The sequence below is a fragment of the Nicotiana tabacum genome, chromosome 22 (genome assembly GCF_000715075.1).
Source record: "Nicotiana tabacum cultivar K326 chromosome 22, ASM71507v2, whole genome shotgun sequence".
Classification (NCBI taxonomy): domain Eukaryota; kingdom Viridiplantae; phylum Streptophyta; class Magnoliopsida; order Solanales; family Solanaceae; genus Nicotiana; species Nicotiana tabacum.
The window spans coordinates 137,743,885-137,815,973 of record NC_134101.1 but is presented as its reverse complement, the minus strand read 5'-3'; the positions used below and the strand labels follow the sequence as shown (position 1 = coordinate 137,815,973).

Sequence of the window (72,089 nt, the reverse complement as noted above, 5' to 3'; positions counted from 1 at the left end):
TTAAAGTAATTGCTTAAAATTATAAAAATATAAAAAATTATTTTCTGCATAAATAATATAATTATACATGCATATAGGCCATTATTGCAAAAATATGCAATTAGCCTTAAAAAGGCAAAATGGAACTATAAAAAATGCACTGAAAATATTTAAAACCTCATTTTGGTATAAATGATAAGTTAAGATGGCTAAATCATCATAAAATAATTTGAAGGATAATTATTGGATATTTATATAATAAAATACAGAAATAAATTAATATAAAGTCTTTAGAAATTATGGAAAATTATAAAAAAAATACTTGTATATGTTAATAGATCAAATGATGATGCATGTGCACTATTTTGAGTGTGTGTGTGTGCGTGTGTATATATATATATATATGAGGGAAAATTGGGTATCAACAGTCGTTCAATAGCTTGAGATATTGAGTAGCTTCATTTCATGTATTATGACTTGCATGTATAGTCGGATTTGAATTTCGGGAAGTTCGGGGTTGATATGGAAGGATAACTCTTAAATGGAAGCTTTAAGGTGGAAGAGTTTACCAAGGTTTGGTGAGGTCAACTGATGATCGAGTTTAGTGATTTAAATCTACTTGTTTGTTCTGATGAATTGGTTCGGATATGAATCTGACTTTGTTTGTTAATTCATGAACATTGTCGATTAGGAGTTTGTTTGGCAAGTTTATTATGCAGAGTTTGATTATTAGTTGTCAATTGTCACGTTTGATTTGGTTATAGCTGTTGTAATTTGATTAATCGATTAGGTGAATTGGTTATAGCTGATATGGTTTTGGTACAGATTGAAAGGAATGGGGGTAGAATGGTAAATTGCAGTATTTTCAGGGATAGAATGGTAATTTCAGTAGTTTCAAGGGCATTTTCGGGATTTTAAGTTTTAGTAATTGATTAATTTGAGTGTTCTATCCACTAAGCGCTAATATATTAAAATAATACATAAAATAATACGTAGTGGGGGACAAGACATAATGGTGGGAATTAATACATTGTTTAATATAGTGGGGGACAAAGCATGCGGTAGTGGGGCAATAAGGGAATTAAATAAGGAAAAGACACATGTTAGTGGGGAATAATATATTTGTTTAATAAAAGTGGGGGACAAGACATGTAGTAGTGGGATTACGGGGCTCAAGAAGATGTGACCTTTTTTTATTTGTTTAATTGTTTAAAGTGGTCTGTTTTTGGACATAAATAAGGGGAGTTTGGGCAGAATTAAGGGGAGCACTTTTTAAAAAAAAATCTGGAGAGTCAGAGTTAGAGAGTTAAAAAAAATAGACTGGATTTTATCATCAAAAAATTTTAGATCTTAAGTTGAAAAGAAAACTGATTTGTCAGAACTTAAGAAATTCAGTCTTTGAGAATTAAAAAAAAACTGAAAGTAAAGCCTTTCTTTACTACTGAGGATCAGAATATTGTTACTGCTTCTCTGGTTTGCATTTGGTACTACTGATTTTCAGATTGGTTTTCCTAGGTTTTCTTTTGGTTTTGGAGGGCTGTTTCATTGAATGCTTGGGTTTCTGGTATTGGTATTGCTGTCGGGTTATTTTTTAATCTGTTATTGGATGTGGAATCATCTCTGTTGGTTTTAAAATCCATCCCTGGGTGTTCAATTTGTTACTGGTTGTTGGGTGTTGTTATTGTTGTATGCTACTGCATTTCTGCTGATCTTCCTCTTCTTTTGCTTCCAATATCAGGTACACAAATTGATACACTGGTTCTTGTAGAATGGAAACTGAAGCATAAATATGAAATGAAAAGTTGAAGTTCTGAATTTATCTTAGTTATATTCTGAATTTTAGTTGTATATGTACATTATTTAACTTCCTCTAATTAGAATCATGTAGTTGTTTGATATATATAATGGAACATCTGACAGTAGCTTAGTGGACGAACCGTCTATGTATGCTAGTTAAAAAAACTAATGGTGTAGTAGCTCTGTTCAGTTAGTTCGTTATGGTTTGATGATTATCACGTTTCAAAAAAGCATGTTAGCTGATTTAGACTATTCTTAAACATTCAACAGTTAGCTCATTAAACAAATAGCCGTTTCGGAATTTGTAGGAATATTGTTTAGCTAGGTACTACTGGTTAATTTCAGCATATAAATGGTTTAGGATTAAAATTAGATTGCTAAGTTCTTTAATTTGGCAAACTGTGAGCATGTGTAGTATGATGTAACTAGGTAGTAACATGTGAATGAGATGGCCCGGGTCCAGTTTTGTACCATACACGTTGGGCCTGGGCCCGCATTGGCAACGGACTGCCCTGCTTGCATCATTTTCAGATTTTACGAATCATATTCGGAACCCAACTATAATAACTCGTAAGCATGTAAATAAATTAGGACCTTTTCTCTTTCATTTTTAGAGACAAATTTAATAGAAAAAATGTAGGCACTTTAGGATTATCCTTTTAAAATAAATGAGATGAGCCTCGCCCAATAAAACGCACAAGTTGCGGGGCCCTCAATAATTGGTTAATAATTGTATAGACTTCGGGATCGGTCGTTTAGCAAATTTTACGGCCTTACCCAAAATAATGATACGCTAGTCGCTTTAGGCGCGCCTTTAACAATTTACTTTCTTAAACTCGGGTGCACATTTATGTGATCCAAATCCAAATCTCAACAGAGTCGAAATGTGTCGATAACCACGGGTACATTGATGTGACGTGGTTCGAGATACGTTTTTCACAATGTTGTAATTCTCTGTTAAAATAATAATAATAATAATAATAATAATAATAATAATAATAATAATAATAATAATAATAATAATAATAATAATAATAATAATAAAAGCGGTAAAGAGTTTAAAGTTTGTACATAAGTTCATAATTGTATAAAATCATATAATCAAGCCGAATATGACAGTTGAGCGACCGTGCTAGAACCACGGAACTCGGGAATGCCTAACACCTTCTCCCGGGTTAACAAAATTCCTTATCCGGATTTCTGGTGCACAGACTGTTATACAGAGTCATTCTTTTCCTCGATTCGGGATTAAAACCGGTGACTTGGGACACCATAAATCTCCCAAGTGGCAACTCTGATCCTTAAATAATAAATCCCGTTTCGATTGTCCTTTAATTGGAAAAACTCCCTTCCGCATCCCTTCACGGCGGCGCGGGCGAAAAAGGAGGTGTGACAGTAAGAATTTGGTTAAAGATTATGTTAAATCAAGCTTCATTATCTAGAGATTTGGCGTACTATTAATTGATTGGAATTTATATTCTTTTATGGGTGTACCCTGAAATTGTAAATACATAATTCACAAATCCGAAGAATTTCTCCTATGACTATATGGATCGGGCCGAACAACCTTGGTATAACTCATGCGTAAAATCGTTAGGAGTCCGAATATCCACGAGATCACACTCTTGATTGAATTTGGAAATTTCATGATATTCTTCTAGGACCTGAGATCGGATATTTAATTGATATTTCTTATTTGTTGAGATAGTATGTGGCACCTAGGGATTTTAAACTGATGATATTTTACTAACGGATTTTGTTATGTAATGTTCCTTGCCCTATTGATCTTGTTGTATTTCATGCCTTCTTATGATTCCTGCATTTTATTTATTGGACTAATAGTAAATATCGATGTCGACCCCTCGTCACTACTTCTCTGCGGTTAGGCTAGATACTTATTGGGTACGCGTTGATTTACCTACTCATGCTACACTTCTGCACAAAATGTGCAGGATCTTACAGGTTTATTCGATGGTCATCTTGGCATGTAGGCGCAGCTAATAAGGGGACTCTATGGTGAGCTGCTTTCTATGCTACGCACCGTAGCCCTCAGAGTCTCCATCTTATTTATTTACTTTATCCTATATATTTTATATTGCAGACAGATGTTGTATTATAATTTCACTCTTTAGCATATGCTCATGCATTTAAATGTCGGGTTTTGGGATGTTCTACAAACAAATAGGTCATCATAATTACTAATCTGTGTAATTACTACCTTAATAATTACACCAATTTTAATTATCGGGTGGGTTTCCAAACAAACCTAAGGGGAGTAAAAATGAGAGCTAGATAAAGTATTATGTCATTGTCCTTTATATTTTCACTTTTTAGTTATCAATATACTCATGTTAAGGATTTGTGTCATAACCTCCTCAACCACAAAGCAGATTAAATTTAATAAAAAAGGATCTTTTTTCTTTAAAAATGCTTGAATAACTAAGAAATAATATATAATTACCCTATTCAGGTTGTACCAAAACGTCAGTTACACCCCTTAAAAATACAGCTGTCCTATGACCCCTCCTATAATTGCTTGAAGTGAAATAAGGTTCTCCTTATGTAACTAGTACATGTTTCAAAAAAAATTAGTGAACAACACACACCAATCACATTTTGCCACGTAATTTCTTCTCTTATACTGATTTTTCTTTGTTATTTGTAATTTTAATTTTATCGTTTTTCCTTTTCTTTGTTTTTTCTTTTCTTTTTTGTTTTCTTCTTCTCCAACACAAGCTCCACCATATCCACTATCACCACCACCCATGTCCACCGGAAGATCAAATTCAGCACTGCTAATCAAAATTACTATCACAAACTGCCACCAAACCATATCTAAAATTTAAATCAACACCAATCATTATTCAACAAAAATCTAAGATTCATATTAGAGTTATTAGCAAGAGACCTATTCTTCATGATGTTTAGTAGCCACGGGAATTGGCCAAGCCCATCTTCTAAGCCCCACGACAGCATATCAGGGCTTAATCGGTGAGTAATATCGAAAATACGGTAATCCCAGTAAGCTTCTCGACGGACAGGAATTAGGTCATCAGAACTAGTAGATTGACAAGTTGTTCTATCAATGCCATAGGGTGAGGAATAAGCGGAATTAGAGACGGTGAAAATTGGATTGAGGATTACTTGTGAAAGAGTGATTAGTAGAAGTAAGGAATTATGTCACAACCCCAAACCCATACCCGATCGTGATGGCGCCTTTCGTGAAGATAAGTCCCGCCGACACATTTCCAATTCAATTTTAAGCAATTACACAATAAGCATTTAGTCTCAAACATGATATAAATCCAAAAGTAAGCAGTGACAATATAGAATATTTTGCGAAATACAGCCCGATATCGGGGTGTCACTAGTCATGAGCATCTATCAGTACACTATAAGTCTGAAATGCCTAGTAAACTATTATAGAATAACTGATAAAGAGATAGAAATGAGATAAAGGGGGAGAAACACGGGGCTGCGGACGCCAAGCAGCTACCCCGTGGACTCCGAAGTCTGTCGGGAGCTCGCAACTCGCGCTGGCAGGATCATCAACACCTGAATCTGCACACGAGGTGCAGGGAGTAAAGTGAGTACTCTAATTCAGTGAGTAATAATCATAAATAAATGACTGAGAGATATGAAAACACGTAAGGCACATTACAAGCTATAATGAAGCAGTAAAAGCAGTGATAATGTCTAAAGTCATTTTTAATTCAGTTCAAACTTCATGAAATGCCTTTTTAGCAATTAAGCAGGTAAAAGATAGACAAAAAAGATAGATTAACACATAAAGGATTGCCCCTCGGGCTATATCTCACATCACAATGGGTACCCGCGCTCACTGGGGGTGTGCAGACTCCTGGAGAGGCCCCTTACGTCCCAAACGCAATATCAAGCCATCTCGTGGCATCATCACTAGGCTCCCGGCCTCATATCATCATGCCACCTCGTGTTAAAACATAGGCCCTCGGCCTTACTCAGTCAGAATCTTACAAGTCATTCGGGCAACAGTAAAACATGATGCTCAGCCCAGAATATTGTTTAAAATCTTTAAGTGTTAAAACAAAGTAAACATGGCTGAGTTACGAAAGCAGTAGAATATAGCATGACTGAGTTCAAGTATAGAGTCAAAACAGTAAGGAAATATCCGTAAAAATCCCCTAAGGGTTCAAATAGTTGGCACGAGGCCCAAATATGACATTCAGCCCAAAACATAATGATAGAAAATAGTTTTTAGTCAAATACGCGGTAAAATAATCACTCAGGATGGACTACGTCATAATCCCCAACAGTGCACGACCCCACGCTCGTCATCTAGCGTGTGCGTCACCTCAATATGGCACGACGATGTGCAATCCAGGGTTTCATACCCTCAGAACATCATTTACAATAATTACTCACCTCAATCCGATCCAAATCTAGCCCGCGACGCCTCTGCCCTCGAATAGGCCTCCACTCACGTCGAATCTAACAAAAATCAGAATCACGACGTCAAAATATGCTAAGGGAACGAAGCCCAAGCGAAAATAATCAATTTACAACTTAAATCCCTAAAATACCAAAACCCGACCCCCGGGCTGATGTCTCAGAATTCGATAAAATTCACATCAATAGATTCCTCATCTCCCCACGAGTTTATATATATCAAAAGTACCAAAATCCGACCACAAATGGTCCCTCAAATCCTCAAGTCTAGGTCTCCAATACCAAGCCCTAGTTTTCCCAATTTTAACCCTTAAATTCCATTAATTATAGCTCTAATCCGTGAAATAATACCATAGGAACGAGTTTTAGGTCCAAAATCATTACCTTAATGAAGTTCCCTTGAAACCCTTCTTTAAAATTGTCCAAAAAGCTCCAAAGGCGACTTAGAAATAGTAGAATAGCTCAAAAATCGCGAAGGAAACAATTTATATATTCTGACCCAGGCATTTTCGCATCTGCGGTACCGTTTCTGCAGTCAAGGCCACCGCATCTGCGGTCCACACTTAAGTCCCAGCTTTCCGCATTTGCGATCCACTATCCACACCTGTGCCATCGCAAGTGCGGTTCTCCAACCGCTTCTGCGGTTTCTGACTCCCTAGCTCCTTTCCGCTTCTACGGCCTCGTTCATCGCATATGCGGCATCGCACCTACGGTCCTTAATCAGCAGGTGCGGAAATACAAGAAGCAGAAAATCTCACCAAAATTCCAAACTTCTTCGTCCCGAGGCCCCCGGGACCTCAACCAAAAATACAAACATATCCCATAACCTTATTCAAACTTGTATCAATCTTCAAAACACCTCAAACAACATCGAATCAACCAAAATACATTGGATCCAAGCCTAAGTTTCCAAAATCTTCCGATCCACTTTTGATCAAAACCTCAACCAAACCACGTCCGAATAACCCGAAATTTTGCACACACATCCCAAATGACACAAAGGAACTACTGCAACTCATGGAATTCCATTCCGACCCCTATATCAAAATCTCACCTATCAACCAGAAAACGCCAAAAATTCAATTTTGCCAATTCAAGCCTAAATCTACTCCGGACCTCCAAAACACATTTTGATCCCACTCCCAACTCCCAAATCACCTCTCGAAGCTATCCGAACCATCGAAACTCATATCCGAGCCATCTAATACATAATTCAACATCCGGTTGACTTTTCCAACTTAAGTTTCCTCAAAAGAGACTAAGTGTCTCAAACCTTACCAAATCCTTTCCGAACCTGAGCCAACCAACCCGATCACATATAGAACCGATAGATAAAGCAATAAGAAGCAGAAATGGGGGAAACAGAGCGATAACTCATGAGACGACTGGCCGAGTCGTCACATCCTCCCCAACTTAAACAAACATTCGTCCTCGAATGAGTCAAGAAACATACCTCAAGCCTCAAACAGGTGAGGATATCCGCTCTGCATCTCCCGCTCGGTCTCCCAGGTAGCCTCCTCCACAAGCCGACCTCTCCACTGCACTTTCACTGAAGTTATATCCGTTGACCTTAACTTTCGAACCTGACGCTCCAAAATAGCTACTGGCTCCATATCATAAGTCAAATCACCATCCAACTGAACCGTGCTAAAATCCAGAATATTGAGACGGATCCCCAATATACTTCTGGAGCATAGAAACATGAAATACTGGATGCACACTCGACAAGATGGGTGGCAAAGAAAGCTTATAAGCCACCTCCCCAATCCTATGAAGCACCTTAAAAGGCCCAATAAACCGAGCACTCAATTTACCTTTCTTCACAAATCTCATAACACCCTTCATAGGCGAAACCTTCAACAGAACCTTCTCACCAACCATGTAGGACACACCTTCCTGTCAGTATAACTCTTTTGTCTTGACTGCGCTGTACGAAGCCTCTTCTGAATTACCTTCACCTTTTCTAAAGCATCCTGCACCAAGTTTGTCCCCAATAGGCTAGCCTCACCCAGCTTGAACCAACCAACTGGAGATCTACATCGCTTCCCATACAAAGCCTCATATGGAGCCATCTGAATACTCGACTGGTAGTTGTTGTTATAAGAAAACTCTGCAAGCGGTAGAAACTGATCCCATGACCCTCCGAAATCATTGACACAAGCACACAACATGTCCTCCAATATCTGAATAGTGCGCTCGGACTGCCCATCCGTCTGAGGGTGAAAAGATGTGCTCAACTCAACCTGAGTACCCAACTCTCGTTGCACTGACCTCCAAAACTGCGAAGTAAACTGAGTGCCCCTATCTGAAATGATGAAAACTGGGACACCATGCAAACGAACAATCTCTCAGATATAGATCTCTGCCAACCACTCTAAAGAATAGGTAGTACACACAGGAATGAAGTGCGCGGACTTGGTCGGCCGATCCACAACCACCCAAATAGCATCGAACTTCTTCAAAGTTCGTGGAAGTTCAACTACAAAGTCCATAGTGATCCGCTCCCACTTCCACTCTGGAATACCCATCCGTTGTAGCAAGCCATATGGTCTCTAATGCTCACATTTTACCTGCTGACAATTGAGACACCGAGCTACAAATCCCACAACGTCTTTCTTCATTCTTCTCCACCAATAATGTTGCCTCAAATCCTGATACATCTTCGCGGCACCCGGATGAATGGAATACCGCAAGCTATGGGCCTCTTCCAGAATTAACTCCCGAAGCCCATCCACATTGGGCACACATATCCAGCCCAGCATCCTCAACACCCCATCATCACCAATAGTCAAATCTCTGGCATCATCATGTTGTACTTTGTCCTTAAGGACAAGCAAATGTGGATCATCATACTGGTGCTCTCTGATGCGATCATATAAGGAAAACCGAGAAACCACACAAGCCAATACCCTACTGGGCTCCGAAATATCTAACATCACGAACTGATTGGCCAAGGCCTGAACATCAACTGCAAGAGGTCTCTCCTCAACTAGAATATATGCCAAACTCCCCATACTCACCGTCTTTCGGCTCAAGGCATCAGCCACCACATTGGCCTTTCTCGGATGGTACAATATAGTAATATCATAATCCTTTAGCAACTCCAACCACCTCCGCTGCCTCAAATTAAGATCCTTCTACTTGAACAAGTGTTGGAGACTACGATGATCAGTAAAAACCTCACAAGACACACCATACAAGTAATGCCTCCAAATCTTCAACGCGTGAACTATGGCAGCCAACTCCAAATCATGAACGGGTAGTTCTTCTCATGGGGCTTCAACTGACGAGAAGCATAAGTGATAACTCTACCCTCCTGCATCAACACACACCCAATACCAACTCTCGAAGAATCACAATACATAGTATATGAACTCGAAGCTGATGGCAAAACTAACACTGGAGCTGTGGTCAAGACTGTCTTAAGCTACTGAAAGCTCTCCTTACACTCATCCGACCATACAAATGAAGCACCCTTCTGAGTCAACTTGGTCAAGGGCAATGCGACAGATGAAAATCCCTGAACAAACCAGCGATAATAACCCGCCAAACCAAGAAAGCTGTGAATCTTTGTGGTTGAAGATGATTTGGGCCAACTCTGAACTGCCTCAATCTTCTTTGGATCAACCTGGATACCCTCACTAGACACCACGTGCCCCAAGAAAGCCACTGAACTGAGCAAAAACTCACACTTGGAGAATTTTGCATAAAGCTTCTCCTCCCTTAATCTCTGCAACACAACTCTCAAATGCTCCGCGTGCCCCTCCTGACTATGTGAATACACCAGAATATCATCAATGAAGACTATGACGAACGAGTCAAGATAAGGCCGGAACACGCTGTTCATCAAATGCATGAATGCTGCTAGGGCATTGGTCAGCCCAAAAAACATTACCAAGAACTCATAATGACTATATCGGGTCCTGAAAGCCGTCTTAAAAAAATCTGAGTCCCTAATCTTCAACTAGTGATAACCAGTGGAGGCAATATTTAATACAACAAAAAACTGGATTCACGTATAGATTCAATGTGGCACGCTTCTCAAACGCACGCCTAATGCACTCTAAATCTGTCGAGTTCAAGACACAACTGGTATTGAATTTTAAATTCACTCTTTTATGTGTTTATCTGCAGAACTCAAGGATAAAGCGTGGGTGTAAATGCCAACAATTTAATAATGGTGTAGTCATGAAAGTTGGACAAATTGAAAAGGCCATGGTTACAATAAAGAAAGTGTACTGCATCGACTATACCAATGGACATTGGAAGGAGGAGTTAATGCTTTTAAAATTGGCAAAGAAAGCTCACGTGATTGTCTATCCAAGGAAGATTTTTAAATTCCAAGCATGTTCCTTGGTAAATAAAACAATGGGAATTAAATTATCCTTGTTTAATGCACACCTGGTTCAAAACATACACAGAAGTATGGTCATGGCCGTTTGGAGACATCATGACCAAGTTTTGGTATGTTTAATGGGCGGGAATGAACAAGGAAATGGGGTTACATTTGGAAAGCTGGACGTCGGATGTGCATGCAAACAATTTATGTACTGGAATTGGGCTGAAGAAATTTGGACATGCAACATGGACATGGGCTGGGACGTTATGGACTGGAGATACAACGTGGACATGGACGCACTTGGGCTACTTTTAATAATTACAAAGTTTAGTATACATAATGTAATATCAATTTTGAGTTCATTGCTAAATTTTGGTAATAGGATCTATGTAATCAACAATGTTTATTTCTTTCATCGTCTAAGACCTCCCGACTTTGTATTTAAATTTGGATTTTTGAATTATATATATAAAAACTAGCCCTAGGCGCTTGCCTAGCGGTCAACCAAAAAAAATAAATTGAAAGACAGTTATGAGAAAAAGAAAATGAAGCTGGTCGAATTAATCATCAATGCGAGGCAAAGGATACTTTTCTTAACTGTTACTTTATTTAATTGCCTATAATCAATGCACATACTCATAGTGCCATCCTTCTTCTTCACAAATAGAACTAGCGCACCCCAAGGTGACACACTAGGCCGAATGAACCCCTTATCAAGGAGTTCCTGAAGCTGCTCATTTAACTTCTTCAACTTCGCTGGTGTCATACGATACGGCGAAATAGAAATGGGTTGAGTGCCTGGCACCAGGCCAATAATAAAATCAATATCCCTGTTCGGTGGCATGCCCGACAGGTCTGTAGGAAACACATCGGGAAAATCCCTCACAACTCGAACAGAATCAATACTGGGAGTCTCTGAACAGAAATCCCTCACAAAGGCTAGATACGAAAGACAACACTTCCCAACCATACGCTGGGTTTTCAAGAATGAGATTACTCTACTAGGAACATAATCGGTCAAACCTCGCCACTCAATCCGTGGCACACTCGGTATAGCCAATGTCACTGTTTTAGCATGACAGTCCAGAATTGCACGACACGGAGATAACCAATCCATGCCCAAAATAACATCAAAATCCACAATACATAATCGTAAAAAATCCACTCGGGTCTCCAAACCCCCAATAGTCACCACACACGACTGGTACACACATGGTCTACAATAATAGTATCGCCCACCGGAGTAGATACATGAACAGGTAAAACAAGAGACTCACGGGGTGTACCCAAATAACGAGTAAAGTATGATGACACATAAGAAAAGGTGGAACCGGGATCAAATAATACAGAGGCATCTCTATGGCAGACCTGAAATAATACATGTAATGACAGTATCAGAAGCAATAACATCGGATCTAGTTAGAAGTGCATAGAAACGGGCATGACCGTCACCTGATCGACCTCCCCCTCTAGGGCGACCCCTAGCTGACTAACCTCCACCTCTAGCTGACTGGGTGGGTGATGATGAAGTAATTGGCGCTAAAGCCGATGACTGACCCCTCTACTGAGATGGATCCGCAAGACGACGAGTACACTGCCTCCACATATGACTCATCTCTCCACACTTATAGCAACTCCCAGGTGCTGGAGAAGGGGATTGAAGGGAACCCCTAGCACCGAAATGACTAGAAGATGCACTCGGCATAGAAGAGCCCTGAACTTATGTAGCATGGGACGAACTCTGAGCTGGAAGGGCACTAGGTGATGATTGGCCCTGATGAGAACTATGAGAACCATGACCCGACGATGCCCCACGATAACCTGGGCGAGCTGCCTGAGCATGCCTGAATGGACGGCCTCTGCCGTGCTGAAACTGACCTCTCGAAGGAGTACTACTGTAACTACTAGATCCTCAAGGCCTCTTAGCCTCCCTCTCCTCTCGCTCCTGGCGATGAACAGACTCAATCTCACAGGCAATATCCACAACCTCCTCGAAAGTAGCACTAGTCACCCTCTCCCTGGTCATGAGAATACAAAGCTGATAAGTGAGGCCATCAACAAACCTCCTAATCCTCTCTCTCTCTATCGAAACTAACCAAATAGCATGACGAGCTAACTCGGAGAACCGCATCTCATACTGAGTCACAGTCATCTCTCCCTGACACAACCACTCAAACCGCCTGCGTAGCTCCTCTCTGCGGGATCGCAGCACATACTTCTCCAGAAAGAGAACATGGAACTGTTGCCAGGTAAGGGGTGTTGCACCAATAGGCCTACGCCTCTTAAACGTCTCCCACTAAGTGAAGGCAGCTCCCGAAAACTAATAAGTAGTGAAAATGACCCTGCTGGTCTCCAAAATACCCGTTGTACGAAGCATCCTCTTACACTTATCCAAGAAACCCTAGGCATTCTCGCCTTCTACACCATTGAAGGTCGAAGGCTGAAGTCTACCAAACCTCTCCAACCTACGTTGCTCGTCCTCTAGCAAGGCAGGAACTACATAGTCCTGAGCAACTGCAATTGACTAGGCTAGATGTGCCCCCTACATCTGAAGTCCCTGCACAACTTGCTCAGGTGTGCGAGCGGCGGGAGTCTGATTGCCTCCCCCAGCCTGAGAAGTAGCTACGACTGTAGTGGCTGAGACCGCCTGAGCTAGGCCAGTGCAAACTGATAGGATCTAAGCCAAGGCCTCCTGAAGACTCGGAATCATAATGGGCACAGTTGGTGATGTTGGAGCATCCACAACTGGGACTCGATCCTGAATTGGGGCATCTAGTGGATCTGCAGGTGCTACCCTGGCTGTTGTGCGGGACACACTTCTGCCCCTACCGCGACCACGACCGCGTCCTCAGCCTCTAGTGGCCATAGCTGGGGGTACTGGTGGTCATCCATCCTGACCTATAGCGCGTGCGATACCGGGGTGTTACTAGTCATAAGCATCTATCAATATGCTACAAGTCTGAAATGCCTACTAAACTATTACATAATAACTGATAAAGAGATAGAAATGAGATAAAGGGGGAGAAACACGGGACTACAGATGCCAAGCAGCTACCTCATGGACTCCGAAGTCTGCCAGGAGCTCTCAACTCGCGCTGGCAGGATCAACAATGCCTGAATCTGCACACGGGGTGCAGGGAGTAAAGTGAGTACTCCAACTCAGTGAGTAATAATCATAAATAAACGAATGAGAGATATGAAAACATGTAAGGCACATTACAGGCTATAATGAAGCAGTAAGACCAGTAGAAGAAGTGAAGCAGTGATAATGTGTAAAGTCATCCTTAATTCAGTTCAAACTTCATGAAATGTCTTTTTAACAATTTAGTAGGTAAATGACAGACAAATATGACAGATAAGCATATAAAGGATTGCCCCTCGGGCACAATGTTAACAATACCAGCCCCTTGGGCTATATCTCACATCACAATAGGTACTCGCGCTCACTGGGGTGTGTAGACTCCTGGAGGGGCCCCTTACGGCCCAAGCGCAATATCAAGCTATCTTGTGGCATCATCACTAGGCTCTCGGCCTCATATCATCAAGCCACCTCATGGCGTACAAATCTTAGGCCCTCGGCCTCATAATCATGATCAGTGTTTCCTCACAACATAGGCCATCAGCCTTACTCAGTCAAAATCTCACAAGTCACTCGGGCAACAGTAAAACATGATGCTCAACCCAGAATATTATTTAAAATATCATTTAAGTGTTAAAATAGAGTAAATATAGTTGAGTTACGAAAGTAGTAGAATATAGCATGATTGAGTTCAAGTATAAAGTCAAAACAATGAGGAAATATCAGTAAAAATCCCCTAAGGATCCAAATAGTTGGCACGAGGCCCAAATATGGCATTCAGCCTAAAACATGATGATAGCAAATAGTTTTCAGTCAAATACGCGGTAAAAAAGTCATTCGGGATGGACTAAGTCACAATCCCCAATAGTGCATGACCCCACGCTCGTCATCTAATGTGTGTGTCACCTCAATATGGCACGACGATGTGCAATACGGGGTTTCATACTCTCAAAACATCATTTACAATCATTGCTCACCTCAATCCTGTCCAAATCTAGACCGATATGCCTTTGCCCCTCGAATCGGCCTCCACTCGCGTCGAATCTAACCAAAATCAGAATAACGACGTCAAACATGCTAAGGGAACGAAGCCCAAGCGAAAATAATCAATTTAAAACTTAAATCCCGAAATTACAAAAATCCGACCCCTAGGCCCACGTCTCGGAATACGATAAATTCACATCAATAGATTTCTCATCTCCCCACGAGTTCATACATATCAAAAGTACCAAAATTCGACCACAAATGGTCCCTCAAATCCTCAAGTCTAGGTCTCCAATACCAAGCCCTAGTTTTCCCAATTTTAACCCTTTAATTCCATTAATTATAGCTATAATCCATGAAATAATACCATAGGAACGCGTTTTATGTCCAAAATCCTTACCTTAATGAAGTTCCCTTGAAACCCTTCTTCAAAATCATCCAAAAACCTCCAAAGCCGACCTAGAAATGGTGGAATAGCTTAAAAATCGCGAAGGAAACAATGTATACATTCTGACCTAGGAATTTTTGCATATGCGGTCAATCCACCACATTTGCGGTACCACTTCTACGGTCAAGGCCACCGCATTTGTGGTTCTCACTTAAGTCCCAGTTTCGCGCATCTGCGATCCACATCCGCACCTGCGCCATCGCATGTGCGGTTCTCCAATCGTTTCTGCGATTTCTGACTCCCTAGATCCTTTCCTCTTCGCGTCCCCGTTCATCGAATCTGCGGCATCGTACATGCGGTCCTCAATCCGCAAGTGCAGAAATATCAGAGGCAGAAAATCTGCAACTCACCAAAATTCCAAACTTCTCCGTTAACCATTCGAAATCACCCCGAGGCCCCCGGGACCTCAACCAAAAATACAAACATATCTCATAACCTTATTCAAACTTGTACCAATCTTCAAAACACCTCAAACGACATCTAATCAACAAACACATCGGATTCAAGCCTAAGTTTCCAAAAAACCTTCCAAATTTTGCTTTTGATCAAAAACCCAACCAAACCACGTCCGAATGACCCGAAATTTTTGCACACACATCCCAAATAACACAACAAAACTACTTCAACTCTCGGAATTTCATTCCGACCCCTATATCAAAATCTCACCTATCAACCGGAAAACGCCAAAAATCCAATTTCGCCAATTCAAGCCTAAATCTACTCCGAACCTCTAAAACACATTCTGGTCCCGCTCCTAAGTTGCAAATCACCTTCCGAAGCTATCTGAACCATCGGAACTCACATCCGATCCCTCTAACACATAAGTCAACATCCAGTTGACTTTTCCAACTTAAGCTTCCTCAAAAGAGACTAAGTATCTCAAACCTTACCAAATCCTTTCCGAACCTGAGCCAACCAACCCGATCACATATAGAACTGATAGACAAAGAAATAAGAAGTAGAAATGGGGGAAACGGAACTAAAACTCATGAGATGACTAGCCGGGTCGTCACATATTAGGGACCACCATCTCGTCGGCGGATCAATGAATGGTCTTCGGAATCTGAAATTTTGGACAGAGGAAGAAGACCGTATTTGTGACAGTGTTAGATAATATTAGTATTTTTATTTTGTTTAACCGAGGTCGACTTGAAAAACAAAAATGGGTAAAAGATGATGATTATATAGCACTTTTCAATAGGATAAAAGATTTGATTTGTTTACCCTAAAAATCGAGTAACAATTAAACTTGTAATGTGGTTTTAAGGATACATGATTTCACTTAATATCAATTGATTAATTTAGAGATAAGTGGTAAAATTGACAAGAATATAAAACAAATCGATGTTTTGACAGTGTTCTCGAGCTGATGAACTCTCGAGAGTAGTAAAGCAAGAACAGTTAAAGAACAATAAATTGATAAACAATAGAGAAATATTATATTACTTTGATATGTATGAATATAAGGGTTTTACAAATGATGGAGACCCCTCTTTATATACTAGAGGAATCCTAATTGTGGTACAATTCTAATTATGGAAGTAAATCCCATGATTGATACAAATAACCGCCCTTGATTTGATCTGCTCCGAGATTTCAGCCGTGATCTCTGACTGGTTACGAATATCTCGCCTTTCCATTATTGCATTTCACTCAAAGCCGGTCATACTTAGTCTCAATTACTGTTGGCCTCGGTATCGACGGACACTTCAATCTTTGGACTCGTTGCCTCATCTTCGAGCTTGGATCTGATTCATTACGAGGTTACCCGAGATGCAACTCCTTTGTTTCGATCAAAAAGCAAAATCGGGTAGGCATGATTTTGACCGTATACAGATAGTCCCCTCGTATCTTAGAGTGTAATGAGAAGAAACGAACTAAGACTTCGATTTTGCACCTCGACCAATCATGATGTCACCCTCGTGATGTAAGCGACGTAGGCGACTGAAGCATCGCATCTGCACAGTTCTAAAGATCATTAATTAGTGCCAGTTGATGGTCGGCCACTAATGCCTTTGAACCACCATGGGAAACATTATAAATAGACCCTCCTCATAATTTTTTCAAACTTTACTTTCAAAACTTTTCTTAATCTTCAAAGCCCTCCTACTTCCTTCAAGTTCCTCAATTCCGCAAATTATCTACATCCCGTTCGCCAATCCTCTCTTAAAGAAACAAAATTCATCTTCTTCTTTTATCTAAACTTGTATAGACATGTCGTAAACATCTAAATCTGCTCCCCAAAAGGAAAAAGCCTCTTCGTCGCAGCCGGCCAGTGATAAGATGCCAGTGGAGCCACACATCGAGGACTATGTTCCGGGGTCATGCGATCTTACCTACTATTTCAAGATCGAGAAACCCTCATCTATCCCTGGCCGATGTGAGCCGATGTTGAGATACATATGCTCGATAACTGAGGGCGACCTGAAGCGGGTAGAAAAGGATTGTCATTGTGAAGGCAAAGAGGTGGTGATCCCGACCCCTGAAGAGGACATCACCACTCAAGTGAAAGAGTTCTTGAGTGTTTACACTTACCCTTGTACGTTGGGTCTTGTGGACCCCGTTATCCTTGATTTCTACTGCCAATACCAAATAACCCTGGGCCAGATCCATCCTTCCTTCTGGTGCATTGTTATTTTGTTCCGATTCTTCGTGAGCCAAGTCGAAGGGATGCCTTTTACGCTTGACCACCTTATTAGAATGTACAGCCCCCATCTCTATCAAGACAGGTTGATAAGGCTTCAACGTCGGACCACCAAGGTGTTGTTCTTGTGCATAGATAAGGATAAAGATTGAGGATGGATGGGTTGGTTTGTCCGAGTGAGGAATTCCAACATAATTTCGGCTGAGAAGATGTTGTTCCCTAAAGAGTGGAACATGAAGCGTAAGCACGAACTCACCTATAGCTTCCATCTACCGTTTTGTTTCTTTTGTCTTTTCCTATTGACATTGTTTCCTATGATACAGTGATTTCCTAGGTGCCCGATGCAATCTCGAACCTTGAAGGCTGGGTTCGAAAGCTGGCCTCGACCTCTTCGTACTTTGAGCGCTATTGGCATGATTTGGCGAAGGGCCGATGGGAGGCCAAAAATCACGGTAAGCTTCTCTATCATGCTTGATACCTTTTCTGTGAAATATGTCTTTCTTATTTTTACTTGATTTCCTTCGATACAGGTCTCAGAGACAATGCTACCATGAGGCCAGCCCCTCCTGGGGAAGAGGAGGCCTCAAAACTAGCCAAGGATATGAAGAGGAAAAGGTCTCGCCTTCCGATACCCCAAAGCCTAAGAAGAATAAAGCTCACAAGTCGAAGCAAGATGCCACTGCCCTATCTGAAAATGTAGTCCAAAAACTACGAGATGAAGAAGAGGAGGAAGATGATGTTGACTGTGAGCTAGTGGCTCGAAAGAGGGGAAGCGTCGAAGCTTCAAAACAGCTGAGCCGGTGATAGTCGAGGAGGCTCATCTTCAGACCAAGGATATCATGGAAGATGGTCCGAGCAAAGTCCCCAAATCATCGGAGGCTGAAGATATCTCCCATCATGATGAACAATCGATGAGTGTACCTGTCCACCGTGATGAACAATCGGCATGTGTGTTTGAAGGGTCCGGTTCTGAGGCCCTTCGAGAAGGAGAGAGTTCCCCAAATGTCGTGCTTGGGGCAATCAACATTGATGTTTCACCGTCCCTCCCTTCATTTTCACCGTCCCTCCCTTGATATTGGTGACTAACACTTAGATCCTATAGGTTCAGTAGAAGGCCGAAAAAATCGAGCAGCTTCGCGAGGAGGCAGAGACTTTTGGGTGGAAGAAGAATATGGACCGCCTCGCCTCAGAAAAGGATACGGCTCGAGCCCAGCTGTCTTCGGTTGAACATCAACTGCAAAGCGTGAAGAAAGAAAGCTTGGCCCGAGTTAAGAAAATTGAAGAGCTCAATAATTGGTTGGCCGCTGAGATTGCAAAAGCTGTATTTGAGGCAGAAAAAGTAAAGGATGGGGCAGAGGCAGTCGTGGCCATCTACCGAGCCGATGCTGAAGCCGCTAATGCTCGAGCAAAGAAAATTTTCGATGTTGCTTAGGTTCGATTATCCTGTGTTGCTGATCATGCTAGGCGCTAGTCTAGGAGAGAGACTCTCGAGGAGATTCATGCTCGTGGCTTTGACCTCACGACTGATATCGAGAATGCGAAAGTGATAGAAGCCAAAGCCGAAGCTTTGCTCTCTAATGATGATGACTCTGGGAGTGCGAGCTGGTCCGAGAGTGGAAAAGATGAAGATAAAGCTCCCGGGGAGGATTAGGCACTTAGAACTTTTTGTTTCTTTTTGGATTTTTGTGTAAGACCCTGAGTGGGCTTTGTAAATACTCTCGTATATATGAAAGATCCTTTTTTTTCGATTTGTCTCTAATTTTTGTTTTGTGAAAACTTTGTTTGTTTTCGCATTATGATAATTCTGATATACTTTAGGTTTTGTGAGAAGTTTGACTTACTTCATTGTCTTGTGAAATATTTCATTTTCATTTGCTGATGAATCTGAAATTTAAGCGATTTGATCGGAGTTGGACTACTATAGTATCTAAAATCGAGTGAGTATTTGCTCGAACTCGGAGTAGAAAAACCATTAGGTTTCACTTGAGCGAGGGCGGATCCTCCAACCCAAAAAATATAATGGCCCGTAGGCTCTTTGAATTGGGCCGAAATGGCCTCAAAAGAGTGGCTTCTTCCCTTTTCGGCTTTGTTATGCCTTAGCATAAGTTTGTTCGAGAGTTTGAACAATTTAGTACCTCTTAAGGTTTTCGAGGGTTGATGATCGAAACCCTTTGTAATTTTGCCGAGAGTAGCCTTGTTTAACCGGTTTTGTGAAAATATTTGAAAGCATGTTTTATTACGGAATTTGGATGTCAGCGAACCGTGTTAGTTCAGTCGTATCCTTTAACTTTATATTTTCCCTTTGGGCTTGTTTCTCAACAGTACTTCAAATTTGTTCGAAGTACCAGTCCCCGAGTGGGATGACCGTGGCCTGTAAAACCGAGAGTTTCCTTTACAATTTCTTATGATTTCGAAGTTTAGTAATTCGAAAAGGTCAATTTTTGGATGGCAGTCCTTGAGTACAAGGTTAATTGTTCGAGCTTTAGTTACGGTTGGCTCTTGAGCCGGTTTTTGTAATATATTGTAAGTACGAAATTGTAAAGCAGAAATCTCGCTAAGGCATGGAATATCTTATGAGGAAAAAATACTTCTTTCAATAGATCATTCGTGCGTACATGTTTTGTCATTAGGGCTCGAGCAATCTGCGTAGGCACGGTTCGTTTGACCGTTTGGCCCTTTACAAAATTTTCCTATTGAGACCCTATTGACATGAGGTGTTTTCCTTGAAAACAAATAGCCGAGGGTGATGTCCCCCAATATTCGAGGTCGATTATAAAGAAGCCTCGGATACTGTTGACTTATCCCCAGGTAGCACATATAATTGTTGCCTAGTTACAAATCTCATCAAAAAGGAACATTTGGGATAAAAACCGATCTAAGGGAAAAAGAGTGCAATGTGTGCTTTAAAACCTAAGGTCTTTGTGTTGAAGAGCTTCTCAACGTCTTCGATCGAACACCTGCAATAAGTTAGTATCAAATGCAAATGAAAAGGGAGAAAGTCATACCATAGCAATAATATAGTTTGAGGAGTGAAATGTTCCAATTGTTTGGCAATTGTTCGCCCTCCATTGTGCCATTTTGTAAGATCCCTTTCCAACAACACCGAGGACCTGATATGGCCCTTCCCAATTTGGGTCGAGTTTCCCTTCATTTGGGTATCGAGTATTGAGGGTGACTTTCCTCACAACTAAGTCCCCTATTTTGAAGTATCAGAGATTGGTTCTTCGATTATAATATCTGTTAATTCGCTATTTCTAAGCAGCCATTCGAATGAGGGCGGCTTCCCATTTTTCGTCTAACAATTCGAGGTTTTTGCTCATAGCCTCGTGATTTGATTCTTCTGTTGTGTATCGAAACCTAACGCTTGGTTCCCCGACTTCGACCGGGATCAGAGTTTCGGCGCCATATACTAAGGAGAACGGCATTGCCCTCGTACTGGATTTTGTCGTTGTCCGATATACCCAAAGGACTTCGGGCAAAATTTCTCTCTATTTCCCCTTAACATCGTTCAACCTTTTCTTTAGGTTTTGAATGATGTCATTGTTCGTTGATTCGGCCTGTCCGTTCCCACTAGGATGATACGGTGTCGATAATATCCTTTTTATTTTGTGATCTTCGAGGAACTTTGTTACTTTTTTGCTGATAAATTGTTTTCCATGTCGCACATTATCTCAGCGGGTATCCCGAATCGGCATACGATGTGAACCCAGATGAAGTCTATAACTTCTTTCTCTCTGATTTTCTCGAAATGCTTCAACCTATTTAGAGAACTATTCAGTCATAAATAAAATGAACCTAGCGTTACCTGGGGCTGATGGTAGAGGACCAACGATGTCCATCCCCCATTTCATGAATGGACACGGGGATAAGACTGAATGAAGTTTCTCTCCGGGTTGGTGGATCATCGACGCATGCCTTTGGCATTTGTCACATTTTCAAACGAACTCGTTAGTATCTTTTTCCATACTGTCCCAATAATATCCTGCTCTAACGACTTTGTGAACCAGTGATTCGGTGCCGGAATGATTCCTGCAAGTGCCCTCGTGAATTTCTCGTAGGATGTAGTCGGTGTCTCCCAGACCAAAGCATATTGCCAATGGCCCATCGAATATCCTTCTGTATAATGTTCTATTTTCGGCCAATGTAAATCGTGCAACTTTCGTTCAAAGAGTCCTCGATTCCTTAGAGTCTGAGGGAAGTTTCCCGCTCTTCAGATAATCGATATATTTATTCCTCTAATCCCAAGTTAGGCTTGTGGAGTTTATTTCGGCATGGCCTTCTTCGACCACCGATTTTGAAAGTTGTACGACAATCCTCGAGCTAATTTTATCATCTTCGACTGATGACCCTAAGCTTGCAAGGGTGTCAGCCTCACCATTCTATTCTTGAGGTATATACTGTAGGGTCCATTATTTGAACCGGTGTAAGGTTACCTGCAATTTATCCAAGTAACTTTGCATTCTATCTTCTCGGACTTTAAAGGTTTTGTTGACCTGGTTAACCACGAGCTGGGAATCACACTTGGCCTCGATAACCTCAGCTCCCAAACTTTTAGCCAGCTTGAGACCTGCAATCATGGCCCCATACTCGGCCTCATTGTTAGTCAATTTAGGGGTTTTGATAGATTGTCTAATCGTATTGCCTGTGGGTGGCTTCAAAATGATGCCTAGCCCGGACCTCTTCACATTCAAAGCACTGTCTGTGAAAAGGGTCCACACCTCCGAGGATGTGCTCGATTTTAGAAATAGCTCCTTTTCAACCTCGGGCACGAGGTCTGGTGTGAAGTCGGCCACGAAGTCTGTTAAGATTTGAGACTTGACGGTCGTTCGGGGTTGATACTCGATATCGTACCCGTTGATTTCAACGGCCCATTTGGCCAGTCAACCCGAGAGATCGGGCTTGTGCAAAATATTGTGAAGGGGATAAGTGGTTACAACACAAATTGGGTGACATTGAAAATATGGTTTTAATTTCCTAGAGGCGCTTACTAGAGGAAGCGCTAATTTTTCTAAGTGTGGGTACCGGGTCTCTACTTCACCTAAAGTTCGGCTAACATAGTAAATAGAAAATTGTGTACCTTGTTCTTCTCGAGCTAAGACACCACTTACCGTGACCTTCAAGATTGTCAAATATAAGTAGAGTTGCTCGTCCACTTTCGGAGTATGAAGCAATGGTGTGCTTGAAAGGTACTGCTTTAATTCTTCCAACGCCTGTTGGCATTCTAGTATCCAAGTAAAATTGTTCTTCTTTATGAGAAGTGAGAAGAACCTGTGGCTTCGATCAGAAGATCGAGATGAACCGGCCTAAAGTAGCTATCCGTCCTGTTAGCCTTTGTAAGACCTTAACGTTGTCCACGACTGTGATATCTTCGATTGCCTTGATTTTATCGGGGTTGATCTCGATTCCCCGATTTGATACCATAAAGCCAAGGAACTTGTTTAAACTAACCCCAAATGCACATTTCTCGGGGTTGATCTTCATGTTGTACTATCTCAATATTTTGAAAGTTTCCTGCAAATGTGTCAAATGGGCATGTGCGCGCAGGGACTTAACTAGCATGTCATTAATGTAAACCTCCATTGATTTACCTATTTGTTCTTTGAACATACAGTTCATTAGGCATTGGTAAGTAGCGCCAGCATTTTATAGCCCAAACGACATTACATTATAGCAATAAGTATCGTACTTAGTGATAAACGAGGTCTTTTCTTGATCCCCCGAGATCATTTGTATTTGGTTGTACCCGGAGTAGGCATCGAGAAAGTTGAGGATATCGTGGTCGGTCATGGCATCGATCATGCGATCGATATTTGGTAGTGGAAATGAGTCCTTAGGACATGCTTTGTTTAAGTCTTTGTAATCTACACATATTCTAAGTTTATTCCCCTTCTTGGGGACTATAACTACATTATCTAACCACTCGGGATATTTTACTTCGCGGATGGACCCTATTGAGAAGTTTGGTTACCTCGTCCTTGATTAATGCATGCTTTACCTCAGACTGTGGCCTTCTCTTTTGCTTTACCTGTCTGAACTTCGGGTCCAAACTCAATCGATGAGTGGTGATATCCGGTGGGATCCTTGTCATGTCAAGGTGGGACCAAGCAAAGCAATCCATATTTTTAATAATGAATTTAACGAGTTTTTCCCTAAGCTCGAGAGTTAACCCCATGCCCAGGTATACCTTTTGATTGGACAGGTGCTCGATCAGTATGACTTATTCCAGTTCTTCGACCGTTGACTTCGTGGCATCGGAGTCATCGGGGATTATTAAGGTTTGAGGTATCATGCAATCATCGTCCTTGATCATTTCTTGCTATTTGGATCTGGTCGAAGCTGGCGACTGTGGTTGTTATTTGACCTTCTGTTTTTCCTTTGATACTGGTCCCTTTGTTGATGTGAGAGTCAACACTAGTATCACCTCATCAATTGCAAACATCTCTTTGGCTGCTGGTTGTTTGCCGTACACCATTTTGACTCCTTCCAATGTTGGAAATTTCAAGACTTGATGAAGCGTTGAAGGTACTGCCCTCATATTATGGATCCAAGGTCTTTCAAGCAGCGTATTGTACCTCATATCTCCTTTGATCACGTGGAACTTCATTTCCTGGATAGTTCCGGCCATATTCACTGGCAACATGATTTCCCCTTTGGTGGTTTCACTCGTCATGTTGAAACCTTTGAGCACTCGAGCTGCAGGCACAATCTGATCCTGAAGGCCGAGTTTCTCCATGACCCTCGATTGAATAATGTTCGTCGAGCTACCTGGATCAACCAACATATGTTTAACTTGAATTTTGTTCATAAGGATAAATATTACCAGTGCGTCATTGTGAGGTTGTTCGATCTCTTCTGCATCCTCATCGTTGAAGGATAAGGTATCTTCTGGTAAGTAGTCCTAGGTACGCTTCTCCCTTGTGATTATGACTTTGGTGCATTTAAATATCGGACCCTGAGGGATATCGACCCCACCGACGATCAGAATCACATGTTGTTGTCGACGCCCCCTTTTTCTATGGGTCAAATCGGGTATACAACATTGGGAGGACAACTCTATTCCCTTTCGAGAATTGGGTTTTTGGAATTGGAGAGTCGCCACCTAATGATTATAGTGCATTAGGGCACTTTGAGAAGGGTTTGAGTTGGAAAACCAGAGTTCGAGTAAGGGCTAGAAATTATCTCGAGGGGAAGGTGTTAGGCACCCCTCAAGATCCACTAGTGTGGTCCCGGCCATGTTACAATTGTGACTTTACAAGTAAACAATCAAGGCTCAAATAAGGACTTGCATACAACATTGCAATTAGGTTGAAAACTTTTGAAGGTAAGTAGAGAGGACAGAAATTTATGAAAAAAGATTTGAATGGTTTCACGAGAAGAGATGAAAGCAAATAAAGGGAGGGGGTCCTAGGTTTACGATTAATATGGATCACTTCAATGCAATACCCAGCAATCACTCCTCAAAAAAAGAGGGGTCGCACGTGATATTAGCGCATCGGTCATCATCTCCATATCTACCCTTCCCACCCCGTTAAGGTATTAAAGCGCGGAATAGTATCGTTACTTATTGCATGCTATTACCCGTCCCAATTCTATCAGTCCTGGAGGCATATGGGACTACTAATCCTAAAGGGGAGGGAGCTGGGGATTTTGCAGTTTTTTAAAAAGAATAAAATTTTAAAGCGACATTCAAAACATATACAGCAATTATTGGGAAAGCAAGTAAGCAGATATGGATCAAATAAACCTCCTTAAATCAGAGAAAATCATATAGTTTAGCATGTCTTACACGTACTGATTAGGTCTGATTAAACTTAAACATTAAGGCAGGCTGATTTATCACATATTTTCAGATAAGAAGTCCGAAGTAGGCATGCCTGCTGGTTGTAATTATCAAAGACTGATGCAATTATAGTTTTTACCCTACAGCTTGCATGGGTGTTAAACGGAACCTATAGGCACGATATCTATTAGTTTCAGAAATAAAGAAGTAAACTGATTGCAGAAAAAAGAATTGTCAATTACAGGGACATAAGATCTGTAGGCGTTAAACATTATTGCTACTGATTTTAGGCTTATAAGCAAGTTGACGATTCAGGTTTGGTTGATAGCTCCTATAGGCATGCTTTCTAGGCGTTACTGATTTTAAGCGTTGTTATTGTCATGCAGAAATCCTATAGGCAGGTCATCTATATGCAGTTAGTTATTTAAATCTTATAAACAGGTTTGCCTAGTGACAGATGCATATGCAAAATGCAGGAAGTCCTATAGGCATATTACCTATATGATATGCAGAATTTCAAAAACGACTTATAGATATGGAATCTATATGAAGCGCAGAAAAACCTATGAACATGGTATCTATACTTCTGAAGTGCAGAATTTCAGAAGTATAGGAATTCCCTATGAACATGGTATCTACATGAGATGCAGAATTTCAGAAGTATAGGAATTCCCTATAAACATGGTATCTACATGAGATGCAGAATTTCAGAAGTATAGTAATTCCCTATGAACACGGTATCTACCCCTTTGCATGCAGGACTGACCCTCCCTTTTCACTAACACCCCAGCAGTTTATTACAAGATATTACAGACCAGAATGAATAAGAAAAAGATAAAAATATATCAGAAATTAAAGATTCCAACCAAGGAGAGCCTAATTCAGACCCCAGGTCTGAAATATGAAATAAACCAATTTCCAAAGATCAGATTTCCAAAGCCTTTCTCTTATTTGGGATGTGTCAAAGTTCCAAGGAGCTTCAAGAACTCCAGGCAATGCTTACAACCCCAAATGTCATTGCAGAATCAGATTATAGTGTAGTGTGGAGGGGCCAGCCCTCAAATGTCCAAGCTCAGAGGGAACTCAAAGTCCCAAGGCAAGGCTCATAGGTGGGGCAGAATTTAGAGGCTAGGAGTAAGTGCAAGTGCAATAGAGGGGAATTAGGGGAAGTCCAGGGTAAACTGGTGGTCATACCCAACAATAAAGAGTGTTGGCACACCCCAACCAGTCTACTAGGCCACATTTTGGGAGTTAAGATCCATTGAGGATCAGGTTCAGACCTGAGCAGCAATTTGGATACTGCCAGGCCATAAACCTTAACTCAAACACATATAAGGGAGTAGGGGTATGGGGAATTCACAACAAACAGCAGATGCAAAGAGAGAGTAGCATATTCAATACAGAACATGAACAGGAAAGTAGCCAAGAGTGTAGCAATTGTAAAGTAAACACATAGGGGTGATGCTGGAATCAAAATTAGGACATACCAGTTTCAGGGAAACAAATAAGTGAAAGCAGAAGTCTTGTAAGCCAAATTGCAAGCAAGCAATACAAAAGATCTCAAAAGAGAGTAGAGAATTGAAAGAGTATTGTAATTGAGAGTGTGTGTGTAAGAGTATGCAATTCAAAGTGTGTTCAAGTGCAGAAGGGTAGTCCCCTTTTATAGTGCAGAAAACAAGTAAGAAAAGGTAAGGAAATAATTTGCAATCAATCATATAAAGTCTCCCTTTGGTTAAGGGATTCTGATTTCGAACAGGCATAACATAATTAAGGAAAGAATTTGATTAAAACCTTTTCCAAAGTAACATAATAAGGGTAAATACACAGGGTTTATTTAAGGCAAAAATCCAATGGTATATGGTTTGTGAAAAATAAGGAAAGGGAATCAATCAAACAGCCAGTAAAATCAAAGTTGCAAGCTTGGTTTGAATGAACCAAGTCAGAAAAGGGGTAAAGAAAGGTTCAATTAGGGAAAATCAGTAACAATCAAGTAAACACCATTAAAGGAATTCGGAATCAATTAGTAGTTGGCAAAACCTTTTGAAAGAAGAGTTCTCATATATAAAGCACACAAATATGTGAATCAAGAAGAGGCTGTCAAATTATTTAGAAGAGAGTTTAATCGAAGAGAAGTTCAGAATCATAAGTAAAAAGATACAGGTTCAATTTGTAGACTCATAGTGAGTATGAGAGTTCAGGGTCCCAAAGTGGAGCCTTAACTCGAACACAAAAATCAAAATCGTCAAAGGAAACCCCCAAATCCTAGGGTTTCAAAATTGAATCAGACATGGAAGTGAGAAAGCAAGTCATTTGTTTCAGAGTCTCAACAAAACAGATATGATAGCATGTTTGAATGACAAAGGAAGAAAAATCATGAAGAACATATTTGAGAAAACTCGGAAGCTAAACAAGTTCAGAAGAAGGAGATAATACAAACGTGAACACAAGTAGATGAAGCATGTAAGAACATGAACAGAGTCCAGTAAACAAGATCAAATAACTTAACGGTAAACACACATAGTAAAAGAGTAAAGAAAACTAAGCAGGGATTAACAGGAGTAACATGCATAGCAGAAAAGAAAAGGTAGAAGACATTACATGCGTAATAAAGAGTAATCACACCATCAGGGTATGGACAAACACACATAAAGTAAAGAAGAAGAAAAATCAGAAAGATTTTTCCCAAAAAATCCTTTCAGAAACCCTAAAATCGAAGAGAAACGATTTTGAAAAGAAACTTTTGGGGAAAACACTTTAGATGGCAAGAAAAGCATAGATACAGTATAGATCTAAGCAAATAACGGTGAAAGGACCTTGAATAGCTTAGGGTTTTGGAGAAACCCTAGAAATGAGAAAGACTTGGAAACAGGTCCGATCTTGAGTCGGAGAGGTCAAGAATCAGGCTCCTAAGTCTTGAATATGTCGGAGCATGGCCGGAGAAGCCATGAAATCAAAGGTCTGAGAAGATCGGAGAGGGAATCGTCGAGGTTAGGCCTCGAAGCTTCGAACAACCCTGGCTTACTGGTGAAGATAGGTGAGTACCAACTATCCATGGCCTGAGAAGCCATGGATTCCGGTGACCGGTGGTTGAGAAGGGGGTAGGAGGAGGCTAGGGTTTCGGAGAGTTTTTTAGAGGATTTGAGAGGGTTTGGGATTCAAAGGCGGCAGGCCAGGTGAGAATGAGGGATTAGGGTAGTCACCTGTGTTTAATGATGGTAGGGCGAATAGTGGTCGTTGATCCGAATGATCAACGGCCTAGATTTAAGAAGGTAGATGGGAAACCGGGTTGGGTCGTTTGAGTTGGGTTAGAGGTTGGGTCAAAAGGAATTGGGCTGGTCCGAATTTGAGTTTGAAATTGGGTCCATTTTAGGCTAAAATCGAAATGTAATGGGATACAATTGAAACGAACTGAGGCCAAAATTTAAATAGCCAATTTTCCCTTTTTATTTTATAAAAATAGTAAAAAAAATGATTTTGAAAGCAAATTAAAAGCACTGGATCCGTTATTAGTATATAAATATTAATTTAAAAATATTGGAACCAGTTTCATAATTATAAAATGCTATTAAATCTTAAAGCAGGCTAAAATTGCAATTATATGCAATTTAGCTTTTAAAATACCAAATTAATTTGTAAAAATATATGAAAAGTAACCTACCTATATTTTGGTATAAATATGAGAATAAAATAAGTTATTCACCAAAGTGATAATTTTGGGAATAATTATTGAGCAATAAATCAATTTAACAATCTTTTAAAAAATTGGAAAAATACTAAAATACTTGGGCATACTTATATATGTATGTATATGATATTTGAAAGTATTTGCATGTAAAAGAAATACATAGGGAAAAATTGGGTATCAACAGTTGTGGTTCCTCCTGTTTGTTTTTCATGTTTGCATCCCTATCTCTAAAGTGATTTTTTGCTCGATCACTCAAGAACTCTCGAAGATGACCTTCGTTGAATAAACGAGCTACCTCCTCCCTTAATTGTATGTAGTCCTCGGTTCTGTGACCATGGGTTCCATGGTACTTGCACATTTGATTCGGATTCCTTTGAGCTAGATCAATTTGCAGGGGTCTGGGCCATCTACTATCCTTGATCCGTCCAATGGCTAACACAATACCTGAAGCATCGATGCTGAAGTTGTATTTCGATAACCGTGGTGCTTCCTTAGGCTCGACGTGTTTATCTAAGCCATTATTACTCATGGGCCGTCGAGAATTTTGACCTCGATCATTTTAAACGGGATTACGTCCTGGTCCATTGTTCCTTCGATATGCGCTATATGGTTGGTATCGATCTTTGTTCGATCGGGGCTCTCTGTCGATGTCCCTTTGAATCCTACCTTCGAACCTGTTTGGGGAAGCAAAACTGGATGGAGCTCCCAACTGATGATCATCGACCCGGATCTTCAATTGGTACCGATTATGCACATCGGCCCAGGTCACCACTGGATATTTAATTAAATTCTGCTTTAGTTGACGTGACACTATCAAACTTCGCTCGTTCAAAGCCTGAATAAAGACTTGGACAACCCAATCATCCGTAATCGGGGGTAGGTCCATGTGTTCCATCTGAAATCGAGATACGAACTCCCTTAGCATTTCATTGTCCTTCTGTCTCACTTTGAAGAGGTCTGACTTTCTGGTCCCGACCTTTATTGCTCCGGTGTGTGCCTTTATGAACGAATCAGCAAGCATGACAAAAGAATCGATGAAATTGGGCGGCAAATTGTGGTACCATATCATTTCCCTCTTTGATAAAGTTTCTCCAAATTGTTTCAACAAAACAAATTCAATCTCATCATCTTCTAAGTCATTTCCCTTTATTCCGCATGTGTACGAAGTGATGTGTTCATTAGGACGGTGGTCCCGTTGTACTTGGGGATGTCTGGCATATGGAACTTCTTAGGAATGGTCTTCGGAGCCGTGCTTTGAGGAAAATGCTTCTGCACAAACTTCTTCGAATCCAAACCCTTTAGGATCGAGGGTGCCCCCGGTATTTGGTCAACTCGTGAGTTGTATGTTTCTACCTTTTTGTCATTAGCATTGATTTTCTTTTCACCTGATTCTATCCGTTTAGTGAGCTCCTCGAGCATTTTCATGATGGCGGGATCAGTTCCCGATCCATTATTGTTCAATTTTTCCTGCATGGGTTCGACTCTATGAGCAACTTCCTGTGATATATCGAGTTCAATTCTACTTGGGGCTCGATTCTGATTTTGGAGTTGCTCTATCGCGGCCTGTTGAGTTTGTAGCATGTCAAATATCATTCGAAGGCTAATTTTGCCTTCTTCACCATTTTATGTATTTCGATCGGCTACTCGGGCATCCTTTTGGACGCTATTTTCAGGGTCAGCGCCTAAATCTCCACGAATGGTGACATGAGAATTGACATCAACCGGATCCACGGCATGTGGTGTGTCGGGATTGATTGGAGGTACTCCGTTTCCCGGGGCGACTACATGCTCGTTTTCGCCATGAAAACCAAGGCCGATGTCAGTGTGAGTGGGTACTTCTTGAGAGTTTGACATGTTGATGCCTGAAATAAAAAATACTCACAAGAATAAGCGTAAAATAGTGTGTGTTATGAAGATTAAAATATTAAGCAATCACTATTATCCTTAGCCCCACGGGGGGCGCCAAACTATTTACCCTAAAAAGCGAGTAACAATTAAACGTGTAATGTGGTTTTAAGGATACATATTTCATTTAATGCCAATTGATTAATTTAGAGATAACTGGTGAAATTTACAAGAATATAAAACAAACCAATGTTTGGACAGTATCCTCGAGCTGATGAACCCTCGAGAGTAGTAAAGCAAGAACAGTTAAAGAACAATAAATTGATGAACAATAGAGAAATATTATATTGCTTTGATCTGTATGAATGTAAGGGGTTTACAAATTATGGGGACCTCTCTTTATATACTAGAAGAATCTTAATTGTGGTACAATTTTAATTACGGAAGTAAATCCCATAATTGATACAAATAACCACCCTTGATTTGATCTGCTCCGAGATTTCAGACGTGATCTACCGGTTATGGATATCTCACATTTCCGTTATTGCATTTCACTCGAAACCGGTCATACTTAGTCTCGATTGCTGCTGGCCTCAATCTCGACGGACACTTCGATCTTTAGACTCAATGCCTTGTCTTCGAGCTCGGGTCTGATTCATTACGAGGTTACTCCCGATGCAGCTCCTTTGTTTCGATCAATAGGCCCGATTTTGACCTTATACACGATTTTTGGGAGGTTTAGTTAGAAGCAAATTCTATTTTGCTGATAAAGATAAATTCTATTTTGCCTCTCACGTCCCTCCTAGAGAGTGAGCTCACTTTTTATGCTAGCTCGGCCACTAAGGTGTATTTTAATTCACTAAAAGTTTATATAGGCGTCATAGGACACATGTATTTTTAAGGGGTGCAACTGACACTTTGGTACAATAATTATGCATTATCCCTAAAAAAAAATGTTTATCTAGTAGCTGACATGACATAGATGGGGGCAAAATCCAACGTCTTTTTTTGGTTAAAAGATACAGTGGAGAAGAAGTAAACATGACATACTCAAATTAAGCTTGAACAGTGTTAATTAAGGTGACATTTGCTGCTAAATATATACTTGGTTAATGTACAACCATTCTATTATCCGCACAAGTAAAAAGGAAACGGCAATCTTATCCGCACAGCCCAATTTATCACACAAAAGAAAAATCATCAGAAACTGAAGCAACTCTCTAAGAAGATGACGATGATGTTAAAGCAATGGCTTCTTTCACAGAATCCTTCCCCTCACTTACCCAAAGCTGGTCCTCTCAGATGCATTTTTTTGACGACCCTCGAGTCTGGGCAGCTCAGTAAAAAACATATCAAGAAAGCTTCAAAATGCATTCACATTGATTTCAAGGTGACTTAATTTTCAATTTTAGGATTTTGGGTTTACTTATTTCAAGCTTTTAATTCGTGGGTCTATTGCAAAATTGCTTCTTTTGTTAGTTTCGATTGTTAAGCAATGCTTTGGTCTTGGCCTTTGGGGGAATGTTGAAAGTCTGGTTTTTACAATTACAGTTGATTTGATGAAACTTTCTACTGGAGGAAGTGAAGAATTCACTTCATATTTGACATATTTTAGAGAAACTTCTCAATTTTGACTAAATCCGTGTAGGATATGTTTAAAAAAGAAGAAAGGCCTTGATCTATGATTTGTTATTAAAAAAAGATAGAAAGAGAAACGTAGAAAAGATTTCATTGTGTTCAAAGCATATGTAGAAGTTTAATCATGCTACTTTGCGATGCAAAAATGCTTCGATACCATTGAAAGAACGGTTTTCTTGTGTGAATTATTCACTGAGGAGACTACAACAGATTGATTGTAGTTAATGTTAAAGTGTTTAATATCTCAAAGAAATATCACAACTTTTGTCTTTTGGATTGTTAATATCACAACTTCTGTTACGTGATGGAAGTATTGTTTCCAAATTTAGTTTGTGAAGATTCATATTCACTGGAAATAAAGCTAAAATGTCAAAGGTTTTTATAGGATACTCTCTTTTAAAAGGCTTATCCATATGTCTTGGCACTACCTAAATTCCACTGCAAAATCATGAAATCTGGGGAAGACATGCCGTAGACTGACATTCTGACTTTTCATTTTACTACAATTTCTCTAAACCATTCATTAGCTATGTGCATTTTCCTTCGCTTGCTCTGTTCTATTTTTATTATGTTTGAGTCGATAAAAACTCATGTAATTCTAGTGGAAAATGCAAGGTATTCAATCAGTAATTATAGCAAAATGCTACTAGCTGAGTAAATTTATTAGCTTCCTTTTCTTATTCAATTTCAATTGTTATACACATGCAGGAAATTTTGCAGTTCAGATACCCTGCAACAACACTAATAGTGACTAATGCATTGATGATGACTTCACCTTTAGAAGCCTTGGCTCAAACATGTGAAGCTGATACTTCTTCTGTCTTCAATATGCCATTATTGCTGCTTGTTGCCCTCGTTGGGGCCACAGTGGGAGGTAAGATACTTTAAGTTTGTCGCTGCCATTGTTTTATTGCATTTTTTGGGGCTTTCAACTTTGAAAGGACAGAAAGTCATTGTGGTTAGATGTAACTCTAAATCATAGACCCCAAGTTAACCATAGAGCATGAACATAAACTGCACATCAAAATTAGCTCCCATATTATGCAGAAACTACTCTTATTAATCGAGGCATTTGAGAAATTGCACAAGCAAGCAACATACATGAGATCATAAGACCAGTTGCATCTCTCTCGCATTCCTGTACTTCTTCACAAAGATTAAGTTTATTACATGCACATTGAGACAGAATATGAATTCAATGAAAAGAAGTTAAAGGCTTTTTGATGCATTAAGTACATTGAGGCCTGTGCAGGATCCAGGATTAACGAGGCCACTTCATTCGACAGTTCCTCCTCAGAACACTTGATGAAAATATTATTTAATGCATGGGGTTTACAACTGCAATCAGAATTCCCTATGTCTGGTCGTGGCAATGGCCAATAACAGGAGTATTACAGATTCCATAAGCTATAAGAATGACTTTTAAAACATTTAATCGCTCGGCCAAAAATAATTACAGCCGCTAGCTAAATATATAAAAAATATAAACTGATTATATGTAAAATATGTAGATTATATGTATATTGTACATTAATGAGGCGGATGTGGAAGTGAGGGTTGGTACACAAGTCATCCCTAAGAGAGAAACCTTCTAAGTATTTTGGTTGATAATCCAGGGAGATGGATGATGATGTCACACATCGTATTGGAGTAGGATGGATGAAATGGAGGCTCACATGCAGTGTCTTATGTGATAAGAATGTGTCACTAATACTTAAAGGTAAGTTTTATCGTGTGTATGTTAGACCAACTATGTTGTATGGGACAGAATGTTGGCTAGTCAAGAACTCACGTGTTCAGAAGATGTCAGTAACGGAAATGAGGATGCTTAGATGGATGTGTAGGCATACTAGGAGAGATAAGATTAGGAATGAAGATATACAGGGTAAGGTGAGAGTGGCCACCGTGATGGACAAGACACGAGAAGCGAGATTGAGATGGTTCGGGCATGTAAAGAGGACCAAGTGAGGGGGTGTGAGAGGTTGGCAGTGATGGGTCTAAGAAGAATTAGAGATAGACCAAGGAAGAATTAGGGAGAAGCGATTAGGTTGGACATGACATATTTTCAGCTCACCGAAGATATGATCCTAGATAGGATACCATGAAGGTTGAGTATTAGGGTAGAAGGTTAGTAGGTAGTCGAGCGATTCCTCTCTTTTTTGTGGGAGAGCATGTATCTAGTTTAGATCACCTTATTTGCTCCCTATTCTCCTTGTCAATATTATTATTATTATTGTTTTATTACAATCTTATTCTTCAATTATATTAGTACTGTTGTTTCCTTTACTTTAATTATCTTTACTATTTTGTTGTCAATAGTTTTCTTTTCTTTAGTATTTTCATCATAACGTTTTTACTATTGTATATCTCAAACCTGTTTTGAAAATGCTTTTCTTGAGCCGAGGTTCTATAAAAAATAGCCACTGTATCACACACAAGGTAGAGGTAAGGTCTGCATACACTCTACCCTCCTCAGAACCCGACCCTACCCTCCCCAGAACCCGACCCTACCCTCCCCAGATCCCGACCCTACCCTTCTCAGACCCCGTTGTTCTTGTTGTTGTTATTATATAAAAAATATACATTTGTCATTTATTATTTTGGGGGGACGGCTATACTATGTGGATTTCCCAATATGGCCTATACAAAAACTATGCCTCAATCCCAAACCTATTGAGGTTGGCATATGGATCCTCAATATCCATTCTGCTCCATTTGTGCCCGTTGCACTTTGTAGTCCATACTTACTAAGTTGTCTTTGGGACAATTTAAGAACTTATCCAAAAAAATGTCTATTCAAAAAGGTGCTTTAAGCAGGCTCAGAGAAAATTGTGGAAATGGCGTGGTTTGTGCTCAGTGTCTAAGGAATTCCTCTTTCTTTTCTTTTTTTCCATTTTTGTTTGGCAGGAAGTACGGAAATTTGAAATGGTTGTTTGTTGAATCAGTTATTTGTAGAAAAAACTTTCAACTTTGAGTCGGTTCTAACTTCTGAGTATAACAGCATAATGTGTTTATGTGAAACGAAGGAGTCGATGTAGGGATTAATGAGATCTAATACTCAAAATGTCTTCACTACAATAAACCTATCTAATCTAGTCTTCTTTCTCATCTCTCTTAACTGTGTGTTGATCCTCTCAATGTTGGATCATTGCCTTTCTTGGTTTAATTTTTTTTCCCCACCTTTTGAACACAAGGATGTGTGTGTACACATTTTTAATTGTACTTTCAGGACTAGTTGCACGTCAGAGAAAAGCGGAACTGCAGCGGTTGAATGAGCAGCTCCGCCAGATCAATGCGGCGCTAAGAAGGCAAGCCAAAATAGAGTCCTATGCACCTAGCTTAAGTTATGCTCCTGTTGGTGCCAAGATTGCAGAAAGTGAAGTGATTGTTGATCCAAGAAAGGAGGAATTAATATATCACTTGAAAAATGGAAAGAATTTTCTGAGAAATCAAGCCCCAGAAAAGGCATTTGTGGAGTTTAAAACAGCCCTTGAGCTTGCACAGAATGTAAATGATCCTATAGAGGAGAAGAAGGCAGCAAGAGGATTAGGTATGTGAGATCTCCTTGTTCAGTTTAGCGTTATATTTCCTTGGATGGAACTTTGCTAGGTAACAAAGGACTTGTAAAAGTTATGTTCAATAGGTATTGTTTCTACATTCACCATCTTCCTTATTGTCATTTATTCTTAAATTCTTGGTGTCACAGGGTCATCAGTCATGTTGCTTTTTTGGCTTATTTTCTTTTTAATCTGCTAAAGAAAATGTAAAATACTGCTAGAAGTTAGATTAAAGATTCAGTAAATCGTGGTCCTTGAAGCTAGATAGCCTACAAAGAAACTTTATTCAGACATACAAACTGCTACTGTTTCTCTCTTGTATATGCGTGTCACAATGTAATGACCCTCAAAGCTTTATCTCTTTCTCAGGGGCATCATTACAAAGGCAGGGCAAGTACAAGGAAGCCATTGAATACCACTCTATGGTTCTTGATATCTCATCAAGAAATGGAGAGGATTCCGGGAGCACGGAAGCTTATGGAGCAATAGCTGATTGTTATACCGAGCTTGGAGATATGGAACGGGCTGCAAAATACTATGACCAATATATTGCTAGGCTACAGAGTGATTAAACCATCTACAGGAAAGACTTCTCGCGGAAATTTCTTCATGTTTGATGCATTTAGAGTAGGATCTTTAGAGGTTAGGTTTTTTCTCTTGGTATATTTAAATCTTGCATACATTATTCACCGGTTTCTTCTGTTCTATTTTTTTGTCTGTTCTCGTTTTGGTATGCCGAGGGTCTCAACACACCTGAAGTTATCGCTGATAACTTTTATTCAGAATTTTGTCAGCTCAATTTGCATGTGAAAATCGGAACGAGGCAATCAAATGATCTTTATAAAAGTGATAAAAAGTAGCATGTTTGCCTTCTGGAATGGGGAACAGAGGATATTACAGTTCCTTTTGATTGTTTATAGCAGTAAATTAACAGATCACTACACTATGGCAATGCTTAAAGAACTGACAAGCCTCTCATTAAACAAGATGATATAACAAATATAAGGCGTGGTTGGTAAATTCTTATCTGATTGGAGAATTGTGCAAAAATTAAAGGTCAACATGCGTATATTCCTGATTCATGCCAGAGTTTGTGCGTACAACTTCCTTCTCAACCAATTCGAATACAAGGAATTTAAAGAGCCAAAGATTTCCTGAAATCCCACATGTTTGCAGTTCCAATTTCGCAATTCATTTTCTTTTTCCTTCTTAATCTCTCCCCCGATGAGGTTGCCCTAGGAACACGCAATAGCAGCTTCATCAACTCGGTGATAAACTATAGAAACAGCGAGCAAAATGGTCCCTAAAACATTCCACCAAATAGTGATTGTCCTTGAATTTCATTTTCATTATTAAAGTGTTCAGCAGTAATGTTAGATGGACTCGGCCAAACTCTTTCAGATACACTAGAACAGCTGGTACCAGAGAGAGTGATATTCATCTTCCCCAGTAAAACAATAAAACATAATGATTGGATTCCAGCAAGTATAAATATTTGCGTGGTAGGTCTCGCGCTGTTACAAATCGCCATATTGTTCTTGTCCAGATAATGTAGTGAGATTCATTTTGACTTCAAATGAAACATGAACAAATACAACAGATTCATAGAGAACGCACAAGTGAAAGAAAGGTACAAAAAGATAAGATTCAAGAAATGGTCTAGTCTGCAACATGCTATAGCATGTCTGCGCATGGACAAAGGCCAGCTAATCCAGCATGTAGTCCCACGGACCAAAATATCATTATATACAACCAACATGCATGCAGCTGATCTAGCTGTAAGCCGCATCCTTGAAACTTCTACACAAAATAGCGCCTTAATAGTATGCTTTAAACATTAACTATTAACATGCTTTGTATTGCATATTGTACATACACTGCAAAATCTGCACTACAACCCTAACCAGATACAAAAACATCACTTTGACCGAGTTCGATCGTAACAGTTTCTCGGACAACCCAAGACCAGAAAATTACCAAAAATTTCTGGGAGAAGATCACCATCTCAGGCCAGCCTTCTTGATCTGGATCCTACAGGTAGCATAATACTCATTCACTAATGGTAGCAAATCTTAACACAACATACATGAGCTCGAGCACATGGAATATTGTGCTGATAACAGCTCATGGAAGATTGGGGATGCATGTCAAGGCACTAATTCATGAAAAGTAGATGGAGGGAATACACAAGGTCTAAAGGCTCATCCCGTGCCGAAATTTATCAACCAAACCTTCATCATTTTTTCATCTTAACAAAAAATCGGGTAAGTTTCTTTTAGGGATGTCAAATTTACCAACCAAAAGTATAATCGGCCAAAGTTGAGCTTGTGGGGCACATAGTATGTTCATTGACAAAGTCTTTTAAGCACAACCTATAAAAAGGGTCAAATTGACAGTTAAAAACTATCAAGATTAGAAGAAAATATTGCATTATCATTTTGTTAGAATTCACTCTCCATTATTATTTTTATTTTTTGATAAAGTACAGTTCACTCTCCATTTACACACAATTTCTATCTATTTGGTGTATATTTCCTCTCTACAATTTCACTCAGTTTCTCTTATTTATTGAAAAACAAAGGTCCACTCACTTTCTATCTATGGAAAGAAAAGAAAGTTTGATCTTTCTTTCTCCCCTTTAACCTAAAGAAGAAAACTATTTTTTATTGGGTTGCCGTGTATTTTTCTCTCGAACAATTTCACCAATGTTTTTACTTGGTGAAGAGAATTTTCAAAAACAATACATTAACCTAGAATCTTTCCTAAAATATAAATTATTTAAATGGTAGAGTTGCGTGCAAGATGGCTCGAACACCACCTCTATGAACAAGTTAGATAAAAATACATACAAATCAATTATGTAACTTTAAACCACTTATTAATGTTTGGCTTTAAGCCAATCGTTTGGATTTGGGCTTGCCGTTTATATTTATATTGATTAAATAATTATTAGCTATACAATGATACAATTGTGTTGTTTGTATGTAACCATATATTGTTAAGAACAGAAAAAGTTTGATATAAATCATATAATATAGGATAAATTGTTTGATAACCATTTTAAAATTTGAAAACTAAAAATATCGAACCAAAATCATATGCCTGAACTACCAACTTCCATTAAGAAGCCATACCACTAGAAATTCCTTTTTCTTGTTTCCTTTGGATGCAACAATTAGATGGGCATAATTTTGATAAGAATTGCAGATAGAGATAATAGCTTGTATTCTTTCTGAAAATTTAGGAAATTACTGCTAAAACCGCTCAACTAGAAAAATTTCACAACTGAAAATAGGAGGAAACTATGGCTTGCAAATTCCAACCATAAAAACTAGGGGATGAAGCATATGTTTTGCAATATTACTTACTGCTTGGACGTTTCATATTTCGGCAGAAGTTGCTACCGCAATGGCAGCTAAATGCTTTTACTGGATGTTCAAGGTCATCAAAATCAATACCATAATCCTGCCAGAGCCAAATCCAAAGTTTATCAAGCAGATAAACGGCTAAATAGCAAAGCATTTATTTGTATAGAGGCATGGTCCCTTTTGGTACCATGCGAGCGCTTATCCACAAGAAACTAGACATGTTGAAATGGCGAGACACTAATACTTGTTAATCGTTCATGTCATGGTGTAGTACTTTAACATCGCCACTCTCTGGAGCAACATCTTTCTGTGTTGCTGACTTGGTTTCAATTGGAAATTTTAAACACAATGATATGACTTTTTTTTCCCTCAAGGATGTCAGCACTAATTCATCTAATTATGCTTGTTACTTGCCTTATTCAAGACATAGTTTACTGTTATTAACTATCAAACAAATAATATAGAAAGATAACACTTGGAATTAATCCTCAAAATCAAGGGCCTAATTTTGATTTTACTCCCTTAACCATCAACATGGGTAACCATAATTTTCCAGTTAAGAGGAGAGGTCCACTATGCTTAACTAATTATAATTAAAATAACCTAAAAACACAAACATCACTTTGTCATTATCAGGATATGTCACATCATTACAAGCTCTAAAGTATTTAGATTAAAAGAAAGTAATCGAAGTTGAGAAGCGCCTATCCATCTTTTCTTCGAAAAGCAAAATATGAGGAATGACTTGATAAAAAACAAAAACAAAATATGAGCAAGAGGTCCATTAATTTTCTTTCACTTGTTTTAAGGATGGAACGCAGGGTTTTGGGCATAGTTATGGAAAACTCATCCAGTAGTTTCTGCCTCAAGCCCTATCAAGCTACTCTTTTTTATTTTTCCCGGTGTTTGGTATACAAGCTACATCAGCACAACTGACTAAAGTTTATTACGCATATTAGCTGAAAACAGGACCTGCTCCCAATCCCAAGTCAGGAGGGCAACCCGATGTAGATGTACTGAGTGTATACTCATCAGAAAACATGCAAAAGTTGGTCCAAAGCAAGCCAAACCACTGTACTTATACCAGTATTTCAAAAGCAACAAAACAAGCACACCACAATACAATGACTATGAGCATGTGATGACATCAAGCCTACTCACCCATGTGAGCTCCTCCATCGCTTTAATCTTTCTTGTAGTGAAAAACGCAAGCTACAACAAGCAATAACATCGACTTAATCAACAAAGCTGTCATTGTCAAGGACTAGCAATAGCAATCTTGAGGATGAAAAGGAGTTAAAGATTCAGTGAGCATAAGATTCATTACATGATAGTAGCGGTGATCAGGGGTCTCTATTTCAACTGGAATTTCAACCAAATTTGAATCGAAGCATCTGAGCCAGAACAACAATGAACAAAGTAAATGCATCAACACAGGTTTCCCACATCTATGAATGATTAAATATCAAACAGATACAAAATGCATGGTCCTCTCCACCTTTTGGATATTCTGACAAGACAAAAAGATTCAAATTGCTAGGCACATGGTCTCTCTGGTCTACCACAGGCAGAGCAGTAAAAGGAGCTAGAAGTGAGAAGGAAGAAATGAATCACGAAGTGAGCCAAATCCATTTAGAAAAAAGGGTGTGAATGTTTAATGGGAAGGATATTGAACAGTTGACATTCAATAAGGGGCTTTGCTTGACTTACACCATGAATCATCGAATTATTTTTTTTTTTTTAAAAAAAACATGAATTTGAAAAGTAAGGAAAATAATGCAGAAGTTCAAAGAAGCACTGAATCTATCGAAGTCAATTAGGAGACTTACTTGAGGGCAAGTGAACAAAATTTTTAACCTAAAAGTCAATCAGATTGTTGTTATTGTTTTTAATGAAAGTCAATCCGACTATACAAAACTGATACCCCAAAGATAGTTAGGGTAGGGTGGGGAAAGAAATACAGAAAAAAGATTATAACTTGTGATCTATCTTTGCAAACTTACCTGTGATTGATGAACCTGGCAACATTCCCATAGAATGTAGCATCCAAACAAAGAGCTTCCTCATCCTTTAAGACACCCTCTGAACCCCAGTCAGCATCCAGCAGGACTGGATAAGAATGTTCCTCCCCGTTGGGGCTCTGTGAAACACGATCAAAGAGTTCGGAGTTGGTCAGAATTTCTCCAACATATTCGCAGACAAAAGCACCTAGAGGAAGGTCTTCTAGGGTACGCAAGCCCCATCCTTTCCCTTCAGAAGTCATGAAGACCTGAATAAGAGCAACAAATCACAGACCAAGTTAATTGTGGAAACCAATTATGGTTTTGGAAGGAGCTTTGTGAAGCTCAAAGGACGAGCATAATAGCAGTAAAATGTAGGGCATTAGTTATTCCCACGTCATGAACATGATCAAAGACAACTGCAACATTCTATACATTCATACCTGTAACTTATGGCTTATACCTCGCTGTACTACACGGTTGCCACATTGTTTATTACAGCCACATTTCCACCAACACTCTTTGATGAAGTTCCTCATCAAATGACCTTTACAAGCTTCGATAATGTCCTCATTTTTTGATCTTTCCAATGGGCACTCTTTGCAAAAGAAGTGGCAGTGTTTCTTGGGGTCACGATTCATGGAAATACATTCTTTAAGAAACTCTTCTTTAACAAGTCCTTCCTTTGTGTACGCAAAATCACCACCGGTTACGTGTGCACAAGCACAAGGTGTGGATAATGATAAACAATCACCAGAGCAAGTTGAACAGCTATTATCATCTCCAATACGAGCCAGAGAAAAGTTAACATATGCATTCTGGAAAACCACATTGTAAGCTATGTAGTGAAATGATGGTGGACGCTTGCTATTAACTTCATTCACCAAAGAAATTATAACATTTTCTTGCCCCTTGGTTATATCAATAACATCAACAGACCCTACATCACGCGGAGCCGATTCACATGGAACCACCTCAAGTGGATTAGTTCCTTCAAGACCATTCTGATCGGTCTCTGGAGCAATACTACAGTTGGCCATTGATGCTGCATGATCAGCTTCATTGCTGTCTTCACCAATATAAGGAGCAAGATAGGGCATCTCTGGTTCAGCTTCCCTAGCACCAAGATCAGAATTCTGGAACCCACTTAAGGAATCAACATAGCCTATTTCACCTGGAGTTGATTCACATGGAGCCTCCGTACTCCGTGAATTAGTCTGCACAAGACCATTCTGATCAGTTTCTGGAATACTACCACAGTTGTCCATTGATGCTATATGACCAGCTTCAGTGCTGTCTTCACTAATAGGAGGAGGAGAGAATCGGGGTATCTCTGGTTCAGCATCCCCAGCGTCAATTTCAAAATTCATAGATCCATTTGAGGAATTAACAGTCATGCTTCTCGAGCCAAAATCATTTTCTGCAGCAACATCTGTGGTTGCTTGCAATTCATGACTGTGCTGAGTTCCCAGTTCCAAAAAACACTCACACATGTCTTTCATCAGCTTCATCACAGAAAAGTTAGGGTCCAGGATTTTGTATGATTTAAGACATTTAGACTCCACCATTTTCAGAACAGATTCTAGATTCGGCATATGGAAGTCTGATCTACAAAGAGCTGGGTCACAGTTTATAGAGACTTTCACCTCTCCAAATGGTGAGGAGGCAATATCTACGTCAGTACACCTATCCTGGACTTCTACCAGCTCACGTTGGGTGGCCACTCCATTTGATGAAGTCGCGATTTCCTTACCTGCATCTTCTCCGCCTCTCAGTTCTATCGCTAAGGGTTCAGAAGTTTCTGGACGTCTCCTTGAGGCGTTACCACTTGAAGTATCTTCCTTGTTTGATGGTTCTAAGGAATAAATAAAAGACATTTAGAAGCTGTGTAGATGTTTCCAGGAAACTTTCTGATGAGAACATCACAACCCAATGAAGATAATAATATACAGATAGGCATAATACATCGGAACCCCTTTGGACTTGGCACTTTTTATTCAATGCACACCTGAACTAGTTTTAGTCCCAATTACCCCACTCAACTTGGCAGTTAGCTAGCCTTCGCCCCTTGGGTAACCTCAGTCCAAGGAGGTGTGATACACTCGCTACGACATGGATATTTATTATCCACGTGGCATTTTTTAATAATAAAATATATATTTTTATTAGATCCTTGTGGTCCGGCCCTTCCCCGGATCCCGCGCATAGCGGGAGCTTAGTGCACCATGCTGCCAAAATATATATTTTTATTTTTTTAAAATCAATTTTTCAGCCAAATTTATAAAAAAAAATGTTTGGAATTTCATTATTTGGCTTTTTATTATTATTTAGCAAAAACATAATGAGGTTTCACCCAAGTATTTTTTACATAGTTTGACCCCCCCCCCCCTCCAAAAAAAAAAAAAGAAATACGCAATTAAAACTAATCGCATCCAAAGATGAAATACTAAAAGTACACACTTGAAATCTATTATTTTGGCTAAAAACATTATATTTGTCTAATAAAAACAATGTGAGTTCCGGCAATTTTTTCTACAGATTTCGTGGGAAAGAGAAAGAAGAAAAAATACCCAGTTGGGATACACAGTCGTTGTATCTAAATAAGAAATAAAAGGAAATTTCACAACTTGAGCTCCATTATTTTAGCTAAAACTTTTTTATTTGATTAGAAATAATGGAGCTCTAGCCAAGTCTTTTTATTTTTTATTTTAAAAGTTGATGCAAAAATAAAAATTACACTTTTAGAACAAATATCTTGCATCTAAAGAAGAAATAAAATTAAATACATACTTGGCGCCATTATTTTGGCAAAAACTTTTATCTGGCTAAAAATAATTGGTTTTAGTCATGTCTTTTTTTTACATATTTGGCTTGAAAAAGAAGAAATACACAATAAAATAAATAGCCATTACACCAAAAAAAGAAATTAAAAATTACAAATTTGAGGTAAAATATGTTTGGTATATTAAGAAGAAATAAGAAAAAATACACAGTTACAGCATTGCATTAACCATTGTATTCAACTATGTGGCAATTAGCAGTTAAAAATACTCCACTTGAAAGCTGAATTTTTTATTTCTCATCTCTCACACGCCTAAAAGAGTGTGTATCCACTCTATTAGCCATGTTAGAAATTGGGGGGAGAAAGCTATCAAACTGCCAAGTTTGGTGTGTGTGTGTATGGTTTTTTTTTTTTTTTTTTTGGGGGGGGGGGGGGGGTTGGTAACGACCACAATTAGTTCAGGTGTGCACTAAATAAGAAGTGTCAAGTTCAGGGGGTCTCAATATATTATGTCTATACAAATCCATTAAGATGTCAAAAAATTAAATTTGTAACCTCCATAGTTCCATAAGACCAGAGTTTTCTAAATATAATTCTCTATTGGCCAAAGAAATGGAAAACTATGTAAACCAACCTAGCAATGTCTCGATTTCTAACTCTTGTAATGTGTCTATTGGCCAAGGAAAATTCAATAACCACGAAGAGTTAATTAGTGACACAGTAAATACCAACATTTGGCTATCCAAGATAAGTATATACCTGGGTGAATAACAACAATAGGAACCTCAAACTGTGGCATATCATCAGTATATGGTTCATCCTTGGGCTTGATCAAAGCAAGGGATCCCAACATCTTCTGTTTAGGGGACAGTTCACCACTGGGTTCTGTCTTTGGCTCTTTGAGTTTTGATGCATGGGAAGCTCTAGCAGCAACCAACCTATCCCCCCTGGACATGATTTGAGGTGTTTGAGTTTCCTCCCGTTGGGGCCTTTTAAGAGAAGTCCCACCACTGGAATTGTTAGCGGAAGGTGAAGCTTGACCTTCTTGATATCTTAAGCGCAATCTCTTTAGTGGTCTTTCAGGCTCCTCATGCCCTGCTTCTTCCTCTAAAACTTCCTCTCGCCGCACAAGCGGCTAAGGGACCAATATAAGATACATAGAAAATGAGGAAGACAAAATCTTGGATCCTATAAAAATTACATGAATAATTTAAATTAAACACAGGCAGACAATCCACCTGGCTTACTTCAGTATTCTCAGACTTCTTCTGTTCTGCTGCCTGCAATAGGATGTCAATCAAGAAAATTCAGACTCCATTTAGCACATTTAATGTTTTGATAAGGAAAGAAGAAAAAATAAACTCTGACTTGAACAGAAATGTGAGAGAAAGAAAATCAAATAAAGAAAGACAGATAGATTGAACCTCTGCTTCCTCCTTCTCAAATATAGCATCTGCAAGTGCTCTATAATTCTCCTCTTCGATAAGCTCCCAATTTTTGTCATATAGTTTTAGAAGGCTCTTCAAGACTGGCTTCACCTTTCCGTTAGAGATGCCAATACTTTTCATAGCGTCATATGCCTTCTTAACTCTTGGATTGGGCGGCATTCTTTTGTGGATTTAAAAGCAACCTTCAAATTACTCAGTGAGCCTACATAAACCAGAGAACATATGAGCAGAATCAGAGGCAGAATTATTATTTTTATGAGGACCAGAGACAGACTTCATTATTATAATGGCTTCCAATGATATCTAGATTAGGCTGTTGCATGATCTAATAAATGGTCAATACTTTTTGAAGCTGCATTTCATTTTCTTTTCCTTGTATAAATATTAGGGAAACTTACACAAATGTCCCAAATAAATCTCAAACTTACCAATCTCTAGCCATTAATGATAGACTTACCAAAACTAGCCAACAAAAATTGAAAAACCAAATAATAGGGTTCTTTCTATCAAAGAATCACATGCAAAAATCACCTTCCATAATTTTAAGCGTGATTAGCAACATTAGATACAAGACGAAAAGGAAATTTCATGGACGGGGTAGCAAATAAGGTGATGAAATACAAAAATCTATACACTACTTCAAAAATCTACACAAAAAAGGAACTTTTTCAATGGGTATAGTTGAAATTCATTGAAAATATAAAGATAAGTCAATATACAAAATTTGAGGAAGATTGGATGTGATTTGGACTGGTTTTGTATCAAAATTCGTAATTAAATCGAGTTCAAAAAAGTCTTCTGCGACACATGTATCACGCATGTATCTTACACACAGGTATACATGGATATACATGTGATACACAATTGATACAAATATGATACATATGTGATACACAAATGATACACAGTGTGATACACATATCATTTTTTTTCATGTTCAGCTTTTACTTCGAATTTTCAATTCAAACCACCTCAAAACTTCACCAAATCATCCCAAAACTGAGATTCAAGCTCCTTAAGTTGTGCCAATCTATTCTAATAACACCCACTCAAAACAAAGCAAAAATTTAATATTTTTTTGCTACAAATAACTAATTGGCTAATTTGGCTAATATTAAAAATATTGTATCAATTGGCCAATTTTTGTAATGAGCTACTTATAAATGGACATAGCTGGTAATTTCCCTTAGGGGTGTCAAATGGGCGGGTTGGGCCGATTTTGGGCGGGTCAAAACGGGTTGAGTCAATGATTAGGCGGGTCAAATAACCCACCCAAAAGTTACTTGGACTAAGATAGGTTGGGTCAAGGTGGGCTAAGATTTGGGTCATAGCCCAACCCGCCCAACTCTTATCAAACTTTACTTAATATGTGTTATTTTCTTATGAATTGTATAATTACTAAATAAGACTTTTTTTCTTTTGTTATGGTCATATATAATATATCAAACAAAAAAAAAATTATTTCAAAGATATTTTGGTAAAGTTACTCATGGATTAATTTGGGCTAAAAATCAACCAACTTTAAATGGGTTGAGATGTGTTGCGTCAAGATGGGCTGAGATCAATAAATGGACGGGTCATTCCTTGAGCGGGTCAATGACCAGCCCAACCTTGGGCGAGTTGGGCGGGTCATTTGGGCTGGGGCCAAGATTGACAGCACTAATAAATATCTTTGTTTTGGGGATAGAGACTACTTTTCATACACACAAACCCCCAACTTTACCTTGGAGAATCAAGGAGAAAAATTTAAGGGAGGCGCATAAAGAAACATGACTAAGGGCAAGGCATAATCAAAATGGAGGCATCAATTTATTTGATAACCGAGAAATACTCGAGGTCAGCTTGTGCGCGGTTCAAATCTAGATGATAATCGGTATGCCCCTCTATCTTTCTCCACTTAAATACCATGCTTTTATCATGGCAGCTCGTGATGTGCGCCTAAAATGGATGTAGCAATTCTCAAACATAAGTGACCGAAATATTGCATCACTTGATGATAGAGTCGAGGCGCAAATTAAGTTATTGTGGACAAGATCTGTCTACTGGTGAGCTTAAACACATGGAGATTTATTGCTTTACCTCCCACCCGAGAGTATCTCTCTGTTGTGAGCACGTGTTCAGAAGCTTTACCTTATAAGAGTATATTTGTGTATCTAAGACTAGCAAAAAAAAATTGTTTTATATCCTAACGTGATGTGCAATCAGTTCAACTAACTATAGAGTATAAAGCTATATTGCAAACCGACCATCACAACAAAATAAAGGGTAACCAAGCATAAAATTACTCGAAAGTGTAAAAGTTTATAACCATTGAGGATCAGAATAGCAGAACCTATTATTGTTTGCTTCTAAGATTGAAGTCGACTATCAAATTCAGTTAAAATTTATTACTAATGGTAAAATTCTTGGACCTTCTTGGTCTTAAATTTGTCAAATCAACAATGATGACCTTTGACTTAGAATTTGTGAATGTGTTGGAGCTAAACTATTACTGAAACCAAAGCAAGAAAAGAAAATTTATAGCACTAGTAACATTATTAACAAAGTTTCTACACAGATTAAAAAGTGCTTAGTGAATAGCCCCTCGTATGGGCATAGAATTTAGGATACTAATTTGTAATAATAGTGAAATAAAAATTTGAAAGCACAGGTAGAAAGTTAGTTTGGCAGAGAAAAATTACATCAAAATTCGACAATCAAATGTTGAATGAACTTGAATTATTCAAAATTGCTAAATACTAGTAAAGATAAATAAGTGTGCCAGCAATTAACTTTAAAAAACAAGCCTGAACCGAAACTCGATAACCTATAAAGGTAACGTAGCTTTACCTCCCAACCAGAAATTGGACAATGCAATGATCAATAAACCCAAGGAACTTCTATCTCTATCTCAAAAAAAAAAAAGAACTTAGTATTTACACTAGGATTAGATTATTTAACTCTATATCACTATGAGTGTATAAAACCGTACTGGTACCCTAATGTTTACACCAAATAAGTTATTTCAGCGGAGAGAAATTGAAAGAAAAAGTAGTATAGAAAAAAGACGGTGAAATGTAGAAACTGTAAAGCACGGAAAGACAACTTACGAGCATGCAGCTGACGGAGTCGGAGAGTCTGAAGAATGGGACCGTCGTTACCTGAGATTGAGACTGAAAGAGAGAAGAAAGAAATAGGCAAAAAGGGCCTGAGGGCGTGTTAGCACGTGGCTGAATATTAGCGCGTATATAGGGAAACTGAAAGACGCAGGTAATCAATTGCTATTACCTAGAGTGAGGGCGAGTTGTATCACATTATACATAAAATAATTTGCTCTTATCTACAACTTTATTAATAGTAATTATTAATAATTATGTTACCATAAATATCACATTACGGTGGATGTTTATTTTTCTTCCATGATCTTCATTTCAAATGCTTAATGACATATTCCATGACATATTTTCTTCACTTTTTATGCATATATAAAGGCCTTGTAATAGATAGGAAAATACACACAATTGAAGAAGAAATAAGAATCTATCTTTCTCTATATATCTCTTAGTTTGTTTTTGCTTGTTCTATATTGTTATTTTGGGGTATATTTTATAACACGTTATTAGCACGAGGCTCTACCATCTCAAGAAGATCTTTGAGAAAATTAAAGTATAATTTTTCTCAAATTTGTATTTTTTAAATTATGTCTGATATTATGAAAAGAAAGTTCTTTGCCCTTGAAATTTCGGGCAAGAACTATATGACATGGGTATTGGATGCTGAAATCCATTTAGATGCAATGGGTCTTGGAGACGTCATTAAAGATAAAAATAAAGCATCTACCCAAGACTGTGCTAAGGCCTTGATTTTCTTGCGTCATCACCTTGATGAAGGGTTGAAAATTGAATATCTCACAGTGAAAGATCCACTTGTTTTGTGGAATAGTTTAAAGGAAAGATATGACAACTTAAAGTTAGTCACTCTTCCACAAGCACAATATGATTGGGCTCATTTTAGGCTCCAAGACTTTAAGTATGTTTCTGAATATAATTCTGCTATGTTTAGAATTACTTCTAAATTGAAACTCTGTGGAGATAATATCAGTGACTATGATATGCTTGAAAAAACGTTTACAACGTTTCATGCATCCAATATGGTCTTGCAACAGCAGTACCGAGAGAAAGGCATCACAAAGTACTCTCAGTTGATTTCTCTTCTACTTGTGGCTGAACGAAACAATGAATTGCTTATGAGAAATCACGAAAATCGACCCACAGGTCTACGCCATTGCCTAAAGTGATTTGTTTATGAATTCACTGCCCAATATTTTACAAACATATCATTAGTTCATCATAGAAAACTTAAGATCAAGTTTTTTGTACTTTTTAAGATATTTATTCTCCAGCAACTTCAACAGCACACGAGGTATATGGAACTCCGATCCGATCTTCCAAGAGTTAAAACCACAATTCAATATAACCTTCATTTCTCCAGAGAGAGTGGAAGCTACTTCCAGGCAACAAGAAGAGTTAGTTGTGTTATTTACTACTTGTATTGGATCCATTCATAATTAGTACTAGTTGACAAGCGCAAACCAATAAAATAGAAAGAAATGAACATATTCGTACTTTTGTATATGTTGATACCTAGAGAATGATAGAATGGAATTAAACAGATTACAAGCACTGAAAACAATATCTGAAAACATAAGGGTAGACAAATGAAAAGGAAAACATTGTTGGGTTTTTTATGTATTTAATTAATATATTAAATACTTAAAAGAGGGTAAATGGGAAATGGAGGAAAATGAAATTTTTGAGTGAAATTTTAAGTTTCCCCCCTGGTAAATGGGCATTGTCCCATATTGGAAGAGGAAGAGGTTTTTTATGGGTATATAAGCAATTGCTCTTCTTCTAGCTCTTAGAGAGTTGAATAGAAGGCAAGCCTCGTGCCGTCGTCGTCGCTCGGCTCGGCTCGGCTTCGGCTTCGGTCAAATGATTGATTGATTAATTTTTTGGACCAAATTTATCTGTTAATAGTAAAATATTAACAGAAATGTTATTAAATATTTATTTTAATATTAAATATTAATATTAAATCCAATCCGTTTTTCTGTTTTGGTAATAGAAAATTAACTACCTTCTTAAATTTTCCCTCTTTATTGTTGAGTAAATAGCCATTTATGTAATCGCATTTATGTTGTGGCCGTTTTGCAGAAACAACCATTCTGAAGAGTTGCACCTCTTCAGATTTCAGCCCAACTTTGGCTATAACTACAACATTATTCGGCTCAGAATTTCACTACAATTTTCTGAGTTTCTCCTCCTTCTTCTTCATACTTTTAGCATCAGACAAAGCAATAGTAAGTGTGATTTGCTACCGAACTCTGTGTTCGCTGAAACACTGAGGTTTGAAGTACCACCACACCAGTATGTAGTTCATTCTATCGCGAGAGGAAATAATTCATAACCTTGGGTACTAGGAGGGGATTAAATTCCTTAAGGAAACACTGTGAATTCAGTGGGCTCGATTTGATTTTCTGTTATTTTGTTGTTCACTTCTGTTTATGTTCATTTATATTTCCAGAATTATTTTACAAATACAATTTACTAACAAGCTTAAGGAATTTAACTATTTTCTGTATTTGTACTCACTGTTTTTGGAGAGTAAAACCTTTGTGGTTTTGTACTCTATTGGAGATTAAAATCTACGTGATTTTAACGTTTGTGTCATTCTTTTACAAAAATGACTAATGATAACGGAAACCAAGCTGTTCTGATAGTGACTGTCAATGCCTCAATGAGCCGAACAACACCGGTAGTATTGGCACCGGCGGAGAAACCCGGAAAATTTTCCGGGATTGATTTCAAGCGCGGGCAGCAAAATATGTTCTTCTATTTGACTACTCTAAGTCTCCAGAAGTTCATTAAGGAAGATGTTCTTGTGTTGTCCGATGAAACTCCAGAAACTGAACGCTTTCTCGTGATTGATGCGTGGAAGCATTCAGATTTTTTGTGCAAGAATTATATTCTAAGCGGGCTAGAGGATGCTTTGTATAACGTGTACAGTGGCATGAAAACATAAAAAGAACTGTGGATTGCACTTGAAAAGAAATATAAAATCGAAGATGTCGGGTTGAAAAAGTTTGTTGCTGCAAACCTTTTTGGACTACAAAATGGTAGATAGCAAGTCTGTTATTACCCAAGTCCAGAAATTGCAAGTGATTATTCACGATCTCCTTGCTGAAGGTCTTGTCATCAATGATACGGTTATAGAATCAGATAATGCTGAGTTCTTTGAAAATATATATCCGTATAAAAAGGAATGTGAGTCGATTGGCGAAGGATCTAAATGACCTCGGTAAGAAACAAAGAAAGTACTCTTAACTAGGAGGATCCAAGACGTAGTAAATGTCAAAAAACGTCTACTTCATTTGGACCAGATTTTGTGACTTTCTTATTGGAAAATGAGCTTTAAACATTTAAAGAAGCTATGTCTTCTTCGGAATCATTGTTATGGAAAGAGGCAGTCAATAGTGAAATAGAATCTATATTGAACAACCATACATGGGAATTGATTGATCTTCCTCCTGAAAATAAACAGTTAGGTTCTAAATGGATCTTTAAGAGGAAAATGGAAGACGATGGCATTATTGACAAATATAAGGCAAGACTTGTGGTCAAAGGATATAGAAAACGAGAATGTCTTGACTATTTTGATACATACTCTCCAGTTACAAGAATTACGTCCATACGAACGTTAGTAGCGTTAGCTACAGTTTATGGTCTTGAAATTCATCAAATGGATGTAAAGATGGCCTTCTTAAATGGAGAGTTGGAGAAAGAAATTTACATGGAACAACTTGAAGAGTTTGTGGTTCCAGGTAAAAAAAAAGGTCTGTAGACTTTTTAAGTCCCTTTACGGATTAAAACAAGCACCCAAACAATGGCATGCGAAATTTGAACAATAATGTTGTCAAATAGATTTATGATAAATGAATGTGATAAATGTGTGTACATTAAAAATGTTCCAAATCACATAGTCATTGTTTGCTTATATGTGGATGATATGCTCATAATGAGTAATGACATTGCCAACATAAATGCTACTAAGCGTATGCTAACTAGCAAGTTTGACATAAAAGACTTGGGAGTTGCTGATTTAATTTTGGGAATTAAGATCCGTAAGACTTCTCAAGGTCTGGCATTGTCACAATCTCATTATATTAAGACAGTACTTGAAAAATTCAAGCATTTGGGCTTTAAAGTTGCAAAGACTCCAATTGACGTGAATATTGCATTAGCAAAGAACAAAGGCCAAAGCATATCACAATTGGATTATGCTCGTGTGTTGGGTTGCTTAATGTATATCATGAATTGTACACGACCAGATATAGCTTGTGCTATAAGTAAATTAAGTCGATATATGAGCAATCTAGACCAATCTCATTGGATGGCATTGAAACGAGTTTTGGGATGTTTAGAACATACCCAGGGCTTTGTTTTGCACTACAGTAAATTTCCCTGCGGTGATTGAGGGATACTGTGATGCAAATTGGATCACCAGTTCAACTGATTCTAAGTCCACAAGTGGATATGTATTCACTATTGGTGGAGGAGCGGTATCTTGGAAATCATCCAAACAAACTTGCATTGCCCGCTCTACAATGGAGGCTGAGTTCATAGCTTGGATAAAGTTGGTGAAGAAATTGAATGGCTTCGAAATTTCTTGGAAGATATTCTATTTTGACCCAAACCGTTGGCACCAATATGCATACATTGCGATAGTCAAGCGACAATTGGAAGGGCTGTGAGTGTTATGTATAATGGTAAATCTCGTCATATACGATGAAGATATAAAACCGTTAGACAATTACTCTCTAGAGGAATTATCACGATTGACTATGTAAAGTCAAGTGATAATGTGTCGGATCTACTTACAAAAGGCCTAACTAGAGAGGTTGAGAAGTCATCAAGGGGGAATGAGACTGTGGCCGAGAACAAGTCATAGTGGTGGTAACTCTACTTAGAAGACTGGAGATCCCAAGATCTAGGTTCAAGGAGATCAAACAAAGTCATTAATGATGGTTCAACATTGTCAACTAAACTTTTGGTCTCGTGATGAGACAATGTTTAGTACCAAGGATAAAGCATTAAGGCTTTTTAATGATTTTTAATTTTGATACGGGTTATATCAAATAGTGTATCTACGAGATAACACGTTTAGGAATCACCTATGTAAGGGTGAAGTGTTAGCCACTTCAAGGAGAACTTTGTAAGGCTAGTTCTCTATGCACTTATAAAACCAGGCGGTGTTCACGGCTGAAACGAACACAACAATGAGAACCAAAGACGGGTAAGGGTTGGTTGTGTGACTTGTGGTTGTCTAGGTATACACTAAAGTTCGACGGTTCAAAGATATCAAATCTACCGATTGATCGAGTATATCCAACATAAGTTCACTATGAAAAGTTCAAAGGGAAACCTACTTATCCAGATGCAATTAATCCTTACTTGCGAATCAGACAGCTTTTCATGCATACTTCCGTGATATAGCCATTCCCCATTCATGTAGGGGATTGTTGGGTTTTTTATTATTTAATTAATATATTAAACACTTAAAATAGGGTGAATGGGAAATGAAGGGAAATGATTTTTTGAGTGAAATTTTAAGTTTTTCCCCTTGGTAAATGGACATTGTCCCATATTGGAAGAGGAAGAGGTTTTTTATGGGTATATAAGCAATTGCTATTCTTCTAGCTCTTAAAGAGTTGAGAAGAAGGCAAGTCTCGCGTCGTCGTCATCGTCGTCGTCGCTCGCTCGGCTTCGGCGTTGGCTTCCGCTTCGGCTTCGAATTTGGATTTGGTCAAATGATCGATGATTGATTAACTTTTTAGACCAAATTTATTTGTTAATAGTAAAATATTAACAAAAATGTGACTAAATATTTATTTTAATAATAGAATATTAATATTAAATATTAATATTAAATCCAATCCGTTTTTCTGCTTTGGTAACAGAAAATTAACTACCCTTCTTCAATTTTTCTTCTTTATTTTCCCTCTTTATTGTTGAGTAAATAGCCATTTATTTAATGGCATTTATGCTATGGCCGTTTTGCAGAAACAGCCATTCTGAAGGGTTGCACCTCTTCAGATTTCAGCCCAACTTTGGCTATAAATACAACACTATTCTGCTCAGAATTTCACTACGATTTTCTGAGTTTCTCCTCCTTCTTCTGCATACTTTTAGCATCAGACAAAGCAATAGTAAGTGTGATTTGCTACCGAACTTTGTGTTCGCTGAAACACTGGGGTTTGAAGTACCACTACACCAGTGTGTCAATTCGTTCTATCCTGGGAGGAAATAATCCATAACATTGGGTACTAGGAGGGGATTAAATTCCTTAAGGAAATACTGTGAATTCAGTGGGCTCGAATTGGTTTTCTGTTATTTCGTTGTTCACTTTTGTTTATGTTCATTTATATTTCCAGAATTATTTTACAAATACAGTTTACTAACAAGCTTAAGGAATTTAACTATTATGTATTTGTACTCACTATTTTTGGAGAGTAAAACCTTTGTGGTTTTGTACTATATTGGAGATTAAAATCTATGTGATTTTAACGTTTGTGTCATTCTTTTAGAAAAATGACTAATGATAACGGAAACCAAGCTATTCTGATGGTGACTGCCAATGCCTCAACGAGCCGAACAACACCGGCAGCATTGGCACCGGCGGAGAAACCCGAAAAAATTTTCGGGATTGATTTCAAGCGCTGACAGCAAAAGATGTTCTTCTATTTGACTACTCTAAGTCTCCAGAAGTTCATCAAGGAAGATATTCCTATGTTGTCCGATGAAACTCCAGAAGCTGAACGCTTTCTCGTGATTGAGGCGTGGAAGCATTCAGATTTTTTGTGCAAGAATTATAGTCTATGCGGGCTAGAGGATGCTTTGTATAACGTCTACAGTGGCGTAGAAACGTCAAAAGAACTGTGTATTGCGTTTGAAAAGAAATACAAAACCGAAGATGCCGGGTTGAAAAAGTTTGTTGCTGCAAAGTTTTTGGACTAAAAAATGGTAGATAGCAAGTCTGTTATTACCCAAGTCCAAGAATTGCAAGTGATTATTCATGATCTCCTTGTTGAAGGTCTTATCATCAATGAAGCATTCCAAGTAGCAACGATGATTGAGAAGTTGCCTCCTTTGTGGAAGGACTTCAAAAACTACTTGAAACATAAACGCAAGGAGATATCCCTTGAAGATCTCATTGTTCGGTTGAGAATTGAAGAGGACAACAAAGCTTCTGAAAAGAGAGGCTGTGGAAACTCAACAATAATGGGAGAAAATATTGTTGAAGAGAACAAAAAGAGGAAGAAGGCTTCTGGACCAAAATACAATCCAAAAAAGAAGCGGTTCAGTGGAAACTGCTACAACTTTGGAAAAACTGGACACAAATCTACGGAGTGTCGTGCTCCGAAAAAGACAAGAAGAAGGGTCAAGTAAACATGGTTGAAAAGCATGATGAATGTTGATGATTTATGTGTCATGCTTTCCGAATGCAACTTGGTGGGCAATCCTAAAGAGTGGTGGGTTGATTCTGGAGCCACTCGCCATGTTTGTGCTGTTAAAGAAGCTTTTGCTACTTATGCTCCTGTTGGACCCGATGAGACGATTTCTATGGAAAATGTTGCAAAGGCCAAGATTGAAGGATGTGGGAAGATATTTCTCAAAATAACTTCCGGCAAAGTGGTGACTTTGAACAACGTCCTTCATGTTCCCGAGATTAGGAAGAATGTAGTCTCTACTGGGCTTCTTGTTAAGAATGGTTTTAAATGTGTTTTTGTTTCCGATAAGGTTGTAATAAGTAAGAATGAAATGTTTGTAGGAAAATGTTACCTCACTGAGGGCCTTTTCAAGCTGAATGTAATGGTTATTGAAAATAATAATAAAATTTCAGCTTCATCTTACTTACTTGAGTCAAATGAATTATGGCATATACGTTTGGGTCTTGTTAATTATAAAACCTTGCGGAAAATGATTAATTTGGAAGTATTGCCTAAGTTTGAATGTGACAAATCAAAATGTCAAGTATGTGTGGAATCTAAGTATGTTAAGCATCCTTATAAGTCAGTTGAAAGGAATTCAAACCCTTTAGACTTAATTCACACAGATATTTGTGACATGAAGTCAATACCATCTCTCGCGGTGGAAAGAAGTATTTCATAATTTTTATTGACGATAGTACTCGATATTGCTATGTTTACTTACTTAATAGTAAAGATGAAGCAATAGACGTATTCAAGCAATACAAAAATGAAGTTGAAACGCAACTTAACAAGAAAATCAAAATGATAAGAAGTGATAGGGGTGGTAAATATGAATCTCCTTTTGAACGAATATGTTTAGAATATGGAATTATTCATCAAAAAATGGCCCTGGCCCCTTACACGCCCCAATCCAATGGGATTGCAAAAAGAAAAAATCTTTCATTAAAGAAGATGATGAACGCATTATTGATAAGTTCTGGTTTGCCACAGAACTTGTGGGGGGAAGCCGTTCAACGGCTAGTAGAATACTAAATCGAGTACCCCATAGCAAAACACAATCCATTTCATATGAAAAATAGAAAGGAAGGAAGCCCAACTTGAATTATTTTAAAGTGTGGGGGTGTTTGGCAAAAGTGCAAGTTTATAGGATCGAAAACCATTGATTGTATTTTCATAGGATATGCGACTAATAGTAAAGCATATCGATTTCTGATTCATAAATCAAAAAATCCCGACATTCATAATAATACGGTTATAGAATCATATAATGCTGAGTTCTTTGAAAATATATATCCATATAAAAAGGAATGTGAGTCGATTGGCAACAGATCTAAATGACCTCGGAAGAAATAAAAGAAAGTACACTGAACCAGGAGGATCCAGGACGTAGTAAATGTCAAAGAACGTCTACTTCATTTGGACCAGATTTTGTGACTTTCTTATTGGAAAATGAGCCTCAAACATTTGAAGAAGCTATGTCTTCTTCGGCATCATTGTTATGGAAAGAGGCAGTCAATAGTGAAATAGAATCCATATTGAACAACCATACATGGGAATTGGTTGATCTTCCTCCTGAAAATAAACCGTTAGGTTCTAAATGGATCTTTAAGAGGAAAATGAAAGATAATGACACTATTGACAAAAATAAGGCAAGACTTGTGGTCAAAGGGTATAGAAAACGAGAATGTCTTGACTATTTTGATACATACTCTCCAGTTACAAGAATTATGTCCATACGAACATTAGTAGCGTTAGCTGCAGTTTATGGTCTTAAAATTCATCAAATGGATGTAAAGATGGCCTTCTTAAATGGAGAGTTGGAGGAAGAAATCTACATGGAACAACTTGAAGAGTTTGTGGTTCCAGGTAAAGATAAGAAGGTCTGTAGACATTTTAAGTCCCTTTACGGATTAAAACAAGCACCAAAACAATGGCATGCGAAATTTGACCAAATAATGTTGTCAAATAGATTTAAGATAAATGAATGTGATAAATGTTTGTACATTAAAAATGTTCCAAATCACATAGTCATTGTTTGCTTATATGTGGATGGTATGCTCATAATGAGTAATGACATTGCCAACATAAATACTACTAAGCGTATGCTAACTAGCAAGTTTGACATAAAAGACTTGGGAATCACTGATTTAATTTTGGGAATTAAGATCCATAAGACTTCTCAAGGTCTGGCATTGTCACAATCTCATTATATTAAGACAGTACTTGAAAAATTCAAGCACTTGGGCTTTAAAGTTGCAAAGACTCCAATTGACGTGAATCTTGCATTAGCAAAGAACAAAGGCCAAAGCATATCACAATTGGATTATGCTCGTGTGTTAGGGTTGCTTAATGTACATCATGAATTGTCCACGAGCAGATATAGCTTGTGCTATAAGTAAATTGAGTCGATATACGAGCAATCTAGACCAATCTCATTGGATGGAAATGAAACGAGTTTTGGGATATTTAGAACATACTCAGGGCTTTGCTTTGCACTACAGTAAATATTCTGCAGTGATATGTATTCACTATTGGTGGAGGAGCGGTATCTTAGAAGTCATCCAAACAAACTTATATTGTCCGCTCTACAATGGAGGTTGAGTTCATAGCTTGGATAAAGCCGGTGAAGAAGCTGAATGGCTCCGGAATTTCTTGGAAGATATTTCATTTTGGCCCAAACCGTTGGCACCAATATGCATACATTGTGATAGTCAAGAGGCAATTGGAAGGGTTGGGAGCGTTATGTATAACGGTAAATCTCGTCATATACGACGAAGACATAAAACTGTTAGACAATTACTCTCTAGAGGAATTATCACGATTGACTATGTAAAGTCAAGTGATAATATGTCGGATCCACTTACAAAAGGCCTAACTAGAGAGGTAGTTGAGAAGTCATCAAGGGGAATGAGACTGTGGCTGAGAACAAGTCATAGTGGCGGTAATTCTACCTAGAAGACTGTAGATCCCATGATCTAGGTTCAAGGAGATCAAACAAAGTCATTAATGACGGTTCAATATTGTCAACTAAACTTTTGGTCTATTCTCGTGATGAGATAATGTTCAGTACCAAGGATAAAACATTAAGGTTTTTTAATGATTTCTAATTTTGATACGGGGTATATCAAATAGTGTATCTACGAGATGACACGTTTAGGAATCACCTATGTAAGTATGAAGTGTTAGCCGCTTCAAGGAGAACTTTGTAAGGCCAGTTCTCTATGCACTTATGAAACCAGGCGGTGTTCATGGCTGAAACGAACACAACAACAAAGACGGTTAAGGGTTAGTTGTGTGACTTGTGGTTGTCTAGGTATACACCAAAGTTCGACGGTTCAAAGATATCAAATCTATTGATTGATCGAGTATATTCGACATAAGTTCACTACGGAAAGTTCAAAGGGAAACCTACTTATCCAGATGCAATTAATCCTTACTTGCGAATCACACAGTTTTTCATGCATACTTCCGTGATATAGTCGTTCCTCATTCATGAGGGGGATTGTTGATTTTTTTATGTATTTAATTAATATATTAAATACTTAAAAGATGGTGAATGGGAAATAGAGGGAAATGAAATTTTTGAGTGAAATTTTAAGTTTTCCCCTTGGTAAATGAGCATTGTCCCATATTAGAAGAGGAAGAGGTTTTTTATGGGTATATAAGCAATTGATCTTCTTCTAGCTCTTAAAAAGCTGAGAAGAAGACAAGCCTCGCGCCGTCGTCGTCGCTCGCTCGGCTCGGCTTCGGATTCGGATTCGGTCAAATGATTGATTGATTAACTTTTTTGGACCAAATTTATTTGTTAATAGTAAAATATTAACAGAAATGTTATTAAATATTTGTTTTAATAACAGAATATTAATATTAACTATTAATATTAAATCCAATCCGTTTTTCTGTTTTGGTAACAGAAAATTAACTACCCTCTTCAATTTTCCCTCTTTATTGTTGAGTAAATAGCCATTTATGTAATGACATTTATGCTGTGGCCGTTTTGCAGAAACAGTCATTTTGAAGAGTTGCACCTCTTCAGATTTCAGCCCAACTTTGGCTATAAACACAACACTATTCTGCTTAGAATTTCACTACGATTTTTTGAGTTTCTCCTCCTCATTCTGCATACTTTTAGCATTAGACAAAGCAATAGTAAGTGTGATTTGTTACCGAACTTTGTGTTCGCTGAAACACTGGGGTTTGAAGTACCACTACACCAGTGTGTAATTCGTTCTATCCTGAGAGGAAATAATCCATAACCTTGGGTACTAGGAGGAGATTAAATTCTTTAAGGAAACACTGTGAATTCAGTGAGCTCGAATTGGTTTTCTGTTATTTCGTTGTTCACTTCTGTTTATGTTCATTTATATTTCCAGAATTATTTTACAAATACAGTTTATTAACAAACATATGGCATCGGGAAGGATCCTATTGTTTTCCTCTTCAGCAATCTCCCAATTTTTGTTAAACAACTTTAAAGTTCTTTAACACTGGCTTCATCTTTTCATTAGAAATTTCGAAAACATCATGGCACAAAAAACATTTACATACAACCCCTAGAATTTGAGGCCACTGCTTAAACCAAACTGGTTTAAGATAAATAGCTTAATTCGACATAGATCCTATATTTTTCAAGACATAATTAAACAAATAATGGGTCCGTTGGATTAGTACTAAATACAGAAGCATAAAAGTGATTTTGGTGAAAACAACTGGGAAAGGTACATGAATGTAAAAACCCGCTTGTGGTTTGTGAAACTACGTACATTCTTGGAGTAATATTTTGCAGAGTTGTCCTTTAAATTGTGTCGGATTTTATTTAGTTATTAAAATTTGTAGGGCTTGTTTTTGGTACAAGGGATAAGGGATAACTAATCTCGAAATTAAATTTGAGATAAGTGTCACACCTCCTTTTTACACCCGAGGGGGATAGAGAGTTTTTCCAATCAAAGTGACATTATTCGAAATATGATTATTTATTTATTTTTCAGAGTCGTCATTTGGAATAATTTATGGTGTCCCAAGTCACCGGTTTATTTTTAAAATCCTAAATCGAGGAAAATCGACTTTATTTAAAAGTCTGCTAAACCAGAAATTCTAGATAAGAAATTCTGTTAACCCAGGAGAAGGTGTTAGGCATTCCCGGATTCCGTGGTTCGAGCACGATCACTTAAACTATTAAAATTGGCCTAATTATCTGATTTACTACATGTTTTAAACCTATTGTGCATTTTTAAACTTTATAACCGCTTTTAATTATTTATTGTTACACATTGCGAATCATGTCACGGGAACTGTACCCACGATCTACAACATGTTTAATTTATTAAAGTTATTAAAAGTTGTGGCCGGGACACATAAATGTAACCCCGGATTTGGAAATTAGGTATCACAACTACGTCACGGGAACCGTACCCGTAACTATGATGATTTTATTATAAACGCGCCTAAAGCAAACTACAAGTGTTTGAAAGGTGTTTTTCTAAGTTAATACTTAATGTGAGAGCCATAAGTTATGGATTTTGTTTGTGTACGGCACACCTCAATTTTATTTTAACAAGGTTTGTGTTTCACTTAAGCAAAACTAAGGATACTCATATTTTAATCCTAATTTGAAATTCATTGAGAATCTTTTAATCAAGGACATGCTTAAGAGGGTGAGGAGCTAGGCTATTAAATTATTGCTGAAAAGGGATTTGGGCCATCAATGACCCATTACTCACTTATTTAAGGATAATCGGTCACTTTGGGACTGCATTGGGCTAGAGTTTGGCCCAGAAGTGAAGAGGCCCAAAAACTCTTGTTGAGCGTGATTCAAACAGCCTATATTGGATTTATATTTAGGCGGGCCCAGTTGCTACATGTTTTCTAGCTGGGCCTATCCACATCTACGTCCGAATTAACCAAATTTGCATATTTACAGCAGTTATATTTTCAATTGTTGTTAAGTAAACATCAGCATTCAAAGATCAAACAACAATGATAGTTTGAAAATTAATCACAGAATTCGCAAGACATAATAACATGTATTTGTACTATGATTCTCGAGGAAAACATCACGATTAAAAATCACGCTACTGGTTTTAACGTCCAGGCCCATTCACATGGGCCCAGACTTGCTCAAGTGAGTCCCATATTGGGCCTTGTTGCAAGTCTGGCCAATTCGTGCCATGTTCAAACCATCACGCAGTAATAATGTTTATTACTAATAGGTCCAACTGCTAAGAACCTATACTAATAATTAAACAAAACAAAATTTAAAATCACTCCAACAGTCTATTTTACTACTGAATGTCCATGAATTTACAGCATACTCCTAAATATAACTAACATCTAAAAAAAAGAAGAATTTATTTTTAAAGTAAACAAAAGCAAAATTTCTCCTAACTTCAGGTTTTTCCACTGCCACCAGATCCTTCAAACCAAGCTTCAAACTTGCAAGAAATCAGCTATAGAGTTGTTTCTCACAAGTCAGCATTTCAAACTCCAGCCCTGAGGTTGCTTGGCCTTATGACCACTCACATACAAAACATCAAAGATAAAAAGCAGGTTTCAACATTTATTGAGATTCATTAACTAGTATATTTTGACCTAAATGATAAACAATCAGAAAGAGAGAAAGAGAGGAGACCATTTCAGCAACTGGATATCCATTTTCAAGCAAACAAATCTATTACATTCATATTAAAACAACCAAGTATCACATGGTAAGCTCATTCATTATACACATTGGTTGCAAACTCACTGATGCTATATAACCTCAAAACAGTACATGAGAGGAGGTGATATTAATACCTTGTAGCAGCAAAAAACAAGCAGTAAACAGGATGGAACACTAATCAGAACTTTGAAGAAAGAACAACCAACAAAACCCAACAGCAACACTAAAACCAAACCAGAGAAAGACCCAGAATCAACACTCAAAATATCTCCCCAAAATCAGAATACCAGCTCAGACATCCAACCCGGAAAAACTGAAGTTTTCAGAGAACTTTTAAGGAAAATTTTCTCTTTGTTTTAAAAACCCTTTTTGTGCAGAAAAATGCTGATGATTTTGTGTTTTTCAGAATGAAATAACGTACATATATAGGCTTCCTAGGGAGGGTATATTTTGGGAATATTCCTTATCCTAAAGTCTGAAAATAGTACTATCCTTTTTTCACAGCCCTGGTACAGCTGTCCCTTTTATTCTATTTTCAGCATCTTTTTTACAACAGCTCGGATAGCTGTATACTCTTCTAGAAACTTCTTCTATTTTCATACCCTTTTTACTTCTGAAATTTTATTATTTACCTAGAAATTCTGACCTAGTACCTTTTCTTATTTTAATTTGGTCCTTTATCTTAATTCTAGAAGTTTCCTAGGCAATTACAGCTAAGATTTCTTAGCTACTATTCCTAAACTGCCCTAAAATACCTTAGTAATTACCCCTTTGTGACCCAAGACCTAGGCTACATAGCTGGCCAACTTTGGACCTAACTAGTTGGGCCTCTTTTGCCAAGAAATAACTATTACTGAATTCCTGAAATCGAACAACTCAAGGCAGCTTATATTAAAAACCTAAGAGATTGCCAAGTTGATTAATTTGATCTATAAGCCACAGAAACAATTGTAAATACAAAATAATTTCAAGTATTTTAATTTATGTAATACTAGTAAAACTTTTCGTGCTTCGCGCGATATGAACAAACCTCAATAAATTTAGAAATAACACTTTTAGAAATTTAGTCTTTCAGGTATGTACATTTAAAATCAATAATCTATTAACTAAATCACAATTTTTTTTAGGATTAGAGTTTATATTAACCTGCATTGTTCATTATTACCAAAAAATTCTTTTGCTAATAATTACCAAAATTTCATATAAAAAAGGGGAAAAACAAAATATAAAAGTACTTTTTTTATAGAAAATTTTCACTTATATATGTGGCTTAATACATATTTATATTAGTCTAATTATATAAATAATTAGTTTATTTGTGTAGTTACTTTATCTTCGTTCATAAGATAATAAATATTTTTTTCTCTAAACTTTTCTATTCATCAAATAACACGAAAAAAAATGTATAATTTTTTTTAATTTAAATAAGTCATGGCATTCCCATAGTCTGTCCATTGAATTGTATTTTTATTATGTGTTTCTTTCCTAATATTTTCCTTCTTCATATTCTTTTTATTGCCATTTTCCTACCATTTTCTATTTTTTAATTTCCCTCTCAATGATGGAAAAAAAATTCCCTCTTAATCCTACAGCCTACTCCTACTCTATTGCCTTTTCTTCTTACAACCACTTTTTTATATTTATTTTTTATTCTTTCTTTTATTGTCTCCATCTTTCCTCTTGTCCTTTTTAATTTAACTCATTCAGTTTTATTATACCAATTGTTCTGAAAACTCCTTAAATGAGGGAAGCGAAGTTTACTTCAATTTTTATAGTTATTATAACAAATTACAAAGTTGAAGGAAAAGTTGAAAACGTCAAGACTTTTTAGGCGCATTGGGATAGAGAAATACAAAAAAAATGTGATTAAATGATAAGTAACAATATACTATCTGATTTGGAGTAAATGTTCAACAAATCATCTAAGAAACTTGCATCTTAAAAGGTGCTTATTATCAGTTATTGCAATACGAATGACACATGTGCATATTAACAAACTAATGCCATTAAAATTAACCACAATTCTAATTTTAAATCTAGCATTAAGCTAACAGAGAAATTCAAAATAGAGAAAAGTCAAAATAATGGTGATTATTCCTTCCGTTGTCCCAAAAAGGATAATCTACATTTTGACAGTCAAATTTCTTAATTTTGACGGCAAATTGAGATATAGAATCTCTAAAGTTTAGAATGGTGAAGCTTTTTAAAATTCTATGTTTGAAAACTATATAAAAAGTATTATAAGTCACAATAATTAATAATTTAAAATACTTAAAATGACATGAAAAATAGCTCAACTCATTTGACGCTCTGAAATTCAAAAAATATCATGTTTTTTGGAGAGAGAGAATATTACTCCGGTTGTCCTATTTATGTGATATCTTTTGTTTATCAAGACTCAAACTTCTTAGATTTGACCATAAATTTGAATATAGAATCTTTAAATTTTTTAAAATAAAATTTAGAATCTACATAAAAAGTATCATATGTTATAATAATTAACAATTCAAAATATTTAAAGTGTATATGAATGATCGCGGTCAAAAAATAAATTTGTTTGACTCTCCAAATCCGAACACATTCACATAAAATGAGACGGGGAAGTGCATACCAAATGAAAAATAAGCAAATTATATTGTATATCCGGATAGTATTAGTACAATCATCATATAAAAAGAAAATCAAAGGAGCAACATAGAAATCTAAAATATTATGTGGAAAATTTACCAACATGTTTAGTTTAAGCATCAAGTCTGATCCTCGAACGGAAGATGCCTGTTAGTTCTTCATATCTAAAGTTCTAAACCATGAATACACACAAAAAAAATAAAGACTATCAAACTAAACCACATACTCATCTCTGCCCATCTCACACTTGTCAGAAAAGTTAAAATTTTAATTTTGCCTGGAGACTTGAGATTTCTAATTATCAAATTACGTTGCTCGGGAACTTTCAAAGGATTTCTCTCAAAAGCTTTCCGATCTCTAAGGCTGTGTTCTTTGTATGAATGATGGTCAATTTTCGACGTTGACCATAGATCTTGCAACGGCAACGGTCAGATTTTTGTCATTGACGCTTATTGTTATAGGCATAAAGACACGAACTGTGGTATTACCGTGGAGAGAAAATTGGTATGGATGGCCTGGTGTTACTGGAAAGTCGTATGGTTGTGTAGGTGTTGCCGGATGGATGCCGCTGTGAAGGAAAAGGGACGACATTTCTGTATATTCATAGTGTTGCAAAAGAGTCAATGCAAATTGATTCCATAGTTGTAATTGGGATGGCAACTACAAAATACTCTGGAAAAGACGTGTTTTGTAGAAGTATGAGGAAGAGAAAAGGCGTGACTTTCAAGCAAAAGAGAAAGAGGCATGACTTTTTAAGTTTTAATAGATCAGTTAGTTCAAGGAAAAAAAGGCAAAAATCTGAGAAAATAGGAAAATAGATTTACTATACTCTGAGACTGCCACCTCACTTCTCCAAGTCCCTCATTTATATATACTAGTATTAGTACCTGCGTGCGTGGATGCGCGGACACTAATCATGTCAAATATTTAAGTTATTTAAATTGTATGTAAATAATCTTAAAATTTACACTTTCTCAGTAAATATAGATAATCATTGGATATTAACTACATGAAAAAAATTAACCATTTCTTCTATTTTTCTTTTTTGATGATACCATTCTTGCCGATGTCATTGGATCCTAAAAATAGTTAGGAAGTAAAATAATAACTCATATTTATGGCGAAACAATCAAATGTTGAGACAATAAATGACTCTTTGGATAAGACTTAACTCTTTTACTACTACTTGAACTCTTATTTGGTGTATTGATATCTCTTAAAAAATATTTCTTTCTTAAATTTCAGTTTCTAAAACATTATTTTTCAATAGTAATTATTTTTATAATAATGTAATTGAAAATATTATTCTTAATTCAAAACTCATTTTAGTTGGCTATCCAAAAATATAAAAAATTCTTTAGCTAGTGAATTCTTTTTACTCCATTTTGATATTTGACATTAACCATATTAAATATCTGAGTTATTTGAATTATATGTAAATAACCTTAACATTTAAACTTTCTAAATAATTATGGATAATTGTCAGATATTAATTAAGAAACACTACATGAAAAAAGACTAACATTTTCTCCATTCTCGTAGTGATAATTTTTTTTTGCACTATTCTCATAGGTGTAATTAGAACCTAAAAATAGCCACAAAGTGAAATAATAACTCATACTTATGGCAAAGCACAAAGGTTAACACGATATAAACGATTCTTTGATTACGACGTGACTCTTATGCTACGACTTGAACTCTTATTTGGTATGATTTTATCTTTCAAAAACTATTTCTATTTTGAAATTTTAATTTCTAAAACTTTATATATTTTAATAATGATTATTTTTATAATGATGCAAGTGAAGATATTATCTTTAATTTAAAATTCACTTTAATCGGCTATCTAAAAATTTAAATAATTTTTTGGCCGGATTTATTTCAGTATGACTTCACATTAAGTTTATCAATATCTCTAGCCCCAAAATTTGATTTTTTAATACCCTATATATACAAAAATTTTGTTCTTTGAATCATTAAATGTTAAATTAATTGATTATTATTATAAAATATTGCATATATTGTCTGTCAAGTAGTTTATTTTTCGACACCATACTTGGCTTAACCTCAATGCAAATAATTCAAATTGCATTCCAATTCAAATTCGAATATCATATCAGTTTGTTAGTAATAGTGATTTTTTTAAAAATGACACATAATGCAAATTAAAAAAAATATTCTAAGATATCCTTATCTTATAATCTATGTATTTGAGTTGAAACAAAAATATTTGAAATCGATGAGATTAACTTTCAAATATTTTATACTCAACAAATATGAAACATAAGAAAAAATTTGCTGTCTTCTTTTATTTTTAGTTTTAACCTTTTTTTTTAATATTTATTTTCTTTTATCTTATTTTTTATGTCATTATTTCTTTTATTACAAAAAATAATTAATTTCACTATAAAAGGATGAGTTTTAATAAAAATTGTCTACATATGAGCTTTAATTATATTTTTAGTCTTTGGTTGAAATTATTTCATATTTTTCATTTGGCTTTATTTAGTCAGCCGAAATAGGTGCTCACCCGACCACTTAAATAAAAAAATTGAATGGTGTGTAGTTTATATATACCTCAATATATAATATGTGTATAATCGTGTGTTGTCAGTATATCATCTATTTATATTAGCTATAAAAAGTAAACAATAAATATGGCTGAATATTATATAAATATTCCATAAGATTTCGATTTTTTAAGTTTATCCATGATATAACTTCTATTATAATAATTTTAAAACTCTCTACTAATGTTCAGAAATATCTTATCTTTTTATTATCTTTGAATTAAAAAAAGTAGACATTTTTCAAAATAATTTGTTTACATTTATAAAAAAAAATATTTAAGTCATACCAATTTTTTCTTTATATATAATCTTTGTTACACTTAAAAGTCGCTATAGATATCAATTAGAAACCAATTTCTCTCTTGTTGAGTTTAAAAAAAACTTTCACATAATCTAATGATTCAAAACTAATATTTTTCAACGAAAAAAATATTATACCCTTACAATATTGGCTTGACTACAGCTAAATGAAGGGGTTTCAGTTTATACCCTTCAATTCCTTGAATGTGCTAAATTAAAATTAATGATAACAATTGTATAGTCAAAGTTTTGTTATTACTTAAAAGGATTATTAAGTAATTACATTATCACAAAGGTCCCAACGGGGCATGTCTACTTGGCTATTACAAGACATTAAATAGTCACGAAGGACGTTCTTGTTTCCAAAGGAGGCAAGCGTAGTGCATACCTCTTTCCTAATATTTTTAACTACATAGGAACTAGGTTCAATATCAGTTGCTAAAACGGCGGTTACAAAATGTGGAGGAGAATACAAAGTTCCGAGATCCCTGCCATTTGCCATGCTTAGAGCATCCCTAGCCAGCTTATGTGCTGGTTGGTTGGCCTCTCTGAAGTTGTGTTCCATTGTTTGAACCTTCACCTGGTGCATCAATGACCTGCAATCATGAACAATATTATTTAGTAGTGTACAACCATGTTGTAGACATGAAATGATCTCTGTGGAGTCAGTCTCCACATCAACATTGGTAAAACCTCGATCCTTTGCAAGTTCTAGGCCCTTCCTTAAAGCCATAAGTTCTGCGTGAAGTGAGGATAGACCATAAGACGAGCCTTGGAACCCTAGCACCCATATACCATTTCTATCCCTAAATAGCTGTCACGACCCTAACCCCGAACCTGGTCGTGATGATGCCTCTCGTGAAGACAAGGCCAGCCAACTAAACCCAATTTACTTGTTAAAACAATTAAGCAACATAAAAGTAGTATGAAACATGATTTATTGATAATAAGTAGCGGAAATACAACCCAACACAACCCTAACTGGGGTGTCACAAGTCACGAGCATCTAACGATACGGAATCCTCAAACGTAACTGCAGATTTTTAAATATTGAACTAAGAACATAAAGGAAAGAGATAGGGAGGAGCTCCGGGCTGCGAACGCTGACAGCTACCTAAAGACTCCTCGAGATCCGCCTGAAGCTGGAATGAATCAGCATTCGGGAGCGGGACCAGCTACGCCTGAATCTGCACACAGGGTGCAGGGAGTAAAGTGAGTACTCCAACTCAGTGAGTAACAAATGTAAATAAAGACTGAAAGTAAGAAAAATATATAAGGCACAAGACATTTTATAATGAAGCAGTAAAACCGTGAAACGTTAAGTAATAATCCTTTTTCAACAAGTAAACAGGTAATTGATAGGCAGTTAAGGCAAAGTAAACAATTAGAAGTTCACCCCTCGGGCATAGTATCAACAAATCCGCCCCTCGGCCAATATCTCAGAACAATACCAGCCCCTCGGGATCAATCTCACATCACAATGGGTACCCGCGCTCACTGGGGGTGTGCAGACTTCTAGAGGGGTCCCTTACGGCCCATGCGCAATAACAATCCATCTCGTGGCATAATCAAACAGGCTCTCGACCTCATATCAAGCCACCTCGTGGCATAACAAATTAGGCACTCGACCTCATAATCATGAATCGGTACAACACCGCTGCGGCGTGCAGCCCGATCCCAAATATCCTCACAACACAGGCCCTCGGCCTCACTCAGTCAGAAATCTCTCATGCCACACGGGCAACAGTAAAACATGATGCTCAACCCAAAATATCATTTAAAATATCAAAACGGAGTAAATATGACTGAGTTATGAAAATAGTCGAATATAGCATGACTGAGTACAAATATGAAGTCAAAACAGTGAGGAATAATAGCAAAAATCCACTAAGGGTCCAAAATAGTTGGCACGAGGCCCAAATATGGCATTCAGCCCAAAACAGGATAATACTTTCCAAAACACAATGATAACAAACGGTTTTCAATCAAATACGCAGTTTAACAGTCATACGGGACGGACTAAGTCACAATCCCCAATAGTGTACAACCTCACGCTCGTCATCTAGCGTGTGTGTCACGTCAAAATAGCACACCGATGTGAGATCCAGGGTTTCATACCCTCAGAATATCATTTACAATCATTACTCACCTCGAACTGGCTAAATCTCTAGCTTGCGATGCCCTTGCCCCTTGAATCGGCCTCCACGTGCATCGAATCTATCCAAAATTAGAACGGACGTCAAAATATGCTAAGGAATCAAAGCCCAAGCAAAAACAATCAATAAAGGGAACAAATTCTGAAATTACCAAAACCCGACCCCCGGCCAAAAATTTTCACATCAATAGATTCCTTATCTCCCCGCGAGTTCATACATATCAAAAGTTCTCAAATCCGACCCCAAATGGTCCTCCAAATCTCCAATCATAAGTCCAAAATTCCAAGCCCTAGTTCTTCCTTTTCTAGCTTAAGTTTCCATGATTTTCAAGGTAGAATTCACATAATAATCGAGTTTTAAGTCCGAAATTTACCTCCCAACAATTTCCCCTTGAATTCCTCTTCAATATCCTTCAAATATCTCCCAAAATGGCCAACTATGGAGGAAATAAACCCCAAAATCGCGGACAAGACGAGTTAAATACATTCTGCCCAGGCCTTAATTTCTTTCTTCGCAAATGCAGTCAAAGCCTCGCGTTCGCGAAGCACAAAATTTCGTTAACCCAAACTTCTTATTCGCGATTGCGACTTGACCATCGCGAACGCGATGGTTCCTCAACCTTACCCTTCGCAAACGCACCCCTCTCTCGCGAACGCGAAGAGCAACCACGACCTCAGACCAACTGACTAAAAAGACCCTACGCGAACGCGACTTACATCTCGCGAATGCGATACACGAGCCTCCAGCCCTTCGTGAATGCGGAACCTCCCTCGCGAACGTGAAGGCTAAACTTCCACTGAACCCCACTGACTCTTCGCGAACGCGAGGATCCACTCGCGAACGCGAAGGGTAAAATTCCTACAACAGCTGAACAGATTTTCTGCAATTTCCTAAACTCCAAAATGATCCGTTCAACCCCTCGAAACTCACCCGAGGCCTTCGGGACCTCAACCAAAGGCACAAACATATCCTAAAACCTTATTCAAACTTTCTCCAATCATCAAAACACCTCAAACAACATCAATTCACTCAAAACATATCGGATTCAAGCCAAACTTTCAAAAATCTTCTGAAATACGCTTTTGATCAAAACCCCAACCAAACCACGTCTGAATGACCTAAAAATTTTCACACATATCCCAAATGACCTAACAAAGTTACTGCAACTCTGAGAATTCCATTCCAACCCCTATATCAAAATCTCGCCTATCAACCGAAAATCGCCAAAATATCAACTTCGCCAATTCAAGCCTAAAACTATTCCAACCCTACAAAAACCATTCCGGTAACGCCCCTAAGTCGTAAATCACTTCCCGGAGCCAACCGAACCATCAGAACTCACATCCGAGCCCTCTAATACATAAGTCAACATCCGGTTGACTTTTTCAACTTAAACTTTCTTAAAATAGACCAAGTGTTTCAAACCTTACCAAAAATCATTCCCATTTTCC

General features: G+C 37.7%; 2 protein-coding genes across 5 annotated transcripts; one reads left to right on the top strand and one right to left on the bottom strand.

Moving 5' to 3' along the window:
- The first annotated feature begins 32,120 nt into the window (after positions 1–32,120).
- LOC107793011 (protein FLUORESCENT IN BLUE LIGHT, chloroplastic-like) lies at positions 32,121–37,046 on the top strand. The gene is made up of 4 exons (XM_016615280.2): positions 32,121–32,395; positions 33,352–33,517; positions 35,873–36,193; positions 36,570–37,046. The coding sequence occupies exons 1-4, from the start codon at positions 32,234–32,236 to the stop codon at positions 36,770–36,772; spliced, it is 852 nt and encodes a 283-aa protein (XP_016470766.1). The 5' UTR covers positions 32,121–32,233; the 3' UTR covers positions 36,773–37,046.
- A 229-nt stretch (positions 37,047–37,275) lies between these two features.
- LOC107793010 (putative inactive histone-lysine N-methyltransferase SUVR2) lies at positions 37,276–49,073 on the bottom strand. 4 transcript variants are annotated; one of them, XM_075244787.1, is made up of 10 exons: positions 48,888–49,073; positions 45,775–46,000; positions 45,589–45,630; positions 45,110–45,485; positions 42,012–43,423; positions 41,572–41,837; positions 40,896–40,962; positions 40,730–40,780; positions 39,569–39,665; positions 37,276–37,435 (listed from the first exon to the last, which is right to left on the bottom strand). In XM_075244787.1, exons 2-10 carry the CDS (start codon positions 45,955–45,957, stop codon positions 37,410–37,412), a joined length of 2,520 nt encoding a protein of 839 aa, XP_075100888.1. In that variant the 5' UTR covers positions 45,958–46,000; positions 48,888–49,073; the 3' UTR covers positions 37,276–37,409. The 4 variants fall into 4 exon arrangements, with proteins under 4 accessions (XP_075100888.1, XP_016470765.1, XP_016470763.1 ...); XM_016615279.2 differs by lacking the exon at positions 37,276–37,435 and adding an exon at positions 37,821–38,572; XM_016615277.2 differs by lacking the exon at positions 37,276–37,435 and adding an exon at positions 37,821–38,231.
- Positions 49,074–72,089: the final 23,016 nt, after the last annotated feature.

What these genes read in the sequence shown, in the direction of transcription:
- LOC107793011 (XM_016615280.2), top strand. Translation starts at nt 32,234, where the DNA reads ATGACGATGATGTTAAAGCAATGGCTTCTTTCACAGAATCCTTCCCCT. An exon ending in GCATTCACATTGATTTCAAG is followed by an intron (nt 32,396 to 33,351) that starts GTGACTTAATTT and finishes ATACACATGCAG; the next exon opens with GAAATTTTGCAGTTCAGATA. An exon ending in GAAGGCAGCAAGAGGATTAG is followed by an intron (nt 36,194 to 36,569) that starts GTATGTGAGATC and finishes TCTCTTTCTCAG; the next exon opens with GGGCATCATTACAAAGGCAG.
- LOC107793010 (XM_075244787.1), bottom strand. Translation starts at nt 45,957, where the DNA reads ATGCCGCCCAATCCAAGAGTTAAGAAGGCATATGACGCTATGAAAAGT. An exon ending in GCCAGGTTCATCAATCACAG is followed by an intron (nt 40,963 to 41,571) that starts GTAAGTTTGCAA and finishes GTTCTGGCTCAG; the next exon opens with ATGCTTCGATTCAAATTTGG. An exon ending in AAATATGAAACGTCCAAGCA is followed by an intron (nt 37,436 to 39,568) that starts GTAAGTAATATT and finishes GCGTGTTCCTAG; the next exon opens with GGCAACCTCATCGGGGGAGA.